The 72,089-nt window shown below is 47.2% G+C and overlaps 2 protein-coding genes across 2 annotated transcripts in view; both read left to right on the top strand.

Annotated features, from left to right (window-relative positions):
• The first annotated feature begins 11,975 nt into the window (after positions 1-11,975).
• On the top strand, positions 11,976-26,963 carry LOC137654695 ((Lyso)-N-acylphosphatidylethanolamine lipase-like). The gene is made up of 2 exons (XM_068388584.1): positions 11,976-12,184; positions 25,960-26,963. Exons 1-2 carry the CDS (start codon positions 12,023-12,025, stop codon positions 26,212-26,214), a joined length of 417 nt encoding a protein of 138 aa, XP_068244685.1. The 5' UTR covers positions 11,976-12,022; the 3' UTR covers positions 26,215-26,963.
• Positions 26,964-44,340: 17,377 nt separating this feature from the next.
• The window catches only part of LOC137654099 (myelin transcription factor 1-like), a 67,613-nt gene continuing 39,864 nt past the window's right edge, over positions 44,341-72,089 (top strand). The window contains exon 1 of the mRNA XM_068387738.1: positions 44,341-44,898. Coding sequence (XP_068243839.1) covers positions 44,341-44,898 — 558 coding nt within the window. The remainder of the gene's footprint in view (positions 44,899-72,089) is intronic.

The following is a 72,089-nucleotide window of genomic DNA, read 5'->3' as shown; positions in this document are numbered from 1 at the left end:
ACGAGACTTGGACCTGGAGACGAACTGCAGCTGTTCTCTGAAGACACCAGCACGGACTCCCTACCGGCAAGGTAGGAGATGGACTGAGTCATCTGCTACAGGACGGAGACTCGAGCCCTGGAAGGAGACGAAGCGGGTCCGGCACTCCCGGATTCTGAGTCTCGGCAACAAACCTCAGGGACGAACCTGAAGTTGTCTCCCCCTAACCCCCTGAATGGGCGAAGTCGTAAGAGAGACCATGTGACTCGCTTGGCTGAAGATAGGCTAGCAGGAACACTGTCTACCCAGAAAGGTGGTGGTCTGGGGACTACGTAGTGTTTGTCAGGGGGTCTCTTTCGAGACTCAAGGACTTGAACCACGTTCCAAGGAGGAGGTCTCACCTTCGACTGAGGGTAGGAGAGGACAAGGCCTTGCATGCGAAGGAAGAGTTCCAGCGGGGGGATAAATGTTTGTCCCTAGAGCCAGGAGGCAAGACTTACGGCTGAGGGATAGCCTTTCACAGTCGAAACTGAAAAAGGCACATTTATCCCGCAATCCCACTAGGGGCTCCGCCATTGCTGAAAGCGGCATCGTGTGGAGGGATGCCCTCTCCCCGACACCGGCCACAGAAACTCGCCCTATCGCCTGGGAGACTACTGCGGAAGACTTGCGCAGGTGCCCAGGCCTCCTTTCGCCACTTGTTGCGAAAGTCCTCTCTCTTTGAGGAGATGCTGGATAGCCTCCCGGCGGGAAGAGGAGCAAGCTACGGGGGTAACACATCAATGGTGTCCCACCGTTGCTGGAAGGCCTCCTACTAGAGGGCCTTGGGATCCGTGACCGGGGAGCAGTACAGCGGGAGCCTGCAGCTCAGTGCTGTAGCGAACCGGTCCACCGAGGGAGCCCCACCGAGGCAGGACTTGTAGGCTACTTGAGGATCCAAAGACCCCTCGGAATGTGGTGTCCGTGACACACTGCTCAGACTGTCGGCGAGCCCATTCCTTTGTCTGGAATCAAGCGAGCTGCCAAGGACACTGAGGGGGACTCGGACCATCCTGGTATCTCTACCGCAGGATGGGATGGTTGTACTTAAAAGTACCTCCTTGTCTGGGCCAAAAACACCCACTGTGGTGTTGTTGATCCTCATAACCACAGAGTAGTCCGCCAGGCTATGTGGAGCTACTGAAGAGCCAGAAACACGGTTTCCATCTATAGTAAGACTAGAGAAGGTTCTTCCTGGTTCTGACCCCCGGCCTAAGGACCCGTGGATCAGAACGTGGGAACCCCCCCTTTTCTTTGACGAGTCCGAAAACAGCATCAAGTTAGGGGGAAGGACGAGAAGGACCACTCCCTCTTCTATGACCTCGTTAGCTTCCCACCCCTATGGGTTTGTCTGTACCGGTTGTCCCCTAGGGGTCTCGGCGTCTGGGGAGTCGTGCCCCCGACTCTTCCACGCCCCAAGTCGCCACTGGAGAGAACTCAACCTGGGGAGGCTGTGGAAACCAGACGGGCCCGGAAGAAGAGACGTAACAACCTTGGGTTGGAGGGTCTTCTCGTGTGAGGAGAAGGTCTCGCGACCTTCCTCTGCCTTGGTACCCTGACGTCTGAAGGGAAGGCTATGGGAGATAGGAGCCTAAGACCAAGCTCGGTATACCAGACTCTGAGAGGGCTGCGGGGAGGACTCCTCGAGGACCACCATGATCTTTAGAACTTGGTAAAGTCCAAGGAGCTTGTCCCGATGACGAAGAAGGGAAGCCTTCGAGTCTGGCAGGATCGGCCAGCTACCCAGGAAACGGAGTGGCCGGATGTCGATGCTGGGAGCCCGTGAAGAGATCCGAGAGGAAGTATCGGAGAACTGATGAGGTGCCGTGAAGAGGCCGAAGCACAGCCCTTGAACTGGTATATCCGCCTTCCAGGCAGACTCCAAAGTACTTCCTTGAAGATGGGTGAACCAGGACTGGGAGTACGAGTCCTACCGGACCAGAGTACCCATGAAGACTTGTGGTCTCACCGCAAGGCTGACCGCGTCTGACCGAGACTGTTTGACAACCCTGTACAGAGTCGAGAAGGGAAGGAGACGATTACGGGGGCCTTGAAACCCGTTGGCCGCCTCTTGGAGGGGGTGCCTCTCCGACATGGACTGGATTTCCGCCCGAAGGGCCCGTCCCCTCACCGATCCCTACCCCGGGAGGAGGGAGGGGCTCGAAACCAACCAGGACTGTTGAAGGAGACAAGCTCGAAGAGCTGGCCCTCGGCCTAGTCTCTGGCGCTTTCTATTCCCTGAGACCAGGGCAAGCCGCACTGGCGTAAGGGAGGCCTTGGGTGAGTAGAACTCGGCCGAGGACCGAATCCTTCCCTTACCGAAGAGGAATCTCTGAATCTGGGATCCCCTTGAGGTTTCTCCTGAGGGCCAGAACCTGCCAGAACGCAAGTTCCGACCCCTGGAGCTCCTCCTCCTGATGGACTGGCAGCAAGGTCTCCCATCCCCGGAGGCTCTTCCTGGGGAGACTCGTAGACATGGCCCAAGGGTTCAACTGGATCCAGTCGGATCCTAGCGGAAGACAGGGCCTTAGGATCCCTCCTAGGAGGGAAACAGGACCCCAGCAATGAAGGATGTAAGGCTTCGCCCCCTCTGCACGATAGGACCTTCAGGAAGAGGCGGGGATTCTCCCTATGGAGTGAAGGGGGAGAGGACCGGGTCTTCCGACCCTCCTGGGGATGGGCAAAGCTCATCCGCCGGGGAGGGGAGATGGAGTCTGAGGAGGGCTCATCGCCTGCGTAAGGACTCGCGAAGGGACAGGATATTCCTTGGGGAAGATACTATGCCAGGGATTCCTCTCACACCCTTCAGGGGGAGAGGAAGCTGCTACTGATTAGGGACCCCAGTCAGAAGGCACAGGCTCATCACCTGCTTGAGTGCGCTGACGATGACATCCCACCAGGGATGCCGAGCATTCCTCGCACTGACAGGGAGTCCCTCTGGAGGGAAGAGGATTGTTCGGTCCTCTGGGGGAGATGACACATGAGGGTTCGCCCGTAGAGAATCTGCAGTGAAGGGAGAAGCGACCTTTGACCTGTCCGGAACCGCCCCCCCCCCCCTCCTGAGAGGGCGCTGCTCTGCGCTTCGGGGGAGGGAAACGCGGAGGTGGCCTGACCGCCATAAGCCCTGATGTAAACAGGGCGCGGTCGTGTCAGAGAACGGTGCGCCGATCACGCTGACGATCGCGCGAAAAGCACAGATCTAGGTAGCGCGTGAATAAAGAATGCGTAGCAGAATATCCGCACCTGCATGCCCGCGTACCCGCGTGAGCATGGGTGTATCGGCGACCGCGTGAACGATCCCCGCGTCTCCGCGCGTATGAAGATCGCTGGCGCTTGCGCGTAAAAGATCGTGGGCGAGGGAAACCATCCCACGCGCGAACGATCTCAGCGAAAAAAGATCGCCAGTGCTAGCGCCGTCGGCGATTGCATGTGGGAAACCATCCCACGCACGGAAGAATAACGCTGACGATCTTTGGTGCTTATGCGAGTACGAAGATCGTCTGCGCTAGCGCGAGAAAAAAACCGTAGGAGACAGTGAGCGGGGACCCATAGTGCCCGCGTGCGAATGATCTCCAACTATGTAAGACGATCGTCGGTGATTCGCGCGAGCCCGAACGATCTTCGACGCTCACGCGTAAGCGAAGATTGTCGGCGCTCGCGCGCGAGAGAAGATAGTCGGCGATCACGAGCGGGAGCCTCGGTGCCTGCGCGCGAACAATCTATGACGATCGCGAGCGGGAAACCGCGCGCGGACGATCCGTGCGATGATTGCGTGAGCCTCAATGGTCGCACGCGGGAAACCATCCTGCGAACGGAACGATCTTTGGTGCTCACGCGTACTGTGAAGATCGTCGGCGCTCGCGCGCCTAGCGTCGAATCCGAAGATCGGCGGCGAACAGCCGTCGACGATCGCGTGCGGAGAGCCGCGCACGGATGGCCTCGTTGCCGTGCGCGGGAAACCATCGCGTGCACAGACCGATCCTCGGCGCTTACGCACACTAAGAAGATCGCCAGCGCTTGAGCGCCTAGCGCTGGATCTGAAGATCGCCGGCTAACGACCGTTGCCGGGTTGACAATCGCGAGCAGAAGGGCCTTGAGGGTAACGCGTGGGAAACCACCCCGCGCGGGCGATCGTCAACGCTTACGCGTTAGCGTGAGCAGAAGATTGTCGGCTAAACCGTCGACGATCGCGAGATCGCGCGCGGGCGATCATCAACGCTTACACGTTAGCGGGAACAGAAGATCGTCCGCTAACGATCGTCGACGATTGCGAGCGGGAAACCATACCACGTGCGGGCAATCGTCAACGCTACGCGTCAGCGCGAGAAGAAGAACGTCGGGAATGGTTGAAGGATCAGGTAACTCGTAGATCAGGAACTGGGATGTGTCCCTAAAAGGGAGGGCATCCCCTGAAGAGGACCAGGTGGTCTACTTCAGTGCCGACGATCAACTGAGGGACTGCTAAATACTCTGAGGAGTGGTCTCTGTGAGATACCTTTCCCGCGAACGGGAGAGGTGACCTTCGTAGAAGAGACTAGAGACACCGTAGGCTGAAACGCTGGTTAGTGCCAGTGCGCTATCTCAGGAACCCCAACGATGGGTTAGGACGTTCCCAATACCACCTCGTCAGGGTATGGGGGACGCGACAGTATTGACTCAATACTCAGAACACAAGGAAGCATGGTTTACTTGCAGAGGTTCGAGGTCAGCTATGCAGAGACCAGGATGCTGCTTCCCAGTAGAGGGAATGATGAAGAAAGAAGTAAGGGCCAGACATACTTCTTTCGTTCATGCAGACTAAAACCTGATAACAATGCCCTCAACCTTCTCTACCTGTCCAAAAAGGAGCCTGAGGTTAGACCAGCTGTTGTGTAGCCACCACAGAGCGATAGACAATGTATCGAAACTCCTGTGGGTCACGTCCTGCAGGAAGCGGGCTGCGAAGGTCATTAGACGCTTCCAGACTCCAGCTTGTAGCACCTGCGTCACAGAGTAGTATTACTCGAAGGCGAGGGACGTTATGATGTATCCGACATCGTGCTGTAGGCCGACGTGACGGGGGAGGGTCTGGAGTCAGGTCGAGATGAATGTCCTTGAGTCCGAGCTGAAGAGGTATACTGGTGACTCTCCTCCGTGTCCTTCTTGTGCTCCCAAACCGGCTGCAACTGAGGACAAACTGTAGCTGTTCCCAAAGCTAACCTCTCGATTCCTTTACTGGCAAGAAGGAGAAGGTTTTGGGACTTCAGATACAAAATGGTGACTCGAAATCTTGAAGGAATTGGACCGAAGGGCCGGGACCCCAAGATTCTGAGTCTAGCCAACAACTCAGGAGCGAACCTGAATGTTGCCTTCCCCCATTCCTTAGAAAGGGCGGAGTCGTACGAGACCAAGAAGATTGCTTACACACTGGCCGCGGCCAGAGTGAGCAGGAGCCCCAAGACGGAATACGATCAGAGGCCTGACGTAAAGGGTCTTGAGAAGATCTCTTAAGAGACTAAAAAGTCCGAGCCATGCTCCAAGTTGGAGGTCTCACTCCGACTAGGGCAGGGACGTTCGCAGCTTCGCATGAGCGAGGAAAGGTCCAGCGGAAAGGAAAAAGTTATTCCTTTAAGCCTGAAGGTCAGGGAAAGGCTGAGCGACAGGCTTCATTGCCGAGAGCGGAAAGGAGTTTCCCCCTGCCGAAAGGCAATAAGATCGTTATTGATGGAGAAGAGGCCTCAAGGGAAGAGGTATATCTCCCACGACACCAACCACCAAAGGCTCTCCACTTCGCCTGGAAGACCCCTGCGGATGACTATCGCAGATGACGCGACCTCCGTCCCGCAACTGTAGCGGGTTGTCTCTTCTTGAGGAGGAGGCGTAGTGTCACCATGGCATGAAGCCGAAGCGACGCCCCGGCTCGTGAAAGATGTTGCAGTGTGGTTGTTTGAGTAGCCTGTGCCATGGGAGAAGCTCTCCCGGGAGTTCCGTCAGGGGAAGCAGAGGGTCCGGAAACCGTTCTGCGCATAGTCCCAGTGGAGCTCTCAGGGCCATTGAAAGGTTGACAGACAACCTGGTCTTGTTAAGACCCATTCTCAACAGACAACAAAGGAGGGAAGACGCAGGCGTCGATGTTGTCCCACCATCACCGGAATGTATTTTGCCAGAGTCTCGGGGGTCTGAGACTGGGGGGAAGAACAGCGGAAGCTTGAGGTTCAAAGCTGTCGCGATCAGGTCCCCCAGATCAGGACTTGCTGGTTACTCAAGGCCAAAGACCCCCAGATACACTCTCTCTACGGGGCTCTGCTCGGATAGTCGGAGAAAACATTCCTCTGCCCGGAATGAGAGAGCCGATGGTGGTATTGAGAGTATCTCAAATCATCTCAGTATCTCTACTGCAAGATGCGAAGGTGTGAAAATGCGTCCCCTGCTGGTTAGAACACGCCAGAACCATGAAGTCTCGGCAGGAGTTGTAGGATCTGTAGAGGGGCCAGACTACGGCCCCTAAGCCTGCCTGGAAGATGGAGAGGTATCCTTCAGGTCCTGACCATAGGCCTGGAGCGGAACATGCCCCCCCCCCCTTTTCTTTGACGAGTCCGAGAACAGCATTAAAAATGTGGGGAAAGGATGAGAATATCCACTCCCATCAAGAGGTTCCATAGGTCAACACCCATTGCAGGTCTAATCGTTACGCTGATCCCATAGGGGCCAGAAAGTCCGGTTAATCATTGCTTTGAAACCATCGGAACTTGGGCTGCCCCACAGGGAACTTATCCTGAGGTGACCGTTCGGAACTTTAGACGTCTCAATGAGGAAAAGAGAACTAGGAAACGTTCCAAGGTAGGGCTGAAAGCTCTGCTTGACTGAGAACAGGTACTGCGACTCTCCTCAGCCTTGCCACAGTCAACTGAAAGGAAGGCTCGGAGGAAGTGACAACAGAATCTGGCGTCCCCAGGCGGTCACCCATCCAAGTACCGACCAGAACCGACGTTGCATAACCTCGCTGGACGGACGAGAAGCGGGGTTTCCAACGTGGTAAGGCCGTTGACTCAATATCATGGCTAGATACTCCAGATGTTGAGGCAGAAGAAGAGAAGGCTCCTAGCAAAATACCATGAACCCCCACTCATGGTAAACATCCGGAAGCTTGTCCCAGTGCTGAAGAAGGTCGAACCCGAGCCTACCGGAGTTGACCAGACCTCCAAAAGGTGAAGGAGGCGGAAGCCTGCACCTGAGCGGCCATGAGGAAAGCAGGTAGAGTTCTTTGGGGAAAAAAACCTGTGATGCCACTGCGGGATAGCCACACTGCATCTTAAGCAGGAATACCTGTAGTCTAGGCTGAATTCCACGAGCTTCCTGGAAGATGGATGGAATGGAAACTGAAAGTACCCGTCCTTCCGATCCAGGGCCTAAGGAGTCCTGTCGCCTCGTTACCAGTCTGATCGATTCTGCTGTTCCACGCTGGACGAAGTTTGTTCGACAAACTTGATCAGGGCTGAGAGGTCGACAACGGAACTCCCGTTTCAGATACTTCCTTACAAGAAAGGATCAACTGAAGAAGTCGGGGTGAAGCCGTCGACGATCCTAGGGAGGACCTTCTCCTAAGGCATGGATCATTCTGCCCAAACGGGCAAACTCTTGCCGACCCTATGGCATAGAGGTTCAGAGACACTGTATTCGCTGACAGAGACGGCAGGCACGATATCCTTGGCTGATCACAGAGATCGTGCAGGAATGGGCATCGGGAAGCTGTCATCCGGATGAGTAACCTTAGGCATCCTTCCAGCGTGAAACCTGCAAAGGGGGGGGGGTGCCAATCCTAGAGTTCGTGAACTCTGCCGCTCCCTCTAGGACTATGCCCCCCCGGGAGAGCCTCCCGTGCCACCTGTTCCTGACAGGAGGGAACTGCAATTGGACACCTTGTCTCAGTTGTTGTAGCCTGGTCCGATAACTTAGGCCGACGTGGCTGAAAGAAAGAGGCGCTGGAGCCCTGCAGGGTCTGGAAGAAGGCGCCTTGGAGGAGTGAAAACGGAAGTCGACTTCCTCCGCACAGCCGCTGTCTATGTCTCTGTCCATGGGCACAAACAAACTCTTCTCAAGGATGGAAGGGTGTCTGAGGTTGTCGACATCCACGGATGAGACACCCGAAAGGAAGCCCTCGGTCATTGCGTCCAGATGGTCCAACATCGAGCTTGCCCGCAAGTTCGATACTTGACGACAAAACGCCAAGGTGCTTGAGCCCGAGAGGAAGAAAGTACTCAAAACCTTCCTGTAGCTTCCTTGAACAAAACCTCGGGTCGCAACCGAGGAAGGAAAGGACCTGGTAAGCCCCTTTCACGAGATGGAGAAGAGAAAGGGGTAAACCAGCCACCCCTTGGCCGATGGAGAGATCTCGAACGGAAAGCCCCCCGCCAAAAACCCTTCCAGGGAATGACGGGGAAGGTCTAACCCAGGTTCTGGAAAGGAGAATGTTGCTCAGACCTCCCTGAAGATTCTTCCTATTCTTGCATGTGCCATGCTCTGCGTTAACGGGGTGAGGCCGTGTTCTGGAAATACGCTCCAGAAGACTCGCCAGGCTGGCCATGCTGCGAAACCACAACGGGAATCGCGGTCGCAATTGCCCTGGCGCTCGCGCGATGGTAAATCAATGGTTTGCGCGTGGGCGAACGTGGCCCATGCGCGGGCACGCAGGAACGCAAACGAAGGTGAGCGAAGGAGCGCAGAAGGAGGGCGAGCGTGGTAGGAAGGGCGAGAGCTGGTGGTCGGCGAGCGATAACCCATAGGCGAGCAATGGATACTGCAAGAATTAAGCCGACGTTCGCGAGAAGGAACACCGTAGGTTCGCGCGATGGAACACCGTGGTTCACGCGACGGAACACCGTAGGTTCGCGCGATGGAACACCGTCAGTTCGCGCGACGGAACACCGTCGGTCCACGCGACGGAACACCGTCGGTCCGCGCGACGGAACACCGTCGGTCCGCGCAACGGAACACCGTCCGTCCGCACAATGGAATACCGTTGGTTCGCGTGCGGGCGAACATTGGAGAGCATGTGCGCGGTCGCGCATGAGCGTAGGCATGCAGGCACGTGGGCGTGCGGTCGCGCGAGCACGTGAGCGTGTGGACGCGCAGGCACGCGGGCACGCGGGTGAGCGCAGGCGGTTGGGAGATCGATGACGCGTAGGCGGGCGATGGCGCGTTGACGAGCGATGGCGCGTTCTGGCGAGCGATAGCCCGTAGGAGAGTGAAGGCGCGTTGGCAAGCGACGGCGCGTTGGCGAGCAGTGGTGCGTTAACAAAACGCTAGCGCGCAGGTGAAGAATCACGCGGGCGCGTAGGGGATTGCCAATGCGAAAGAGACTAGTGATGGTTAGCGCGCATCGCGCTGACAGAAGGCGCGCAGATGCATCAGGAAGGTGAGCGCTGAAGCAAGCTGTGAATCAGGCGATCCTAGACGGTCAGAAAACCGTTGGCGCCCAATGGTGCGTGGCAAAGAAGGGCACGCAGATGTGCACTGGCGATTGAAGAAAGCTGGCGCACAGAAGGACATAAGTAAAGGTGAGCGCTGGCGAGCAGGAGGAAGATCTACGGCAAGACTCAGCTACCGGAGATCGTGGTCCACAGCAGGCGAGCTCTAGATCTCTACTAATGGTGATCAGGGGAACTGACACGCGTGGCAGATCGATGGCGATTGTTGACGCGTAGGAGATCGCTGACGAGCAGGTGAACGTATCTAAGGTCGCTGGCGAGCTGGTGATCGCTGGCGAGCAGAAGGCAACGCGTGGAAGCCTGTGCGTAGAAGAAGAGTCCTTGACCAAGACTTGAACCGAAGTTCTAGATCGCGAGGGCGAACGTGGGCGCACAGGGCGCGTAACAGGAACCAACAGGAACAGCAGAGATGATCATCATGACAGCGCCGACGAACAGGAGAGCGCTGACGAACAGGAGAGCACTGAGCGCTAGCGATCAGGAAAGCGCTGTTGAGCAGGAGAGCGCCTGTGCACTAACACTGAGCAGGAGCAGGAGAGTGCCTGTGCGCTAATACTGAGCAGGAGAGAACACAGCAGAAGGGAGCACAGGGGAATCCTGACACGCAAGGGAAGAACCCCCATGGGAGGCAACCCTTTGCCCCGAAGGGATCGTTGTCCGTCGGGAGACTGATGTCCGTCGGAAGACCGTTGTCTGTCTGCCAGAAGACTGATGTCCGTCGAAAGACCGTTGTCCGTCGGGAAGACCGATGTCCGTCGGGAAGACCGTTGCCCGTCAGAAGACGAGGTCAAACTGCTATCCATCTGCACCAGGGGCGGAAGATCAAGAAGAAGGAGTTGCATACGGAGAATCAAAAAGGCGCCTCTTAGCACCCTTATAGGGAGATGGGAGGCCCTTACGACGAGGCGGACGGTGAGCCTTACGGCGAAGGAGGCCAACAGCAACAACAGCAGAAGAAACCTCCGAAGAGGAGTCTCTATGAGTGTACTCTCTCGCGAATGAAAGAGAAACACTTCGTAGAAGAGACTGGTTAGCCAGTGACCTAAAAGGAGCAATCCTCCGAAGAGGGGCTCCTGCAGTTGCCCAGCCCCGTGAGCGAAACTGCAGGTGCGACCGCTCAGCACCAAGAGCATAGTCGCACGAAAAAAAGGCAAGAGAAGAACCCCCCAAAAGGGGAAAAACTCAAGCCTGGACAGGAAAAACTTCCCTCGGAAGGAAAGTTACCCACCCAAGGAGGCGAGCCTCCTGAGAGCTCTAAAATGAACTGGAGAGCTGTCAATCATCACGGGAGTACTTCCAGTAGAAGGAGACACGCCCCTAACGAAAATCCATAGGGGAGGCAGCAACAGCTGAATCCCCAGGCCTCAACAAGACAGCTCACACTGTTGCCATATTACAGAAACGAATGAACAAACAATGGCTGCCAAGCGAGGACAAAGACAGAGACGTCTGTCCCAGTCCGAGCCAAAAGTGAAAGTGAGCTTCACCGCTGTGTGAGGTGGGGTGGGGGGTAGGGGTAGTTAGCTACCACTCCCCTACCCCCCCCCCCCCCCGCTAACTAGCGCGGGGGTAATACACCTTCGTTAAATTCTAATGGCTCGCCATTTCAGCTACGCTAAAAGGTAAACCCAATGTAAATAGCGTGGTTTGTATTTCGGTTACGGAACAAATAAGGTTTCTGTCAAATGGTGCCACACAAGTACATGCCTTCACTCTCAAGTGCCAATGCGAGTGGAAAATTCGTGAAGAAATTATGAGTGGTCACAGTGCGGCCCCTTCTATGAAAAGTGGCCATAAGGTTCATCGTGAAAACTTCCCCAAGTGTCAATCCTCTCGGCACCTTTTCTGTGTTCTTCCTAAGATAAGGATGGTATTACACAAGAAGTGCGTGTGAATTTTCTTTGTCAAAATATTCGCATAATGAATATTACATCAGAATCAGTTATCCTATGAATACGTCTAATACTGTACAGGGGGGCACCCAGGTCAATGACCAAACCAGTGGTTGGACTTGCCACCCTCCTAAGGGTGAGTCATCCCTATGAATAACGAAGGGTTGTTAGTGGAGGGACAAATGACAAATCTGGAAATAATTTGTATCTTTCCTAACTAATACAAACCTGTAGTTATTTATAGTATACAAATTGTCCCACCAACATCTGTCCCCAATAAGTCCTACCTGCAATAAAAAAAGTGACATAGTTCACCAATGAGTGAGTAGATATAGGTGACCTTGCATTAAAAGTGTAATGACTAACCTTCCAGCTTTGCTGATAGATAATCCCTATAAATAACTACAGGTTTGTATTAGTTGGGAATAATAAAAATTATTTCCAAATATCATATTTGTAAAAAAAAAGAAAAGAAAAAAAATATAAGTAAATGCAGGAAAAGAAAATTTTTGGAGGGTGCTCTTGAAAGTACACTAATTTGGCCAGTAAACCAGGGGTTTGTCAACACTTTTAACTGAATTAGTGAAGCTAGGTAACTAGATTTTAGTTTTTGATTTCAGTGGAGAATCTGCTTTCCATACTTTAATGGCTGGCTTTGGTTGGGCTAAATATCCAATGATACAGCAAATGGAGTCTCTAAGAAAGGAAGTGCCCATTACATTGATTTATGGTTCAAGGTCTTGGATTGATAGAGACCCAGGGTTCCAGATGAAGTACATGCGGCCTAACTCATATGTTGATGTTCAGGTACAGTACTTTGATTTTTTATTTATGGGATCTTCTTTATTGAATTGCCTAGCTAATTAAAATCAGTGAAAAGTAATTAACAGTTGTTAAAAAAACGGATTTTGAGCGAAGAGAAAAATCTATTTTTTGGGTGAGATAGCCATGACATCCTGATGGAAGGTTCCTTTTTGGCTTTTTGGTAGCTTCCTTGGGTATATTGACTACTAGGATATTCCCAGAGAATTAAACCACAGGTTATCACAGAATTCTTACTTCTGGAGCGAGTATCCTAAAGGTTTCCCTTTAAGACATCGTATATCAACAGGGGACGCATGTATTAACACGCCACATAGCTATCTGCACCCCATATAGAGTTAACACTTCGATATGGAGGGGCGGAGAATAACTAGGGAGCCGTTCCACAGCTACACTTGTCCGTGGCTACTTTTGGTACTCGAAACGTAAACAAACGGGCGCCATTGCTAAATGACGTCACGTCCGTCCTCATCCTGATGCCAGCTGCTTGCTAATCTCCATGATACAGCAGGACAGGGCGGGGCCTGAAAGGCTGTACTAGAATAGCAGGGAGGGTCCATCAGGACGTCATGGCTATCTCACCCCAAAATAGATTTTTCGCTTCGCTCAAAATCCGTTTTTTGGGCTCAAGCCATAACGTCCTGATGGAAGAGTACCAGAGAATCAATGTATCGTGGTAGATTTCCCCTTATAGAGTAAGTGCCAAGGGCTTTGAATAAGGGTAAGCATTGTGACCTCGATAGAGGTTCCGTGGGGATGCAGCTTCCTGCCCCCCTGGCAGAGAAGTCCCCACGGGCCAAACCAAAATTCAAAGTGGTCATCGAAGGGCTACTCACCTTGAGGAGAGTACGTGAAGAACTCGGAGACAAGACGGAATGGTCGATATTCGTGTAGGAACATTCTCAACAATAGATAAGTGGTGGTTAGGCACTATATTCCATGGCTAGAGAACAGTCTGGTCTTGGAGATATGGCGCAAGTAAGTATTCAATTAGGAATATTACACAGCATAGGTGAGTATATAATACGGATAGAACCTATTATTCTTCTTATTTCAAGAGAAAGGGGATAATGAAACTATGACAACCATGTATTTCAGAGTATGAATAGGAGCGGAGAGAGACGCACAAGTAATAAATTAGAAATTTTATTTCACAATTGCAGGATATAGTAATAATAAATGCAATAAATGATGTAAAGTTAATTTACAAACAAATTATAATGTACATAGCAATGAGAAGACTTCGCTCTTGAATCTGAAAGAAAATTTCGAATTATTAGAAAGCACAAGTTCCATAGGAACGTCAGTCTTTAATAAGGAAAAAACACATCATGCTCTAGGCATGTGGCACTCATGTGACGACTATGACATTTCACCTTGTAAAGAACAGTCTATGAGAAACACTAAGTGTCCATAAAATCACTATGTATCACGCGAGGGTCAACATAGGCACCCGAAGAGTTAAAGTCCCAAGTAACTCACTGTTCTATGCAGAGTTAACTGCAGGTTTCATAACACTACCTGCGGCTACCACAAAATGTTTGACTTCATGCTCTTGCTTCGCATAGTGCTTGAAGAAAACGCGCGAAGATTTCCATCTTGTGAAGCTCTTGAGGCTTTCGAAATCCATGCTCTGGAAAAAATTCAGAGACGATGCGACTTTTCTAGGATCGTGACCTGCGGGTGTACTGTCAGGATCCGCTCTGCGAATGAAGTAGGTGATTTTCGCTCTTAGTTGTTTCAGTGACAGGTCACTACCCGATGTTTCTCCTTTGAAGAGTTGGCCTCCACCAAAGTCTGAAGTTCTTTGAAGATAGACCTTGAGGCTCTCTACCGGACATAGAGAGGCATCTTCTTTCAGGGGGCAGATTCTCCAGGGGCCCCATCTCTTGGTGGGTAATTTATTTTTCGCGAGAAACGTCGGATCGGGGAAGAGGGTAAGGTCTCCTGAGTCTGTAAACAGGATATGACCCTCGTCTCTTGATAATGCCACTATTTCGCTGACTCGGGCTCCTGAGGCAAGAGCAAAAAGAAATATAACTTTTTGAGTCAGATCCTTGAGAGGGCAAGAATCGTTGTCCAAGTTGGAGGCAAAATGGAGCACCTTGTCCAGGGACCAGGAGATAGGTTTTGGCGGAGGTGCTGGGCGTAGACGAGCGCATGCCTTTTGCAGTTTATTGAAGATATCGCTGGACAGATCAATCTGGAAGGCGTACAGTAGTGGTCTAGTCAAAGCCGATTTGCAGGTAGAAATCGTGTTGGCTGCTAAGCCCTGTCCATGAAGGTGAATGAAGAAGGACATGCAAAAATCAATGGTGATTTCCGTAGGATTTTTTGCCTTGATGAAAGAGACCCACTTTCTCCAGGATGATTCGTATTGCCGTCGTGTGGATTCGGTCTTGTATTCCTCGAGGAAGTCTAGACTTTTCTTCGAGATCCCAAACCTTTTCTTCGCGGCTAGGGAGAGAAAATCATGAGATGAAGGTCCCTGACTTTCAGTGATGAAGCGAAGACAGTCGAATTCTGTACTTGCTGGGAGAGAACTGGGCCCGGGAGAGGGATCAGCGTGAGCTGTAGCTCCAGGACCAGGGGGTACCAATTGCTCCGGGGCCACTTGGGAGCCACTAGGGCCGCTGTCCCTTTGAAGGTTCTCAGCTTGGAGAGGACTTTCGGCAGAAGGTTAGTGGGAGGGAACAGGTAGATCCTGGACCATCTGTTCCAATCCAGTGACATGGCGTCCACTGCTTCTGCCTTGGGGTCCTCGTACGGGGCCACATAACGAGGAAGTTGATTGTTGTCGCTCGTTGCGAAGAGATCGATCTGAAGTTCTGGGACTTGGTGAGAGATGAAGGAGAAGGATCTTGCGTCTAGAGACCATTCCGACTCTATCGGGCTTGTCCGAGATAGAGCGTCCGCCGTCACGTTGCGCAATCCTTGTAGGTGAACTGCAGACAGGTGCCATTTCTTCTTCTCTGCCAGGCAGAAGATTGGGAGAAGCACCTGATTTATCTGGGGCGATCTCGAGCCCTGACGATTGAGACATCTGACTACCACCGAGTTGTCCAGAGTCAGACGAATGTGGATCGAGGGACGCGGAGAGAGTTTCTTCAGGGTGAGAAGGACCGCCATGGCCTCCAAGATGTTGATGTGAAACGTCTTGAATAGGGAAGACCATGTACCTTGAGCCTGTTGTTGGTGGGAGTGACCTCCCCAACCCTCCAGCGAAGCGTCCGTATGGATGTTGAGTGATGGAGGTGGATGTTGAAGAGGAATGGACCTTTTCAGGGCTTTTGCTTCCGACCACGGCTTTAAGAGTAACCGAAGTCTGTTTGGGAGCCGTCTCTTGAGGTCTCTCCAGACTCCCTCGGCATCCTTTAGCTGTGCACGCAGCACTGGGTTTGTCACTGAGGCGAACTGTAGAGAGCCTAGAACTTGTTCCTGCTGACGTCTTGAGATCCGCTTGGATTTCAGCAGTTTTTTGACAGACCCCGGTATTTCTTTCCTTTTCTTCTGGGGAATGGAAAGGCGGTGTGACTGAAGATTCCACTGGATTCCTAACCATTGGAACTTCTGAGCTGGAGAGAGGCGATATTTCTTGGTGTTTATCTTGAAACCCAGGTGTTCTAGAAACTGGGTGACCTTGTTGCAGGATTTTAGACAATCTTCGGGCGATGTTGCCCAGACTAGCCAATCGTCGAGGTAGGCCATCACCTGGACGCCGTGGAGGCGGAGCTGTTGAACGATGGCGTCTGCCAGCTTGGTGGAGATCTGTGGGGCCACGTTGAGCCCGAAGGGCATGGCCCTGAAAGCGTAGCTTTTCCTTTGTAGTCGAAATCCTAGGTAGGAGGAAGCGTGGTGGTTCATTGGAACGTGCCAGTAGGCATCCGCCAGGTCTATTGAGAGCGTGTAGGAACCTTGAGGCAGAAGGGTCCGTATCTGGTGAAGAGTCAGCATCTTGAACTTGTTGTTCGCTATGAACTTGTTGAGGGGGGATAAGTCTAGAATGACTCTGAGTTTGTAGGAGTCTTTCTTGGGGACGCAAAACAGTCTCCCTTGGAATCTGGTTGACTTTACCCTCCTTATCACCTTTTTGTTCAAGAGTTCTAGGACATATTCTTCCAGAATGGGGGTTGACTGTTGGAAGAATTGCTGGAAGGCTGGGGGTGGTTGAGTCTAGCTCCCGCCTAGACCTTTCTTGACAATGCTGTGTGCCCAGGGATCGAAGGTCCAACGATCCTGGAATTGGTGGAGTCTTCCTCCCACCGGAAGCACTTCATTGCTTCTGGCTTCCCGAGGGTTTGCTACCTCGGCCGCTAGCTCCCCTTACTCCTCTGCCTCTGGAGGGACAGCGAGATGCATCTCTGCCTGCACCTCTGTTTGAGCCTCTACCTTTGGGACGAAAGGTAGTTGACTGCTGCTCAAATGCAGGGGTGAAGACCGGCGACTGTGACAAGACCGGTTGGGTGACCAATTGAAAGGTCTGTTGTGGCTGAGCTGCCACTTGGGGAGTAGCGGATCCCGGAAACTGCCGTCTCTGTTGACGTTGCTAGAGTTTTGGTTTGGTGGGTCTCCTCTTATGTTGAGGGCCATCGTCCTGAGAGGATTTCCTTTTCTTTGACATTACCCATTTGTGGAGAAGGTTCCTGTTCTCCGTGGCAGCTTTGTCGGTGATCTCTTTCACTAGGGAGGAGGGAAAGAGATGTTTTCCCCAGATGTTGGAGGAGATCAGCCTCCGGGGTTCGTGTCGTACTGTCGCATTAGTAAACACGAATTCACGACAGGCTCTACGAGCCTTCGTGAAGCTGTACAGATCCTTAACTACCGTTGCCAGATGTGTCTTGGCAAGGACCATGTAGTAGTCAGGGACCCTAGTGTCACCGGCCATGACTTCCAGCTGTACTTGGAGGGACATAGATGCGGCGAGCCTTTCCTTCGTATCATGTTCCTGACGAAGGAGATGATTGTTAAGTTTCGGGAGGTCCTGGTTAAACTGACGACCAGCGACGTCAGGCTCTAGTTTCCCCACCACGAAGGTTGACTGGATGTCTTTCCAGTGTCTAACATCAGGGGGAGTGGTCAGGGAGAAGGGCCTGCACTCCTCCAGTACAGGGCAAGGTTTCCCTTCTTCCACTGCCTTATGTACCACAGTGAAGGCCTTTTCTAGAAAGGGGAAGGTCGCATCGTCTGGTGCGACGAAAGTCCGGTGCTTTTTGCTAAGCGCCGGCAATTTCGAGCAGGTGAAGCCCCTACTTTTCACCGCGTTGGCTAACATAGCCTGGGCCTTCGGGAGATTGAACACGATAACCTCCTTTGGTTCGGTCTCTTCTTTAGAGGCGGGTTCGGACCTGAGTCGGACGTAACAGTCCGGATAAGCCTCAGAGTGCGGGAAGAATTCCACTTCTTCCAACGCGATTGAGCCGACCTTCTCACTGATAAAGATCTTGCCCGTGGTGATCGGCATGTGCTCGGCATACCTCCATGGGTTAGTATCCGAGCATGCAGGGAGGTCCTTAACCGAAATCCTTTTCGGTTGCTTCGAACTTCCGAGGTTGGACCTAAATAAGTCGTGCGTCTCGCGAAGTTTCTTATCCATGAGAGCTTCAAGCATCTTGAAGATCTCCTGAGTGCTGGAGGGGGTAGGATTCGGGGTAGCGGATGTAGAAGGGAGTGATACATCCGTCGGTGTAGGAGTTGGTGCCGGGGTGGAAGCTGGAGCGACCTCATGCTCCGAATCAGGGTATTCCACCTGATCTTCCTCATAGTCGAGTTCGTCGCCCATGAGGTTCCTCTCCGTGGTCTCCGACACTTCCGACATACGTTCCACGTTGTCGGAGTCTAAACGGCACTCACGCATGGACTGAGCCATGACCACATCAGGTTCCACCACTATCTGGACGGTGGGAATCTGATCACTAGGGACCACTGAGTCTTTTGATGCCTTCGGGAATAACAAGGCCCTCAAATCTTCGGTAGCAAGATACGGTCCGGTGGCGTTCTTCTGGAAGCCACGCACCCACTTGCGTAGCTTCTCTCGAGCATTGTCCCTTACCTCCGCTGAAGGAGGATCGTTGAACGCTTCGACCAGACGACTCTTGCAGACTGTACAGTGCTGCGGGTCCCAGAATTTCAGGTCGCCTTTCTTATTGGCGCAGGGGGCGTGGGTCCGACACGCAGTGTGCCCGTAGAAGTTCGGGCGCTTCACTCCACAGAAGTTGTGGTCACACTTGATGTACTCCTCCTGTAAAAGAAAGAGATTATGAGTATACGGAAGTCATGTGAGTGACTTACATTACTCTAAGGTTAAATTTTAAGTAGTTAAACTTTCACTTAACATTAAATAATTCAAGAATATTGTAATGATAAAGAGAGGAGCGGGAAAGGAAGTAGATAGACACCTACTTGTGCATCCTGCCCAGCTGGTTACCGTAACCTTATCAATAGGCAATTTCATTTGTGACCGAGGACACAAAAACGGAAATCTTCATGGATCACCGTAGAGGGTAGAAGATAATTCTAGCAGAGATTGCCTGCGAGGTGTATCAAGGACTGAGACCACTCAGACCCTTAGAGTAAAGGGGGTAGCAGGAGACCCCATATAGATTTAGGTCTCGGCAACCAGCTGCGCTAAGACACACACAGTATGCTGGAAATTTGTAATATGCAAGAAGACAGCACAGCCACCAATAGAAAGGTAAGACAATACCTATCCATCGGAGTAGCCAAGCTATCTGGTTGCGGTGTAGGGCTATCAGCATGTAGCCAATAGCTAGTAGAAGGGGTGCAAGTCCCTTGGTGCTTCCGGGGGGGTGCCGGCAGACCGGAGGCACGCCGGCAGACCGGTGGCACGCCGGAGGCCGCTCCAGCAGGGTTTATGGCATTAAGGCAGACACATTGAGGATTCATGTATACAGTGAACCCTCGTTTATCGCGGTAGATAGGTTCCAGACGCGGCCGCGATAGGAGAAAATCCGCGAAGTAGTGACACCATATTTACCTCTTTATTCAACATGTATATTCAGACTTTTAAAACCTTCCCTTGTACGTAGTACTGTTAACAAACTACCCTTTATAGTACAGAACACTTAATGCATGTACTACAGTACCCTAAACTAAAACAGGCACAAATATTAAAGGCAATTTTATATCATGCGTTTCCTAAACAGGCTAAAAGCACGATAAAAAATGGCAACCAAATTTTTGTTTAAATTTATCTCTGATCAAAATGAAGAAACAAACTGGAGGTAGAGCTTTGCTTATTACCCAGACATATTTCCCATACTTTTCCCTTAGAACTACATCACATCTTCCTACTTTAGATATATATATATATATATATATATATATATATATATATATATATATATATATATATATATATGTGTGTGTGTGTGTGTGTATATATATATATATATATATATATATATATATATATATATATATATATATATATATATATATATATATATGTGTGTGTGTGTGTGTGTGTGTGTATATATATATATATATATATATATATATATATATATATATATATATATATATATGTATACACATATACATACCTACATATATACATAAATACATGCATACATATATATATATTACTGTATATATATGGGTTATGGAAAAAATCCGCGAAGTGGTGAATCCGCGATGGTTGAACCGCGAAGTAGTGAGGGTTCACTGTAATGCCAGCTTGGCGGCCCCCGGCACAGCGGCGGCACGCCAGCAGGAGGCTCCGACAGCCTTCGGCTGCCGGCTTGGTGACCAATTCATAAGATAAGGCAGAATTGGATAGTATACCCAGACCGCCGGCAATCACTGCCGGCACGCCGGAGGCCCGAAGGGCGGACAACCGAAACTAGGTAATGGATGGGTGGGCCATCGGCTGTACGCCTACGGAAGGCGGAAGCCCTCCGGCACACGGAAGGCTGTCGACTTAGGGGAGGGAGGGTATCTCAGGAATGTGTCACCAAGGGAAGAGCGGTATGGCCGGCAGTATAGGCGGCAAGGGACCGGCACCAGGATAGGTAGAGAGACAGAAGGAGGGATTGGAGGGGTATGATCACATACCCCTCTGGCATCCCACCTGAGTGAGTGTACTCATGATAGGAGTGGGTCCTATCACCCAATGGCAAGGGGCCGGCAGTCGGCCGGGTGCCAGGGTAACCCAAGGGAGGGTTAGTGTACACCCAAGAGGGGGGAACCCCTGTGGACAAATCGCTTCCAGTGGCTAACCCCATAGGATGCTATGAAGGGTATATGTACCAGAGCGGCCTGCTCAACAGGAGTTCAAGATAGCCCTATCGCTCCACCCGAAGGAGGAGTTGTAGGACTAGGGACAGATGTGTATAAGCTAGCCTATGTATAGGCTAGACTATGCCAAGGGATAGGTGGGGAGGGAGAAGAAGAGGGGGTCTTCCATAGGGGAGGCTCTGTACAAAAACGGCCACCAAAGAAGGGAGGACGCTCCCTAGCCTAGGGTAGGTAACCTGAATAAGAACGGTGCTCGGGTACCGTCTTAAACTAAAACAGTACAGAACTAGCACCCCCCCCCCAAGGCCTAACCTAGATAAGGAGTGTTAAATCCCAAGCTAGGTAGGCTGAAAGACACATCGCAAGTGGCATGGAAGGTTAAGTAACCTAACCGAAGCAACTGAGGAAGGACAGGCCGTTCCTCTTTCTCGGACACAACCCTAAGGGGGGTTCATTCTCTTAGGGAGGACAGAGAAGCGATAAATACTCTGATACGGACATGATCCCCCTATATAGCAGGGGGAGCATGGCCACACAGAGGGAACGCCCGTAGGCAAGGGATGAAGGTAGCATATAGGGGTCCTACATTTAGATTAGGTTAGAAAGGCACACAATCAAACCGATCCCCTATATGGTCCCTGAAGGCGAAAAACACTTGCATCACAGTAAACAGTATGATGAATAATGCCACTATCTTCATAACTTAACCTAGGATCACTGGAATATATCATGCATGAACACTGGTGCTAGGCAATCTGGCCTAGGGGCTAAGCTAGCAATCTAGTATGGGGTCAGGCGATGACCGGATAAAAGAGCGTCAAAACACGAAATATGAAGTTCCTAGCTATGAAGACTAAATAACTAACAATATCAATTAGTTAAGAGGCCGGAATAAGCTGTTCAGGCTAGCTAAATAAGGCATGCAAGAGAACAGCGACGCCATAAAATGGCGTGTCCGGTAGCAGGACAGCTCTGCCAGAAAACATGAAATATCTCGAAAAGTATAAGTTACTTTACGGTCAGAGCTTATTTAAACAATACTGGGACCTGGTACTCAACTTTCCAGAAGAAGGCGAGGCTGAAGGTAGTGACATTACGAAGATGGAAGCCGATAAAAAAGCACAAGGGCAGCTACTAGCAGAAGGATGAGGACGGACGTGACGTCTTTTAGCAATGGCGCCTGTTTGTTTACGTTTCGAGTACAAAAGTAGCCACGGCCGAGTGTAGCTGTGGAACGGCTCCCCAGTTATTCTTCGCCCCTCCATATCGAAGTGTTAACTCTATATGGGGTGCAGATAGCTATGTGGCGTGTTAATACATGCGATAAAAAGCTATGTTAATAGTGTGTTGCTAGTTTTTTCCTTCATAATAAACAAGATGCAAGATATTTTTTTAAGAAAACCACTCACTTTACATTTGGATAATCCATCTTTGCTCTTGGATTAGGTTAACTTGAACTTGTTTGTTCCCACACAAATACAAACCATTCCCTCTTTACTGAGTACACAGTACAATATTGTTCTGACATACCAGGAAAGTAGCCATAAAATTTATAAGAAGAGTAAACAACCCGCTGCTAGTTAGTGGGTGGTGGACCAACCACCCCGCTCTCACTGCAGTCTATTGATCCACTTTTTAATTTTGGCTCAGTGGAGAGCATGCTTGCTGTTTTTCTCCTGTAAAAACCTATCTATAGAACTGGCCATAAACTTTTTTCTTTTTCTTTTGCAGGTGTGTCTTGTCTAATTTGAGGGCTGCTAATATGTGGATTTGCCCTGGCATCAAGGGTTGCTCTTGCAGGACCTTTATGTCGGCTCAGGAGGCAAACCCTCATTCCATTTTCCCTGGATGAAACAACACTCCTGTACTTGGCCATCCTCCTAGTGGGAGCAGTGCAATAAGTGAAGGAAGAAGAAGTCTAAAAGAATTCTTCTCCTGATTTCTTACGCTGGGTTTTGTTCACTCCCTGTTGTCTTTGATCGTTCAGTCTCTTTCAGAGGTTGAATGAGTAACAGTCATGACCATTTGACCCCCCGGACAACCCTCGGGTGTGGAGCGCCGTGTCGTTCTTAGTGAAGCGGCAGTGCCCACAGCCGAAGCCGAGTCTATCACTTGTGACGCCATGCATCAACTTGGCCTTCCTTAAAGATCTCAGATTCCCCCTCTAAGGAAAGGCTCTCGGAGGTGCTGAAGCTTGGGCACAGTGAAAGTGCACATCTGCCTCCATAGGGGTTGGAGGACTGCAAGCTGGCCTACCTCAGACTACAGGTAATAACTATCTTCCTTGTGTTGCCTAAAATATATATTTGTTATGACCCCATTCTCCGGCGAGGGGGCATCGTGTAATGTCTATGTTAAGTAAGAGGAGTGTTACCCACTCCTATGTCCTTAATTGGCCAAGTCACAGTGATCAAGTTTACACACATTCCACACTATTGCCTTGGCCATCAACTCTCTAGCTTTTTATACCGAGAGTTCACAAGGTGTTAAGAATCCCTCTCATGAGCTCAGAGTCGTACCCCAGGTCAAGTTCCTTGCCAATTGGATTTTTGGACTTCCACCAACCTAAGGGTGAGTCTCTATAGAAAAGAGCTAATGGTTTGTATTTTTGTTGGAACAAATGACAAATTTGGAAGTAATTTGCATTTTTCCTGAGCTCTTTACTCATACTTGGCCTCCCATCACCTATGCCCCTAGAAAGTCCCACCTGCAAAAGTGGTTCAGTAGACTAGCCGGGTGTGTAGGTTGGTGGTTGGTCTTTTCTCCACTAACTAGTGGCGGGATGTTTACCTCTCGTAAAATGTTTACAGTAGGTCCAGGTTCCAGCTAAGCCAGAACAATATATCCATAGTAGAGAGCCCAGTTTTGTATGGTTAGGAAATATACAAATTACTTCCAAATTTTTATGTTAATATTTCTTACATAATCCACCCAAATTCAATTCATGTAAATGTATATTGTTAGTGTCTGGGGCCGATAGGTAGGTATATTATTTTTTTAGTTTTAATGTTACTGTGGTAAAACTTAAGTATCATTACAACTATGAATTAATATGGTGAATAAATTGTGTTCCTATGCAACATACAAACCCTCAACCTTTAATTAGGGATATCACTTTGATGTGACCTGGAATCAACCATTTTAAATGGATAACAAGCAGTTATCCGCTAGAGAGGGTGTGGGGAAAGCCTCGCCTCCTTCTCATGGTTCTCTATTAATTTTTACTTGACCACTGTGGCATATGGACACGTGCTGCAGCGCTTGACTAAACTGTTGATCTTTCTCTTCATCATTGTGGTAATTTGGGAACATGGTATAGAAACGAAAACTTCGTGTTAGGCGGGGAAGGGTAGGTGCTGCAACCACTTCATCGGGAAGTCGACTATAGATCCACACTCCCTCTGTGCTTAATGTCAGGGGCATGTCTGTTCACAGGCATCCCCTTGCAACGCATGTCAACCGTGGCCTCTGGTGCTATGGAGGGCGTAGGCCCTGAAGAGGTCAGAAGCTTGCTAGCCATTCGTCGGAACTCCCGCCCCTGCACTTATGTTCACGGTTCAATCACCGGGGGAGTATGCTACAGGGGGCAGGAGGACGTGGACTGACATCGGCACCCTTTTAAAGGCTAAAAGGACGCTCATGAATGGCCGAGGCAAGGGACAGTGACATTGCCCTATTAAGTAGGACAATACCCAAGAAACTGTCTATATGTACATATGATCACCGTCCAAGCCCCGTCTCCATCCCAGCTAGAACTAAGGATGGCCAGGCAATGGCTGCTGATGACTCAGCAGATAGAACTATAAGCTCCCCCAAACCCCCATTCTTAGCTCACAAAGATGATGAGGTTGCAGCCACCAAAGAAGCTAACGAGCGGGACTTGAATCACAGTCTGGCAATCACCAGGCAAGGATGCCACCTCCAGGAGCCCTTATGTTCGTCATTCCCCTAAAGGGGCTGCGGGATTTTCATTGCTGACCATACAGGCTGTTCAGGTCTTTCAGGTAGGGCCTCCATGACTTTTGATAGAGGTGGTAGCTAAGTCTGCCTCTCTTCCTATACCATTTGTGCAGGTTTGTGATCTTGTAGCTCCTGTGATGCTAAGGTATTAAGAGGTTCCCCTGGGATCAGGGACCCCAGGTGATTTTCAAGTCAGGTGAGGTTACCCCAGATCTGGCTGTCAAGGGGCTGAAGTTGGGAGCCATGCCCCCTGGGGCCTAGTTGAGGCAAGAAAGGTAAAATCTAAGTGTGTTCCCCCTGTCCCCGGTGTATCCCTGACCCAGTTCCAGGACTCCCCATCCCTTCCTCTGTGTTAGTGATCTGGCCCTTGCGTTAGGGGATCTTTGGTCCGTTCTTTCCCTCACTGTCAGAGGTTGTGCCTCTCCGGTTTTTCTTTTAGGGGTCGCTGGGGGCTGCGAGTGTGCATTCCCATTCCCCGTCCCTTGTGACATTGCGCCCCAGTGATGTGGCCCCTGTGTTAGTTCAGGCAAGGTTAAGTAGAGGGTGACAAGGAACACCATTTCCTCATGGATTGGGCAAGTCATAGACCAAATCATTAATCCTTCCCCTCTCTTCAAGGATTTCAACTTAGACCTCATGATGAGGTTCTACAAGGAGTGATAAGTATACAAATAACCTATACTGCCCACTATCTACATGACGTGACTCACGTGTCCCTAGATACTTTCTCAATAGGTCCTGTGGTACCTGCACAGCAAGTGGTATAATTGCCTTAGCTCCTCATAGAACCAGTAGCAGTTGTTTGAGGACAGCAGTTATAGTGTTAGTCTATGATGATTTGGGTTTAGCATCTGTAGACTGTTGGCTAGAACTCTTTCAGTTGAAGGTAAGCCCCTCTAACTTGTAGCTAGAATATATTTGCATATACAGTATTCAAGTTGCATCCCCAATCTCCAGGATGAAGGGGAGTTGGGACGTCGGCTTTCAAGAGCACAAAATGCAAACCCATTATTATACATTGCCTTGATGGTCACACAATTGTGTTCTAACGCTCATTCTTGCTTTACTCTGGTCATGACCCTGTAGATTACACCCACCCACCACAGTATAAGTCTCCTATGGTAAAGAAAATAGGGTTTGTATATAGGTATATAGTACTGTATAGGCACAAATTACGAATTCAGAGCTACTTTTCATATTCCAAAATGAACAAACCTGTAGTTCTTTACACCTACTGTGCTGTCATCACCTAAACCCTCAGGGAAAGTCCTGACTGCAATCAAAGTGAGAAAGGTACGAGTGCACAGGGGGATTTGCTTCTGCCCGTTACCACAGGCTAACAACCAGCTGGTTGTTAACACCTCGTTAAAAGTTTAGCCATGTGTGTGTGTCAGCTAGTGCTGATTTCTTCTCCAATGGTAAAGAATGTAGGGTTTGTATTAGGAGAAATATAAATTACCTCAGAATTTGTGATTTTCATGGTAAGTTACTACTTAACTTGAAAGAAATACTTGAGATGAAAATCACCTATTATTAAATTTCAGGTAATACAAGGGGCAGGACATCATGTTTATGCAGATCGAGCAAATGTATTTAATGATCGTGTAAATACTGTTGGGCATTACGTCGATACTGGAGTTCTTCCGAGTTTACCAGATATTTCAATTAATGAACAAGAGGATGCAAAGAATGTTACCCAAACCCTTGCCAGTATGCTAAATGTACGCAATGATGAAACCCAAGATGAATTTGTAGGTGAACCTAGTCATTCAAACCCACAGAGAGATGATGATGTATAGGTTTTATCAAATATAAAGTTTTTGATACATTCTAAAAAACAGTGGTGATTGTAAATAAGATACAATTTTGATAGATAATATTCAAGAAAAGATGATCCGTTATGTAAATTGAGACAGGAGGTTTTTTAATGTATCTTTGACTTTTTGGATATTTATTTTTGTACATTGCAAGTATATTGTTCGTTGTTATTGGAGATATTTAAGGGAAAATTATTTTTAAGAAAATGTAGCTCATATACACTACCTGATTGGTAAGTTTAAATTTGTTGTTGTTTTAAAGTATATGTACTGTGCAAGTGTAATGAAAGAGGCTAAGACAATAATGATTTAGTAAACTAATGTATAAAAAAAGATTAAACTCTGACATTCTACTTTAGATAAGGACTACTTCATAAATTTACTGTGAATATTCAACAAAAAGTTCACTTAACATTACTATTACCTAGCAAATCTTGAAATTATTTCTTTTGGATTATACATTCATCCAAAAAGTGGAAAAAATAGCCAAGTTGATTTAAGAGTATATCAAGGGGAAAGGAAGTAATGTTGAGAGAGCTCTTAAAGTCTGGAAGGCAAAATTTATTAATGGAACAAGACTTAATGAAAATAGGAACTTTGATAATTCCATTTGAATATATAGTACATACTACAGTCCTCACCTACAGGTAGGATAGAAAAGAGATTAAGCTCAATTGAAAGGCTTTAAAGACCCATTTTTTTTTTTCAGGAAACGACCAAATTTATTATTTACTACACTTCAACAATTAATGAATTAGTCATTGCTTAAGCAAAAGTGACCTAAGTTTTCCTGTGAAAGACACAATGCTCCTATTTTGGGTGATTCAAGTATCAGAATTCCTGCTTTTAGTATCTTTAGTATTTATCACAGCCTTGTCAATAATTTAGTTTATTGTGCATAACACGAGATCCAGGTACTTTTCATTAATAATTTATCACTGATTCAGGTATAGAAACCAAGTGTTGACATTCCGATTAAAAAACAACAAAATGTTGGAATGCCTTTTGTTATTTTGAAAGAGAGTGCCGACATGTTTGAAAACCAGCAAAATGTTGGAATGCCTTTTTATGTTCCCTTTGCTACATTAAATTATCACACTTTGATAAAGCTTATAGGTCAGTTTTTATATTTTAAAATATTGGAATGCGATAAAGCTTGTAGGTCAGTTTTTATATTTCAAAATATTGGAATGCGATAAAGTTTGTAGGTCAGTTTTTATATTTCAAAACATTGGAATGCCTTTTTCTTATATATATGTTGCCACATTAAATTGATGCACTTCTATTTTCATATTTGCCTTTATTTCTACCTTTTTCATTAATGTATTTGAATTGTTGGAGTTTAATTTTCTGTACAAGTCTTGTGTGTGATATTATACAAACTGGTTCTATTATTGGCTTGTGTCTAAGGGAGTATTTTAGCAGATGGAGAAGTAGAGTGCCAACTTAAGCAACAGCTGGAGGTTCTGATCAAAGCCCCTTCAAGGCCAATACTGAAATTTTGGCAGAGACTGAAGGTTTTGTCGTAGTTGCCTTCGAATTGTATGAACCCCTGAAGGTAACTAACTGCAGTGGATGATAAAGGGTCGTGGCTATCCATCCACCACCACCATTACCACTACCTCCCTGTGAGGAAGAGGAATGTAGCCTCTAGAAATGAAGCATGCTACTAGAACTGAAGCATTCCTTGATGTCAATGCTGCCTCTATTCTAACTTGCCTAGAAAATAGGGAAACAATAGTTTACTTTCTCTTCTAGACCCAGTTGGACCACTGATTCATTTTAAATGGTGTGTTTTTGCACGAGACAGAACCAACTTGCTGTACTTTGCCAAGGGCAATGAAGGCGACTGCACTTGACCACTGATCAATACAGAAAGGTACCAGGAGGCTGAAAGCAAAAAACAAAACCCACACCCTTGAATCTGTCTTGCTGATAAAAAGTCTGCAACACAAACTTTGCACTTACTTTATCTTAGCAACTGGACTCTTGAACAGAATGGACATTTAAACACACTTGTATCCTTGAAACTAACGAATACAATACTATATTAAATAAAACGAATAACACATAAAACATTAAAACTTACTTGAAATTAATGCATAAAAAACCAATAAAGTTACCACACCCTAACAAAAATACTAAATGGAAAGTATACAGTATATGGATACCGTCACCCATACAAGACTGGAATGTCTATTAACGGTATTCTGCCAGAGTTCCTTGAGCTGACTGTAAACTTCGGTTAATTTGACGGAGATTTCAATGCCACTTAATATTTCCCGAACAAGCCTGTCCAAGTTTGTATTTGTGTCTGCTCCAGTCTGAATACCGGGATCAACACTCACAAACTAGGAAAAACAGAACGTGTTTCTCTTAGATTAGGAGGAAAAATGACAAATTCGTAGGTAATTTGTATTTTTCCTAACTATACAAACCTTAGCTATTTAATATGGGTAATTACTTTCGGCGTAGCTGAAATGACGAGCCATTAGAATTTTAACGAGGGTTTACTACCCCACCGCTAGTTAGCGGGGGCCGGTATGGGGGGTAGCTTGCTACCCGCCCCCCCTCACACACACCTTTGCTGAGCTCACTTTGCTTAGAGGTAGGACTTCACGGGGGATAGGGCTGGCGGGCAAATTTGATTAAATAGCTAAGGTTTGTATAGTTAGGAAAAATACAAATTTGTCATTTGTTCGGTAACTGAAATACAAACCACGCTATTTAATATGGGTGACTCAACCCTTAGGAAGGGTGGTAAGTCCCGGCCTGTACTGGCTTTTGGCTTTGCCCAGGGACTCAGTATCTGAGTGTGTCAGCACTCAACAATAAGGAGGCCCTGCACCTCGCTAGCACCTTGCTATGCAAGGGCTGCGGCCTATGTAAGCTGTGTGTGAAGGTTTGAAGAGTGACTTGTCCCAGGAAGTTGACCTGAAATCCTTTAGATGGAAACTTTAGGATAGGACTCTCCCAATACCACCTTGTCAGGGTATGGGGACCTGACAGTATTAGCTTAATACTAGGAACACAAGGAAGCATGGTTTACCTGCAGTGGTTTGAGGTCAGCTGTGCAGAGAACCCAGGATGCTGCTTTCCCCAAGAAAGGGGATGATAAAGAAAAGAATAGGGGCCAGACATACCTTTTCATTCATGCAGACTAAGACCGGGTAACATTGCCCTCAACCTTCTGCTACTTGTGCATTAAGCATTAAGAAGCCTGAGATTTAAACCAGCTGTTGTGCAGCCACCACAGGACCGATAGAGAACGTATCTAGTCTCCTGTGGGTCACGTCTTGCAGGTAGTGGGCTGTGAAGGTCGTCTGACGCTTCCACACCCATGCTTGTAGAACCTGCAACACTGAGAAGTTCTTTTTGAAGTCCAGGGATGTAGCTATGCCCCGGACATCGTGTGCTCTAGGGTGACGTGACGGAGGAGGGTCAGGATTCAGGGATAGATGGATTACCTTCCGAATCCATGCCAATAAGGTATTCTTGGTAACCCTCCTCTTTGTCCTCCCAGTGCTTACAAACAATGCCTGCACTTGGGGACGAACTGCAGCCGTTCTTTTAAGATATAGCCTCTGGGTCATCTGTTACAGAACGAAGACTCGAAACCTGGAAAGAGTCGAACCGTGGGTCCGGCACTCCCGGATTCTGAGTCTTAGCAATAAACTCAGGGACGAATCTGAACGTTACCTCCCCCCATCCCCTTGAATGGGCGATGTCATACGAGAGACCATGAAGTTCACTGACTCGTTTGGCCAAGTCCAAAGCTAATAGGAACACCGTCTTCCAAGTCAGATGGCGATCTGAAGCCTGGCATAATGGTTCATAGGGGAGTCTCTTAGGAGACCTGAGAACTCGAACCACATTCCATGGAGGAGGTCTCACTTCTGACTGAGGGCAGGTAAGTTCATAACTTCGTATGAGTAGGGAAAGTTTCAGCGAAGAAGATATGTCCACTCCTTTGAGCCTGAAGGCTAGACTTAAGGCTGAGCTTTTCACTGCCGAGACTGAAAAGCGCATTTCTTCTCGAAATACACGAAGAACTCCGCTATTGCTGGAATAGTGGCATCGAGTGGAGAAATACCCCTTCCACGACACCAACCACAGAAAACTCTCCACTTTGCCTGGTAGACCCCTGCGGATGACCTTCACAGCTGTCCAGACATCCTGATCGTAACTTTTTGCGACAATCCTCACTCAGCGAAGAGATGCTTGATAGTCTCCAGGCGTGAAGTCGAAGCGAAGCTACGGCTTTGTCAAAGATGTTGGCGTGTGGTTGTTTGAGTAGCTCGTGTCGCGCAAGGAGTTCTCTCGGGAGTTCCGTTAGGAGTTGCAGAAGGTTCGGAAACCATGCCGCGTGGTGCCATAGCGGAGTTATCAGGGTCATTGAGAGATTGACCGATATTCTGGTCTTGTTGAGTACCCTCCTCATCAGACAGAACGGAGGAAAGGCGTGAACATTGATGTTGTCCCACCGTTGTTGAAAGGCATCTTGCCAGAGTGCCTTGGGATCCGGGACTGAGGAGCAGTACAGCGGAAGCTTGAAGTTCAGCGCTGTAGCAAACAGATCCACAGTCGGGAAACCCCACAAAGTCAGGACTTTGTTGGCTACTAGATGATCCAAAGACCACTCGGTACTCACTATCTGAGACGATCTGCTCAGATTGTCGGCGAGCACATTCCTCTTGCCTGGAATGAAACGTGCCAATAGTGGAATCGAGTGGACTTCAGTCCATCTCGGTATCTCTACTGTGAGATGGGATAGCTGCTCTGAAAAGGTACCTCCCTGCTTGTTGATGTAAGCCACTACTGTGGTGTTGTCGCTCATCACCACCACAGAGTGACCTGCCAGGTATTGTTGGAACTGTTGAAGGACCAGGAATACGGCCTTCATTTCTAGCAGATTTATATGGAGGCACTTTTCTGATTCTGACCACAGACCTGAGGTCCTGTGTTGCAGAACGTGGGCCCCCCCACCCTTTCTTTGAAGCGTCCGAAAACAGCGTCAAATCCGGGGGTGGAGGAAAAGATCCACTCCCTTTCGTAGGTTCTCGTCTGTCACCCACCACTGAAGATCCGTCCGTTCCGCAGGACCCATCGGGATCATGACGTCCGGGAATCGTGTCCTTGATTCCACCGGGACTTGAGTCGCCATTGCAGAGATCTCATTCTGAGGCGACCGTTGGGAACTAGACGGGCCAAGGATGAGAGGTGACCGAGGAGACGTAACCACGATTGGGCTGGGAGTTCTTCTCGACTGAGGAAAGGCCTTGCGACCTTCCTCAGCCTTGCTATCCTGTCGTCTGATGGGAAGGCTTTGTGGAGATTGGTGTCTAATATCATGCCTAGATACACCAGTCTTTGAGTAGGGAGCAGAGAAGATTTCTCGAGATTTACCAGGATCCCCAGATCTTGGCAAAGTCCCAGAATTTTGTCTCGGTGTCGAAGAAGGGTTGACTCCGAGTCTGCTAGGATCAGCCAGTCGTCCAGATAACGGAGGAGACGGATGCCGATCCTGTGTACCCACGATGATATCAGGGTGAACACTCTGGTGAAAACCTGAGGTGCTGCGGAGAGACCGAAACACAGCACCTTGAACTGGTAGATCTTGTTGTCTAGGCAGAATCTTAAGTACTTCCTTGAAGACGGATGGACTGGGATCTGGAAGTACGCGTCCTTCAGATCTAGTGTACACATGAAGTCTTGAGGTCTCACTGCAAGTCTGACCGTGTCTGCCGTCTCCATGCTGAACGGGGTCTGCTTGACAAACCTGTTCAGAGCTGAAAGGTCGATAACCTGTCTCCAGCCTCCAGATGCCTTCTTTACAAGAAAGAGTCGACTGAAGAAGCCTGGGGACTCGTTGACGACCTCTTGGAGAGTGCCCTTCTTCAACATGGTCTCGACTTCTGCCCGAAGGGCTTGCCCCCTTGCCGATCCCATAGCAAGGGAGCTCAACGACACTGGATTCGCTGTCAGGGGAGGTAGAGATGTTATGAATGGGACGCGATATCCTTGACTGATTACGGAAATCGTCCAGGAATTGGCACCGAGTTGCTGCCACCTGCTTGCGCAACTACTGGTGGACATGCAGGGGGACTGCCAATCCTAGCGTTTGCGCCCTCGGCCACTCCCTCTAGGATCTTTCCCTCCCCTGGAGGACTTTTTGCCTTTCTTGTCCTTGACAGGAAAGGGCTTTGACACCGTTGTCTTCGCTGCCGTTGCCGGTTTCGTAGTCTTGGTAAGACGTGGTTGCTGGGTTGCTGGAGGTTTATAGGGCTTAGATGTTAAAGCCCTATGTAGGAGAGAGTCCTGGTTGGACTTCCTCCACCTCTCAGCTGCCTGCTCCACGTCCTTAGGCTCAAACAAATTTCTCCCCAAGATGGAAGAATGTCTGAGCCTGCTGATCTCAGTGTTGGGGACTTTCTGGTGGAACCTCTCAGACACCGCGTCTCGACGCTTCAAGATGGTATTAGCCCACAAGTTCGAGACTTGGTGGGCCAGAAACTCGATGGTTCGAGTGCCTGAGAGTAGAAATGTCTCCATGGCCTTCCTGGTACTTTCCTTGGACAGGTCCTCGGATCGTAGCAGGATGCCTAGAGACCCTAGCCAGATGTCCAGCCACTTAGTTGCCTGCATGGCACACTTCGCTACCTTCTCCTGGCTGAGGATCTCCGTAGCCGAGAAAGACACTTGCCGGGTGGAGAGTCTCTCAAGAGGGACTCCCTTGGTAAGCTCTTCCAAGGAATGGTGTAAAGGAAGAGCTAAACAATTCTCCATGATGTCGAAATACCTCCTCTGATGGACACGAGGAGGCGGGAGAAGTTTGTTCCCGGTGCTGGACTGGCTGGAGGAGGCAAGCTCGGAGAGTTGGCCCTCGACCTTATCCCTGGCACTCTTAACCCCTTGGGACCAAGGCAAAGCCACACTGGCCCTAGAGGGTTTCTGAGTACCAAAGACTCGGTCCAGGACTGTGTCCTTGCCCTTGCGAGGAGGAATCTCTGGGTCCGAGAACCCGTTGAGATTCCTCATAAGGGTCAGAATCTGCCAGAACGCGTGTTTTGACTCCTAAAGCTCCCCTCCAGAAGGGCTGGCAGCGAAGTCTCCCCGAAGGCTCTTCTTGGGGGGACTCGTGGACGTTCTCCGAGGGCTTGGCTGGCTCTGGTCTAATCCTTGAGGTTGACTTCGGAATTGTTTTGGAGTCCTTCGACTCCCTCCTGGGAGGGATACAGTACTCCAGCAGTGATGGTGGGAGGCTCTTCTCCAACCCTACCCGAGAAGACTTCTCTGCGCGCGGTGGGGTTTCCCTCATTGGTGCGATGGGGGAACGCCTCACCTCACGGGACTCCGCTGAGGACGGAAAATCTTCGTTCAAAGGGGAGGGAGAAAAAGCCTGGGAGGGGAGGGGAGGAGGCCTTCCTCAAAGACTTCCAAGGAGTCAACTTTGCCCTTGGAGAAGTTACCACGTCGGCTACTCCTCTCGTCCTCTTCAGGGGAGTCGAAACTGCCACTGATTTGTGTCCCAGTTCAGAGAGAAACGGCTTAAAAGCCTGTACGACCGCTCTGACGAGGGATCCAAACCAGGATCCAAACCAGGGCTGCCGACTGACAGCTGTGCTGTCAGAAACTACCTCTGGAGGGGAGGGGATCGTTCGATCCCTAGGAGGATTTACAAAAGCAGGGTCGGCCTGAAAAGAAGAAGGCAAGTTCCTGGACCTATCTGGAGTTCTCCCTCTCTCCGGCGAGCGCGCTGTTCTGCGGTTGTCGGGGCGGGGATGACGATGACCTAGTCGCGCGTCGTCCTGCACCCTCGCGTGTGGGATCGTGCTGTAGGTCGTGCTCGCACGATGGAATTCTGCCTAAATTGTGCCCGGGCGAATGCTCGCGCTCGCGCGTGTGCTTGCGAGTGTGTGTGTAGACGATGGCAAGGGAGCGCGCGGGCGAGCGATGGCGCGCAGGTGAGGGCGTGCGTGTGCGATCGATGGCGCGCAGGGGCACGTTCTGGTGACAGCAGCAGGTGCGCAGCAAGCTGAATAAGCAGTCACACGCTGGGGCACAGGATCACGCTGAGCCCGTGAGGGCGAAAACGTTGGGTGCGCACGGGCGCACAGGATCACGCTGAGCCCGTGAGGGCAAAAACGTTGGCTGCGCGCAGGCAGAGAAAATATCCCTTGCATGCGGGCGCGCATGAGGGCGCACATCCTCAACAGCAACAGGCGGGCGCGCGATGGCGCTTAGGTGAAGGGAGGCGTGCTAGCTAGCGCTGGCGTGCAGGGGAAGAGATTATCTTCCCTTATGCTCCCAGATCCGAAGATCGTTGGCGCACAGGCGAGTGCCGGCGCGTAGGAGAACGCTGGCGCGCAGGAGGTCGTGGACGCGCATGGCGCGCATCAGGATGAGGACGCGCTGGCGGGCAGGAGAGCGTTGGCGCACAGGTGAGCACTGCTGCGCAGGTGAGCGCTGGCGCGCAGGAGAGCGCTGGCACGCAGGAGAGCGCTGGCGCGCAGGAGAGCGCTGGCGCACTCTAACAGGATCTGGAACAGGGGAGCGCTGGCGCGCAATTGCGCGCTGACGCGTAGGAGATCGATGACGCAAAGGGGATACCTGGCGCGTAAGGGTCTTAGTCTCAATGAGAGAAAGTCCCTTGTGCCCCGAAGGGACCGATGCCCGTTTGAAGACAGGATTCGTGGGCGCCCACAACGCATCAGCGGCCAGGAACAGCGACGGCAGGTCAGCAGGTCTGGCGGAAGGAAGGTCGACGTGTCCTTTGCAAGGATGACCTTCCACCGAAGGAGATCGCGAACGATCTACGGAGAGGTCTGGGGATGTAGCTGGCAGGGTCGGTGATCAACGACGAGGTTCCTCTGCGGCGGACTGCGGGGATGACGAGCCGAACAGGCGCCTCCTCACACCCTTGTGAGGCGAAGGAAGTCCTCTACGGCAAAAAGAAGGCGGGCTATGCACCTTATACGTCCTCTGGGGGCCGTGGGGTCAGCAGGCTGACCAGCAACCCTCCGAAGAGGAGTCTCTGTCAGTGAACTCCCTCAAGGGAGAGAATCACCTGCAGGAGAGACCGTTGGACTTAGTTCCTCCCTCGAAGGATGTTCGGTTGGGGAACTAAGCCATCAGCTACATCGGCAACATCAGGAGCAGAGGTTTGACCCAACTCATCAGAAGCCTCTGCCACAACAACGTCGACGATAGACAGAGGATCGATCTCTGCTGATGTCGGCAATTGTTTGACAGCTGCTCCCAATTTGATCATGTCAAACAAGGCTTCCTTGGAGGGCGAACCCTCAAGCCCCAAGGAAGCCCAAAGCTGAAACAAATCATGGTTAGTCACATTAACATGAGAATCAATATCCTCCCCTGGGGGAGGAGGAGGAGCTGCCTCGCTATGGGAGGCAACTCCCTCTCCCAAACCCCGAGATCAGTCAGAACTGTGGCCTACGCTACCACTTGGAAGTTTCTCGGAAGAAACCGATCGAGTGGGAGCTTCGGAGGAAATTTTGGGCAAGGAAGAAGAACCCTTGGGTTTTCCTCCTTTCAAAGAAATCTTCGAAGGAGAAAAATTCCGCTTGGACTTCTTCTTCCAGCGCCGGGAAAACCTCTCCCACTAGGAGGTAGACCACTCCCTACACTTACCGTATACATTACTCTTATCACACCGTTGGCCCCTACAGAAAGGACACAAGATGTGTGGGTCCGTTTCGACCGCCAACATATAAGTTCCACAAGGGCGGTCAGGTAAACCGGGACACTTCCGCATCGCAGAGGCCAACTTCACAAACACTCTGTCAAAGAAAAAGCAAACAAAAGATCAGTTAAATGGCTGTCAGAGAAGGCGAGGGTGACAGCGGACACGTCCGTCTAGCACCCGAGCCGAGAGCAAAGTGAGCTCAGCACAGATGTGTGTGAGGGGGGGGGGGGGGTAACAAGCTACCTTCCCTAACCCCCCCCCCCCCCCCGCTAACTAGCGGTGGGGTAGTAAACCCTCGTTAAAATTCTAATGGCTCGTCATTTCAGCTACGCCGAAAGTAATTACCCATATTAAATAGCGTGGTTTGTATTTCCGTTACGGAACAAATGGTGGTAGTATGGTTGAAAAATAATAAATCACACTTCTAACATAAAATAAAGCCAATCATTCAAAATGATTTCCTCACTCGCAGTCGGAATAAAAAAAAGAGGAAAACTTATTTTTGGGGTCTCTGATCTCCAAGGACTTCCTGTGTAAGGCTAGAACAGGAAATCCAATACGACATAAATACCAAATAAATATGGTCTCCCCTGCTCTAGGGCCAGTGTGCAACACGCAAAACATGGAATTATTGTGTATAAGAGACCCCCCCAAGTTCAAGCTCATTTGAACTTGCCACAGCACCTCGGCAGCTAAATTTGTCTGCTATGAGTGACCTCAAAAAAGAACAATGCTCTCAGTTGACTGCCAACGTACCGACACCTCAACAAGCCGTCAACCACCATTCACGATCAAAGGTTTATAAATAAATGCTCCACTACCCTGCATGAGGCTAATTAGGAGGGAGGGTTTTGGCTTAAAATTTAATTTTGATACTTCATCCCAGGACTTAGAGGGGTGGTTTGAGGAGGGAAGATATATTCAAGGACTCATGTTTGTATGGCTAGGAAAACTACAAATGACTGTACTTATAAAATATATTTGGTCCTACGTGACATACAACCCACCGACCTTCGGCGATTTAGGTAACCGAACCTTGCTTACGCTAGGCTTCCTAGCCTAGACGTTTCAGTTTACTTTCATGCATGATATGATAGACATTCCTAGTGTTATTAAATTTAAATGAAGTTATTTAGGTGATTTATACATGTGAGATATATTGATTGCATATAAAAATTCCTCTTCTAAGATAGTATACGAGAGAGCTTCGATGATTTAGGTAGTCGATTCTCGCTGCCACTGGGCTATTAGCCTAGTGGCTTTAGTATACTTTCATACATACTCCCCGGTTACCCTCGTGTATCGTTTTTAGAGGATTGTCTATTCATATCTGTTGTACATGTTATGATTATTATATGATCCTATTTCATTCATGTGCATTATAGGATCCTATTTCATTTATGTGTATTGTGTCGTCTATACATTATGTGCATTATAGGATCCTATTTCATTTATGTGTATTGCGTCATCTATACATTGGCGCTCATTTGTGAGAATATAAGCAAACAGTGTTTCAGTTTGGCAGCTCGTTTACTCGCTGCGTATATGGTACAGTATTATTGTCTATAGACTTTAGCTAAACTTTATTATCTATTATATGCTAGCAGCAAATGGTTCATTAGCTAGCTGTGTATACTGTGAATTTACTAACTGACCCATATATGCTATTAGGTGTCAGTGTAATTTCATATTGAATTTATTTTGACTGCCGATGCAAATGCCATTTTATTTCTCATCATGCTATCTTTCATTGCAGATATTATCATTGTCATGTGATGCCTTCCAAGTGATAATAAACATTTCATGAACAAAAAGTGAATCTTATTTATGATAATATCAGTGATCTTGCTACATTACAATGCCTGCTGTACAATGCCCCATCGACAATTGCAATTATGTGACCCCCGACCTGTCTGACGCCATTGTTGCTGCCCTACTGACCGCCCATTGCATAAACCACACAGCTGCTGCTCGACCAGGTGCTGCAGCGCAACATGCACAAGTGGAAAAGGTTAAGAGGCCTACCATCACTGCCGCAGGAGCCACTGAGGAATGGTCATATTTTTTAATAAGATGGGATGAATATGTAAATGCCACAGTCATTTTGCGGGCAAGAAGCTGTTGTTCAGCTGCTAGAGTGTTGTGAAGATCAATTGCGTAAAGATGTGACTAGAGCTGCTGGAGGCAGCCTCCTCGCAAAACCTATTGCCGAAGTCATTGCTGCCATTCGAGCCCTAGCCGTACGTGAAGAAAATGTAATGGTGGCACAGGTCACACTCCATAATATGAGGCAAGACAGAGACGAACCCATCCAAGCATTTGGAGCCAGATTAAGGGGGCAAGCTGGTATATGTAAATTCCTCCTAGATTGCCCTTCCTGCGATAGTGAAGTGAATTATACCGAGCCAATTATTCAGGATATCCTTATCAGAGGCATTGAAGACCAGGAGATACAACTTGACCTGTTGGGTAACACAAATCAAAACATGACACTAGAAGAAGTTTTTATATTTGTAGAAAGAAAAGAAGCCGGTAAACGCTCAGCGTCTTTATTCACGGAATCCCCAAGCACCGATGCCTCAAGTTCGTACAAAAAATTTAACCGAACCAGGATTGTGAAACATGACTTAAATAAACCTGCTTCTGATGTGAGTTACTCTTATTGTGGTAAAACAGGGCATGGCAGAAAGGCCCCTGCAAGTCTCAGAAAATCAGAATGCCCTGCATTTGATAAAACATGCCTTACTTGCAATAAATTACACCATTTTGCTTCAGTTTGCAGGTAGAAATCACCTCAGGCAAGTGGAATACAATCACATGCTGCAATCCAACCTGAAGATAATGCTGTGTTTAATGAACTTTGTTCTGTCACCACATATCATAACAACTCATCCATTACACTTGATCACCATCAGTATGACGCTATGTCAAAATCATGGATTAAAAGGCCCTCTGGGCCCCAACCATTCATTAACCTCAAAATATCCACTTCCTCAGAAGACTATTCCCACTTCGGCTTCAAACTTCACGCCCCACCGAAAGCAGCAGTGGCTCGAGTAATGGCAGACACAGGCTGTCAGAGTTGTCTGGCAGGTATCCATGCTCTGAATAAACTTCACATCAAGCATTCTGATCTGATTCCAGTTAATATCTCCATGAAAGCTGCCAACAGTAAAGGCATAAATATTCTAGGAGCCGTTATTCTTCGCTTTACAGGTACCAACAACAGGGGTAAATTGGTTGAAACCAGACAAATCACCTATGTCACCGACAACTCTGACAAGATTTACTTGGGCAAAGAGGGCTGCATCGCCTTAGGTATAATCTCTTCCACCTTCCCCTGCATTGGCGAAGCGACACAGGAAACATCATCGACTAATATTCAGACAGAGGAATGCTCGTGCCCCCAGAGACAACTCCCCCCACCACCACCCCAAAAGTTACCATTCGCTGCAACGGAGGCTAATAGAGAGAAGTTGCAGAAGTTCCTCCTAGAGCACTACGCATCCAGCACTTTTAATACATGTGAACACCAAAAGCTACCCATGATGTCAGGACCCCCGTTAAAACTAATGATTGATCCACATGCTGAACCAGTAGCGGTACATACCCCTATACCCGTTCCCCTTCACTGGCAGGATGAGGTAAAACAAGGACTGGACCAGGATGTGAACCTAGGAGTCCTCGAACAGGTGCCCATAGGCTAGCCTGTCACATGGATGAGCCGTATGGTAGTTTGCGCCAAGAAAAATGGTAAACCACGTTGCACAGTAGATCTGCAAGCCCTCAACCTCCATGCCACTCGCGAAACACACCACACACCATCCCCTTTCCATCAAGCTCGTGTAGTGCCAGCAGGTAAACGTAAAACCGTCTTAGATGCCTGGAATGGATACCACAGCGTACCGCTACGGCCCGAAGACCGTCACCTAACAACATTCATCACACCATGGGGCCGCTACAGGTATTGCACGGCCCCACAAGGATACATAGCTTCTGGTGACGGCTATTCCAGACGATACGACGAACTGGTCGGTCATATCCCGAACAAAACCAAGTGCATCGATGACACGTTGCTCTGGGCAGACAACATAGAGGAGAGTTTCTTCCAGACAGTACAATGGTTAGATATTTGTGGTCATAATGGTATCATTTTAAATCCTGACAAGTTTGTTTTTTCAGCTAACACTGTCCAGTTTGCAGGGTTTGAAATCACACCAGATTGCGTCCGGCCATGTGAGAAATATTTGTCTGCAATACGCGATTTCCCCACACCAAAAAACATAACCGACGTGCGCTCCTGGTTTGGCCTCATCAATCAAGTCTTTTATGCCTTCTCTATGACCAAACGCATGACCCCGTTTCGTAACTTTTTGCGCCCTGGCAACCCTTTCTGTTGGGACAGACACATGGACACCCTTTTTGAGGAATCTAAAGATCACATAATCGACGAAATCAAGAGGGGCGTTCAGATCTACGATAAAGAAAAACCAACATGCCTTGCTACCGACTGGTCCAAATCAGGCATTGGGTTCTGGCTCACCCAAAAACACTGCCTGTGCACACCAACCCGGCCATTTTGCTGCAAATCGGGCTGGAAAACCACCTTAATTGGGAGTAGATTCACACACCCAGCAGAGTCTCGTTATGCACCCATTGAAGGAGTGGCCTTGGCTGTAGTGGAAGCCCTTAACAAAACCAGATTCTTCGTCCTTGGATGCCCTAGCTTGTTCATCGCAGTGGACCACAAGCCCCTACTTAAAATCTTTGGTGATCGATCTTTTGAAGACATCTCCAACGCTCGCCTTCGAAACTTAAAAGAAAAGACACTACGATACCGCTTCGAAATGGTCCATGTTCCTGGCACAAAACACAAAGCAGCCGACACGCTCTCACGACATCCCACAGGCAATGGTCCTCCAATGAAACTACGTTTGCAGGACGACATCGCATCCATGCACTCCTGCAGTGATGAAATAAAGGATGATATCGACTCTGCCCTGCAGTGTGCACACGTTACATCCATGCAAACCCTCGGCTCAGTGACGTGGGACAAAGTTCAAACTGCAACTAACAGCTGCCCGGACTTTCAACATCTGATCTCACTGATTGAAAATGGCATCCCCGAGGCTAAGAATGACGTACCACCGCATCTCCACGAATACCATAAGTTCCGCCACGAATTGTATACTGTAGACGGTGTAGTCATCTACAAAGACAGAATTGTGATCCCCGCCACCCTTCGTAAACAAGTACTCCAAGCCCTTCATGCGGCTCACCAGGGAATCACCTCGATGACAGCACGAGCAGATTCGTCTGTATTTTGGCCCGGCATCTCTAAAGATCTCCAAGACACACGTATGAACTGTTATCACTGTAAACGCATTGCACCTTCCCAACCCGCCCTTCCCCCACATCCACAAAACCCTCCTGCCTATCCATTTCAGCATATTTGTGCCGATTTTTTCCACTACAAAGGACAACAGTACCTCGTTGTAGTGGACAGGTATTCAAATTGGCCTGTCATCGAATGCGCAGCAGATGGTGCCACTGGGCTTATCAACAGTCTACGGAGGATATTCGCAACATATGGAATCGCTGATGAGCTTTCTTCTGATGGTGGCCCAGAGTTCTCTGCAAAAATCACTCAATATTTCTTTCAGGCTTGGGGAGTCGACCATCGTCTTTCCTCAACCTATTTTCCCCATTCTAATTGTAGGGCAGAGGTTGGCGTTAAAATAGCGAAAAGACTCCTCACCGACAACACTGGGCCCACAGGAAACCTGAACATCGACGCCTTTCAGCGCGCCGTCCTTCAATACCGGAATACCCCTGACAAAGAAACCAAAGTTTCTCCAGCTATGTGTATCTTCGGAAGGCCCATTAAGGATTTCATCCCCATCTTGCCAGGAAAATACAACCCCCATCCCACTTGGAGAAGCACAATTGCACAACGCGAGGAAGCACTCCGGAATCGCCATATGAGAATGGCCGAGTACTGGACCGAGCACACTAAGCGGCCCCCGCCATTGAGAGCTGGCGACAACGTCCGCATCCAAAACCAGACAGGCCCGAACCCATTAAAATGGGACAAAACAGGCGTTGTGTCCGAAGTGCGTCAATTCGATCAGTACATTGTCAGGGTCAATGGCTCTGGAAGGGCTACTCTTCGCAACAGACAATTTCTGAGGAAATACATCCCTGCTATTCCAAGATGACCACGATTAACCATTGGATACCCAATTCCCCAGCATGAGAAATCACGTCAACGCCCATCATCGCCACCAGAACCTGATACAGAACCGCACTCTACTGATCGACTGGAAGTGCCATACCCTGCGCCTACATCTCCCACAGTTTTATCAATTCAGGCTTAGATAGATATCTCCTAGAATTATTATATAAAGCGATACTCGCCTCCAGTGGTGATTCAAGGGTAATCCCTCCTTCCCTCTGGGTGTAGCCTTAAGCTACAACCCTAGTTGGTTGTGCCTCGAGTTGTCATTCAGGCAGGACTAGGCTAGGGTTTTCTGCCCCTTCCCTTAGCCGCAGATGGTAGTCATGTGCCAGCAGCTGGCTGTCAGGGTGAATAGTCATTCCCCTGTCGGATTACGCAGCCGGCATAGGAGGCTAGACCTCCCTAGATGCACTTGAAGGGGTTATATGATACTGCCACCTTCTCCCTGCAGTTTAGTTGACAAGTCCTGTGCTTGCAGACCCTAGGCTGAAGATAGAATTTCTTCTGCCGCCTAGGATGGCGCCGGCACTGGAACTCTATTTCTCTCTTGTTTAGGGGTGGCGGCAAGATGCTGCCGGGCCCTTAACTGTTGCCGGCTCCTTTCACACCTTATACAGGGCCCTTTTCCCTTCCCACTCTGTCCTTTAGTGATGGCCTAGCCATCGCAACCCACTGGCCGTCGTCCTAAAATATCACAGCTTGCCGGCAGATTGTAGGGCCGGCTCGGGCTTCTGCTTGTAGTGGCCTAGTCGCTCAGCTTTGCCTTATGGACGCAAGGGTCTGGGAGGGCTATGCCGGCTAGACCAGCTGCCGGCAGAGGATCCCTTTACTGTAGTGTTCTTCAGTCCTCTCTTGGACTGCCATTCACAAACCTGTGTCCGGTAGAGACCGACAATGGTTGTGGATGGGTGGAAGCCTGAACAATGTATATTCTCCCCTTCCATTCGAACCCTCATTCTGGAGGAAGGCAGTAAGACAGAGCTCTTACATCATCCTTCACTCCTTGCTTTCTCTTTCTCTATCGGCTAGTGCCGCCGGGTACTAACCTAACCGGCAGTTGCCGGCCACTACCCTAGCTGGCAAGATGCTGGCTGGACTTGTGCGCCGGAAGCCAATGAGCTGCCGGCACAACTGGTTCAGACTGCCGGCCACTACTCTCACCGGCAAAATGCCGACTGGACTGGTACCCCAACATCCGGTGACCTGCCGGCGGCCGGCAAGCCTCCGACAACCGATGGGTCGCCGGCCACCAACCCAGTCGGCGTATTGTGCCCAAGGTGCTAGCCTTGCTGGCAACATGCCGGCTAGAACTACAGTATATCTCTATTCAGTAGCCAGCATATTTGTAGCATAGATCATACTGCAAACAGATAACTAGTATAAAAGTATACAGTAGTTAAATTTCCAACATACTGTGCATCCATGCGCAGTCTATTGTTGAGACCATACTATATAAGGAGAGGAATTGTCCTTCCATACACTGATAGATGATCAGTTACAAATGACCCTCATTATTAATCCTTTTGGAAGTTGGTGTCAAGTTACACTTATCTATCCTTACAGGGTAGAACTCTTCCAATGGGCCTCTTGAATAGGATAACCCTAGGCTTTAATTTTGAGGGAGGTCACAGCAATTGGCTGGGCAGGGAACTCATGTATGTGTCTTTCCTAATTCATTTCTAGCTTACCTATCCTAAGCTATATGCAATAAAATGCAAAAATATTATTAATAATATTTATATAGTTTATCAAGTGAGAGGAAGTACCATATACTCATTTTGTTTTCCTCTCTTTACAGGAGCACCACCCTAAGTCCCGCAGTGTCTTCTGCAAAGTCAGGAGTAAGGACTTCTGTGGCCACAAGGAGTGTAAGACGCACTCCCGCTGTTCCATCACCAAGGGACCTCTCAAGTATTGGGACCCCCAGGTATGTTATGTGTGCAAAGCCTTGGTTACTGAGGCCTTTGATGACCCCAAGACAACGGAGTAAAGGGATGCAGCACGGAATAAGCTGTGTAGATGGGTCCATGGCTTCCAGAAGAACGCCACGGGGCCTTACCTTCCGAATGAGCGGATGCGTGCCTATCTATTCCCTAAGGCATCGGCGGATGCCGTCATACCACAGCCTCACCCTGAGATACCTTGCGTCCAGATTTCCGTAGATATGGACGTCTCGGATGTGATGAAGGACATCCATCTAGACGAGAGGATGTCAGAGGTGTCAGAAGACACCGAAAAGGACCTTCTTGCGGAAGGTCAGGAAGAGGAGTCTACGTTGGCTCCTGAAACTGAAGAGGATGAAGTCGAAACGGTGTCTGTTTCGTCGGTTCCAGCCCCAGAACCAGTGCCCTCTACGTCCTCTGCTCCTCCATCTGATGATACGAGGAAGACCCTGTTTACCCTCATGTCTATGATGGAGAGATTTCAGAAGCAGAGTGAAGAAAGGGAAGCTGCATTGAGGAAGGAGATACATCAACTCACAGCATCCTGTGGGTCTCATAAGAGACTCAATGTGAAGGATCTTCCCTCGTGCTCTGAGGTAAACCCGTGGAGGCATGCAGAGTACATGCCAATCACAAAAGGGAAGATGTTTATCTCAGAGAAGCTGGGAGGTGTCCTCATTGAAGACATCGACTTTTGGACCAGCTTTGAGTCTTATCCAGACTGCTTCCTCTGTCTAAAGGCGGAACCTGTGTCCAAAGAGGAGACAGAGCCAAAAGAGGTGAGGTCATAGTTCTTGATCATGCAAAGGCTCAAGCCTTAATGGCTTGCAGTTTGAAAGCCAGAGGCTTCACTAACTCTAAAGTCCCAGCCCTGAGTAAGAAACACTCTTCCTTTCTTGCTCCAGCTACATTGGCCTTTCCCTTTGTGGAAAAAGGATTCAAGGCAGTGATGAAGGCAGTAGAAGCTGAGAAACCTTGTCCTACACTTGAGGAATGTAGACCCTTATCCCTAGCTCTGCCTACAGATCACAAGGACTGGAAGGAAATACATCTTACCTTCTTAGTCGGGAAGTTGGAGGGGGATATTGCTGGACGCCAGTTCAGTGAAAACCTCCCTAAGTTGTCTGACTTTCTCCTGCGCAGGGAGCAGGAGACGAAGGAAAGGCTTGCTGCCTCTCTGTCCCTCCAGACCACCTTGGAGGCAATGGCAAGCGAACATAGATCCCCAGATATGTTCATGGTAGTGGCAGACACACTTGGCAACCCTGATCAAGGACTTTTATGGTTTTGTTAGGGCCAGAAGGGCTTGCAGGGAGTTTGTGTTTGCCTCGGCTGCGGTAAATCACGAACCTATGAAGTTGATATCTTCCAATATCTGGGGAAAGGACCTTTTCCCGAGTGAAGTGGTCAAGGAAATAGTCGACAAGGCCACCACGGAGAACATGAATCTTCTCCAAAAGTGGGGTATGTCGGCTAAGAGGAATTCTTCCCCAGATGAGGGTCCCCAACCGAAAAGGAAGACAAAGAGTCCAAGGTTGCCCTCTCGCCCCGCCAGACAACAACAACTTCCCATGACTGCGGTGCCCCAGATGGTGGCAAAACCCCAACCCACCTACCAGATGATACCCCAGCAGGTGGTGACCCAGTTACCAGCCTTCACTCCCGCCTATGAGAGGCAGACCACTACCTTTCCCCCTAAAGGTATAGGGTCAAGTAGAGGTTCCTCTAGACGCCCCTCAAGGGGAAGAGGGGGTAGGGGAGGACGTGGTCAAGGAGGCAAATCCTCCGGACAGCCGAAGCAATGAGATGCTTCCGGTAGGAGGAAGACTCCAACTATTTCGGGATCGCTGGACCTTCGATCCCTGGGCCCACAGCGTGGCGGGATGTTGCACAAACAACCCCCACACCCTTGAATCACACTAAACAGACAATTGTCTCCTCAACACAAACTTTCCCCTTACGTTATCTAAAACCAGACTCTTAGACAAAAGGACGAAATAAACAAAAACATATCCTTAGAACTATATTTCTTACAAACTAAAATTATTAAAAATAACTTCCACAATCAATTAAACCCTCAAAAACCAATAAAGCACTAACAAAACTTACACTAAACATACAAACAAACAAAACATCATTCAAATAAAGCAAAAAAAAACCTAACAAATCGTAAAATTTACGAGCACACCAACTCAAAATATGTTTATAGATATTGCGACACCAACACTGTCGCCACACACTGCCAACTGTCTTTTATGACAAACTACCACTGTCACAGCTTTGTGCTAAACAGTCTATCGGGCGGCAATTTGCCACAGCTAATTTAATTCCCTGATCGGGGTCATCACCATTTCATCATCATCATCATCATCAGCAGCAATCCTCAAAACAATAATCGGAAGTTCATTCGGTCCAGGTCGTCAACAAGTAAATCAATCTAAGCAGTTCTATCAAGTTCTGTTACGGGCCAAGTATTCAACAAACAATTTTACATTCTAAGAAAACCTCTCCAAAGGAGGAATCACGGCCTGCCAAAATAAAAAAGAAAAGCACTTATGAACACTCCTAACTAACTGAACTATCGCACTATAATCAAAGATAAATAATAAATTGTTCCTATCATTCACAATCACTACAAGCAAAGATAAACAAAACTTTACTCAGAAAATCAATAATCACTACCTCGCTGGTAAAGAAAAATAATAAATCCAGCGTTCACACAACTGACTCAGGACGCAGTCAATCAAAAAAAGCATTCGCTCCGAAACATTCACCACTGTCGTAACCTAACTAAAAAATGTAAACAAACAACCCCAAATATACCGACAGTCTTTTCCACTACAAACAATCATTCGCTAACTACCACTTGCTCTTCGGCGCGCACCGCGGACACACAAACACACACACACACACACAAACACACACACACACTCTCGCACGATCTAGCAAGACTAAAGCAAATGAAATCTCTCTCTCTCTCTCTCTCTCTCTCTCTCTCTCTCTCTCTCTCTCTCTCTGGATTTGGCAAAAAACAAAAATTAAAATAAAACAAAAATAAATCCTCCACATTCCTCCCCCCTTACTTTGCCAAATCCTTCTCACACAACACTTACATTATTTTTTTCATAACCCAGTCGCAGTCGGGAACGGGACCTCTACTCCGAGTAACTGGGCCCCCATATACTCTCTCATTCACTTCTTCCTTATCACAATCAATCGCTACATTAACACTATTCCTATCTAAATCCCTATCATCTAATATATCATGTACAATCATATCTACCTCGTTCTCATCTGGCCCTATAATTACACTCATTTCTGTAAACAGTTCATCCATTTCATCAAAAACATTCTCAACTTTAGGAAAAGATTCATTCATACTACTAATCATTCTCCTATCTCTCACTCTCGCATTCGTCATCCTTTCTTTTACATCACCTAAGGAAAAGCCCCACACACTATAGGTATCATTCATACTCAGCCATGATTCATCTGTATTAACACATTTATCTTCCACACTCACTTGCACATTTACACCCTTGTCATACTTATTTCTATTCTCACTTTTACTTATAAAATTTCCCCTTTTTTCATCCTTAATTAAAACTTTCAAACGCCTCTTTTTCCTATATTCAACTAACACTAATTGTTTATTTTCCAGCCTTAATTTCTCATGCATACTAGATTCATACTTGCTCATTTCTAACCAATTATTCATCCCATTCTCACAAACATTGATCCTATTCCTTCCACACACACAGGAGGACTCACCCAGCTGAACCCTCTCACACTCTAGTTTCCCGAACATCCTGGCTGACTTAATCCCTTCTTCCTACATACTCTAGCTACATGCCCATCTGCACCGCATTCAGTACACTTACTCCGCGGCTGCTTGCACATTCTAGCATAATGACCATCCTTACCACAATTACCACAAATCACATTCATACGATTACTACGACATCCACTCGCTACGTGGCCAGTCATACCACACCGATAACATTTTACCCCTTTCTCTTTCTTGCACTCGCTAATTCTATGCCCTACCTCACCACATCCAAAACAAGCACCTAGAGCCCATCTACATTCATACTCAGCCATGATTCATCTGTATTAACACATTTATCTTCCACACTCACTTGCACATTTACACCCTTGTCATACTTATTTCTATTCTCACTTTTACTTATAAAATTTCCCCTTTTTTTCATCCTTACTTAAAACTTTCAAACGCCTCTTTTTCCTATATTCAACTAACACTAATTGTTTATTTTCCAGCCTTAATTTCTCATGCATACTAGATTCATACTTGCTCATTTCTAACCAATTATTCATCCCATTCTCACAAACATTGATCCTATTCCTTCCACACACACAGGAGGACTCACCCAGCTGAACCCTCTCACACTCTAGTTTCCCGAACATCCTGGCTGACTTAATCCCTTCTTCCTACATACTCTAGCTACATGCCCATCTGCACCGCATTCAGTACACTTACTCCGCGGCTGCTTGCACATTCTAGCATAATGACCATCCTTACCACAATTACCACAAATCACATTCATACGATTACTACGACATCCACTCGCTACGTGCCCAGTCATACCACACCGATAACATTTTACCCCTTTCTCTTTCTTGCACTCGCTAATTCTATGCCCTACCTCACCACATCCAAAACAAGCACCTAGAGCCCATCTACATTCATTCTTCTTATGACCTACTTTCCCACATCTATAACACTTCTCTTCACGGATACAACTACCTGACCTACCTTGCGGCGCACTAGCACTCCTATCCCTCCAAACCTGATTCCCTTGCCTAACCCCTTCATTTGTCCTTACAGGTATTCCCACATTACTCGCCCTAACACTCCTATCTAGTACACTATCAGCTACCCTCATCGGTCCTCCCATAACAGCTTCTCTAAAACTAACAAATTCTGGCACACTTTCCTCCATTCCAGTTCTTACACTCACAGATTTACTTTCTTTCATACACCTATCCAACTCGTAATCCTCAACTATCTCTAAAATATCATCCCATGTCAATCTTTCTTTTGTCCACCTCATTTTCTCCTTCCGTTTCAAATTAACAAACTCAGCAACATTCTCGGGTACAGTAGCCAAAAACTTCTTCATTAACTCCTTATTCTCATTTATACCTTCATCCCCATACTTCTTCCTAGCTAAAGTTTCCAACCTACATACATACATCGATATCGCTTCTCCTGCATTCATCCGTGCTTCATCAAAATCATTCTTACGCTTATACTTAACACTCCCTTTCATACGTTTTACCTGCTCAATTATTCTCTTTTTTACACTTTCATAATCAACGTCCCCTACACTCATTATCACTCCATACATCGTCAACAAATACCCAGTCAAATATTCTCCTAACTCCCTAGCCCAAACTCTTTTACTATCACCATACTTATCCTGACAATACCTCTCATACTCCTTGAAAAAATCATATACATCCCTACTGCTATGCTCATTGAACCTTTCACACCGAGGTACCTCTCTCATAAACAGTCTTACACACATCACGTTCATTCTCACTGCTATCATCACTGTCTACTCCCTTGTTACCTTCTTCCTCATTTGAATATAATGAATCCACTTCCACACTTAAATTCCTATCCTTAACCATTCCCTTCTTACCCTTTTTCTTACTTACCACTTTCACCCATTCACGATCATCCTTGCTATCATCCTGACACTTTTTCTTCTCTTTCTTTACATCACTTTTACCTTTCTTATTCTTCCTATTACATTTTTGTTCATCCTTACTATGCCTAATTCCCTTATCTTCAATCTCACTATCACTATTACTATTACTATCACTATCACTTCCTTTCCCATTATCACTAACCTTAGCCTTCTCATCCACTATCAACCCATTACCAGAAACTGAGGACACTCCTCCGACTGCACCTTCACCCATTTTAGTTTTCATCATCCCCATTACTTGCCCCATCATATCTTCCATTCATCTCTCTGTCCGTTCTTCATTCTCTCGCATCCTCATCTCAACACCCTCTTCCACTCTCTCTACAGTTCCCTGAATTTCCCTCAGTTTCCTATGCATCTCCTCATTCTCACACCTTAACCACTTATTCTCTTGCAACAATTTCTCCTCACGCTCCTTACTCAGCCGCAATTCCTCCTTCAAAACCCTCAACTGCTCCTCCATTTTTCATCAACCTTATATCTAATATCTTATCCTATCAGTCCTTCGTCTAAGAGTCCAGCTTCAATCCCACCTCGGCTGTCCCTGTTCGGGCGCCAAAATAATGTGGCGGGATGTTGCACAAACAACCCCCACACCCTTGAATCACACTAAACAGATAATTGTCTCCTCAACACAAACTTTCCCCTTACGTTATCTAAAACCAGACTCTTAGACAAAAGGACGAAATAAACAAAAACATATCCTTAGTGTTATGTATTATTGTAACAATGTACTATATTATTTCAAGTGTGCTGAGAAATAATTACTAACGATACTTCATCTATGTTCCAGGTAATTATTATGGTTAATAGAACTTCCTACCTAAGCATCAATATCTTATATTTGGCGACGAGGATGGGATCAGCTGAGAAATAATTACTAACGATACTTCATCTATGTTCCAGGTAATTATTATGGTTAATAGAACTTCCTACCTAAGCATCAATATCTTATATTTGGCGACGTTTGAGGACGACGGACAAGCAGGGAGAAGCAAGCAGGGAGAAGCATTGGAGCCTATGCACAAGGACGGCCAGCACAAGAGAAGGTCTTTGTACATCGGGGGACAAGAGTAAAATCGCCCAATGAAGATTTTACCAGCAGCAGAATAGGAATTTCATCAAATACACAAAAAGGGTGAAATTTAAAGTTGGGTAGGTAGGAAGTATACTTGTGACTGCAGAACAGTAACTTAACCTACCACAGTTATTAAGGTAAGCAAACAAAATGCCTTTTAATATTGAACCACCTCAAGCTTTCAGCGTCACTGCTGAGCCTAATTCTGTTGCAACACGATGGCAACAGTGGTGTGAGGAATTTAAGATTTATTTAGAAGCATTAGGGAACATGAAGGATGCACAAAAGAAGGCATTCATACAGCAGGTAGGGAAGTTCGGGAAGTGTTTAAGACTTTGCAGCCTACAGATGACACAAGTGAAGCTGCAATTAAGGCTCTTACCACATATTTTGCTCCTCAGGTCAATAAATTTTTTGAAAGATACCAGTTTTCAGCGCAGGCTTATCAGAAAGAAAATGAAAGTTTAGATGCATTTGTGACTAGACTAAAAAATTTAGCTATTTCATATGAATTTCTAGAGTTAGAAAATTTTATCATAGATCAAGTAATTGCACATTGCACATCAGAAGAGCTAAGAAAGAAATTATTGCAAGATAAAGATTTAACATTAGAAAAGGTATTGATAACAGGCAGAGCTTTAGAAACATCAAATAGGCAAAGTAACATAATAGGTAGTTCAACAAGCAATAGAATGGAAAATTCTAAAATTAATACAGTAGGTTCTAAGTGGAAAACCAATGAGAATCAGAGAAGGAATATGTCAAAGCCTAGTCATAGAAAAGTGCCTAACACTAATGTTCATAAATATCAGAATCAGGCTTATACACAGAAACAACAGGAAAAACCCAAGTGTTTTAGGTGTGGTAAAACTGATCATCTTGCATACGATGCAAAGAAATGCCCTGCTACTGGACAGACATGCCAGAATTGCAGAAAGCTGGGTCATTTTGCAACTGCTTGTAGATTCCCTAAACAGTACGCAAAGAAAATAAATGCTACAGTTGATACTATTGGTCAAGAGAATAATGAGGGAAATGTTCATGATAATCAGGTTAGTTCAGAAACTGATTTTGCGTTTCACATAAACTCAGTCAACAAAGGTGCAAAGAAACATATCATGGAAGAAGTAATCATCAATGGTAAACCAATTTTGATGCAAGTTGACACAGCAGCCGATGTATCAATTATGTCTGAGAAAATGGCTAAAAGCATTCCTAATTTGTTATTAGAAGGTACAAATAGAGTTTTGAAAAGTTATAATGGTTTTGATATTCAGGTAATAGGTGCTTCGAACGTAGAAGTACAGTACAAAGAACAGAAATTAGAGAGAATGCCATTAACAGTAGTAAAAGGTAATGGACAAACTTTGCTAGGTTTAGATTGGCTACAGTATTTGAAGTTAGATTGGCCTAGTATTTTGAAGGTTGCAGGTAGACAAGATGAAAACAAAAATGAAATATCTATGGATAACATCATATCAGAGTTTCAAGACGTATTTGCAGATAAAATAGGTACAGTAAAGAACGCAAAGGCAATTTTAGTTTTGAAACCTGACAGTTCTCCTAGATTTTTTGCTCCGAGACCAGTACCGTATGCATTGAAAAGTGCAGTTGAAACAGAAATCAGGAGATTAGAAAGTGAAGGTTCTTGGGAAAAGGTTACATATTCAGATTGGGCTACACCATTAGTTCCTATTGTGAAGGAAAGTGGACAGGTTAGGTTATGTGGAGATTACAAAGTAACGTTAAATCCACAACTGCAAGTAGCTCAACATCCCTTACCAAATCCGAAAGACATGTTTGCAACTATGTCAGGATGCAGTGTTTTTTCTAAATTAGATTTAAGACAAGCATTTCAACAGCTTCCCATGGATGAAACTAAACAAGAATTATGTACAGTAAATACATCCTTAGGTTTGTTTAGGCCAAAGAGATTACCTTACGGAGTTGCAAGTAGTCCAGCTATATGGCAACAAACTATGGATAAGATTTTTTCAGGAATGCAAGGAGTATTCATTTTTATAGATGATATTTTAATTGCGGGTAAAGACACAAGAGAACATAGAGAAAGATTGCGAACAGTTCTGAAGAAGTTGAAGGAACATAATATTAGAGTAAATAAGAACAAATGTATTTTAGAAGTTGATTCAGTGGAATACTTAGGTTTTGTAATAAATGGCAAGGGTATTCACAAAACTAAAGAGAAGATTAAAGCTGTACAATCAACAAAAGTGCCAGAAAATGTTAAGGAATTACAATCGTTTCTGGGTTTAGTAGCTTTTTATGGGAATTTCATTCAGAATTTGTCTACAATTGCACATCCATTGTATAATCTGTTGAATAAGGGTGTAGAATGGAAGTGGACAAAAGAGTGTCAGGAATCTTTTGAAAGAATCAAGCAGGAAATAACATCACCTACATTCTTAGTACATTATCAAATGGATTTACCTGTTAAATTAGTATGTGATGCATCAAACATAGGTTTAGGTGCAGTATTATCTCATGTAATGCCAGATGGAACAGAAAAACCAATTGCATTCACTTCTAGAGTATTGAACAAGGCAGAAAGGAATTACTCTCAAATAGAAAAGGAAGGTTTAGCATTAGTTTATGGAGTTAAAAAATTCCATATGTATCTTTATGGTAGGAAAAAGTTCACACTTGTTACAGATCATAAACCTTTATTAGCAATATTGGGTCCAAAAGCAAGTTTACCTACGTTGGTAGCTGCAAGACTACAACGTTGGGCAGTTACGTTAGCAGCGTACCACTATGATATAGAATACCGTCCAACATCAAATATGGGTAATGCAGATGCTTTATCCAGATTACCCGTAGACAAAGCTCCAGAAGAGTATGATGACGGTGTTCTGTTAATTTCAGTATGTAATGTACCAATAACTGCAAAAGATGTAGCACACAGTACCAAGCAAGACCCAGTACTTAGTAAGGTTTTGGAGAGTTTAATGACAGGTAGGGACTTATGTGGAAAGGAGGAAAATTGTAAACCGTATAAGGATATATGGTATGAACTGAGTGTGACACAAGGAATAGTGATGAGAGGTTCCAGGGTAGGTATTCCTAATTCACTAAGAAATAAGGTTTTGTCTGAAATACATGCTGATCACCAAGGTATTGTAAGATCAAAGTCAATTGCGAGAACTTTTGTATGGTGGCCAGGTGTAGATAAAGATGTGGAATGTTATATAAAGAATTGTATGAATTGTGTTATGCAACAAAACAATCCTCAATTTGCTAGAATGCACCCGTGGGAGTTACCCAGGTATCCATGGCAAAGAGTGCATATAGATTTTGCAGGTCCTTTTTTGAATTATTTGTTTTTGATAGTAGTAGATGCTTACAGTAAGTGGCCAGAAATTATCCCAATGAAGACGACAACGTCTTACGCCACAATAAAAGAGTTAATGCAAATTTTTTCAACGCATGGTATTCCAGAAAGAGTTGTTACAGATAATGGTCCACAATTTACCTCACAAGAGTTTAAAGAATTTTGTAATGTCAATGGTATAAAGCATACATTTTCAGCTACATATCATCCATCCACTAATGGAGAGGCTGAAAGATTTGTCCAAACGTTTAAGCACAATATGAAGTGTAGAAAAGCAAATTCAGGTAATATATTTTTGCATGTGTCAAAATTTTTATTGTCTTATAGAACAACGCCGCACAGCACTACAGGCGTGGCACCCTCAAATTTGTTAATGAGAAGGAGGATAAGGTGTAAGTTAGATTTGTTGTATCCAAGTTTGCAAAGAGATTTAGAAGATAAAGGGTATAAACAAGTAGCAAAGCTTCCTAATGTAAGACATTTTTTACCTTTGTCTGATGTCATGGTAAGATCGTACAACACTCCAGAGAAGTGGGTACCAGGAGAGATTGTAAGAGAGATAGGAAATTTACATTATGATGTTCGTGTTGGTGATAATGTTGTAAAACGTTATGTTGATCAATTACAGCCGTTAAACAGAAAGACAGTAGAGCATGTGAATGTTAGAGATGAGAAACTTAAAGAAGTAGTTAGATCAAATGAGTCAAGTATTAACCAAGATGGTCCAACATCCAATGTAAATTCAGAACCAATTCATGTACCAGTACAAGATGAGGTTAAAGTGCTTCCTAATAGGATTAACAGAGGAAAGCCCCCTGAGAGATTAGATTTATGAATATTTTTACAATGTCAAGTTAAGGGGGAGGAGACTGTTATGTATTATTGTAACAATGTACTATATTATTTCAAGTGTTGCAGGTATTGCGCAACATTGCATCATATTGCATAAATAAGACATGTTATGCTTTATACATAAGAGTAATGATTTGTTTTGGTATTAGGATTCAAACATTTGTTGATTACCTCAGATAGGATGTGATTCTTTATGATTTGTACTGGAGTAGGATTTAAGTCTTTTCAGAGCGATGCTCTTTTGTTTAGCAATGTTTTGGTTTATGGGATTGTGTAAGACGCTGCATATGCACTTGGGAGTCAGCTGTCACAGAGCAAAGTTCATAATGTAATCTTTTATACATTAAACGTATTTTTATAATACCAACGTATTATTACCCATCAAGCCACATTCGACGACATCAGATGGGATCAGCTGAGAAATAATTACTAACGATACTTCATCTATGTTCCAGGTAATTATTATGGTTAATAGAACTTCCTACCTAAGCATCAATATCTTATACTTAGAACTATAATTCTTACAAACTAAAATTATTAAAAATAACTTCCACAATCAATTAAACCCTCAAAAACCAATAAAGCACTAACAAAACTTACACTAAACATACAAACAAACAAAACATCATTCAAATAAAGCAAAAAAACCTAACAAATCGTAAAATTTACGCACACACCAACTCAAAATATGTTTGTAAAGATTGCGACACCAACACTGTCGCCACACACTGCCAACTGTCTTTTATGGCAAACTACCACTGTCACAGCTTTGTGCTAAACAGTCTATCGGGCGGCAATTTGCCACAGCTAATTTAATTCCCTGATCGGGGTCATCACCATCTTCATCATCATCATCATCATCAGCAGCAATCCTCAAAACAATAATCGGAAGTTCATTCGGTCCAGGTCGTCAACAAGTAAATCAATCTGAGCAGTTCTATCAAGTTCTGTTACAGGCCAAGTCGTCAACAAACAATTTTACATTCTAAGAAAACCTCTCCAAAAGAGGAATCACAGCCTGCCAAAATAAAAAAGAAAAACACTTATGAACACTCCTAACTAACTGAACTATCGCACTATAATCAAAGATAAATAATAAATTGTTCCTATCATTCACAATCACTACAAGCAAAGATAAACAAAACTTTACTCAGAAAATCAATAATCACTACCTCGCTGGTAAAGAAAAATAATAAATCCAGCGTTCAGACAACTGACTCAGGACGCAGTCAATCAAAAAAAGCATTCGCTCCGAAACATTCACCACTGTCGTAACCTAACTAAAAAATGTAAACAAACAACCCCAAATATACCGACAGTCTTTTCCACTACAAACAATCATTCGCTAACTACCACTTGCTCTTTGGCGCGCACCGCGGACACACAAACACACACGCACACACAAACACACACACACACTCTCGCCCGATCTAGCAAAACTAAAGCAAATGAAATTCTCTCTCTCTCTCTCTCTCTCTCTCTCTCTCTCTCTGGATTTGGCAAAAAACAAAAATTAAAATAAAACAAAAATAAATCCTCCACAACAGCCTGATCAAGAACGGACTAGGTTGGAGCTGGAAGAAAGCTCCACCATCATTTCCTCAATTCTTCCAACACTCCACCCTCATTCCGGAAGAATATACCCGAGAACTCATGCAAACGGGTGATAAGGAGGGCAAAGTCCATCAAATTCCAAGGAAGGCTGTTTTGTGTTCCCAAGAAGGACTCAGACAAACTCAGAGTCATTCTGGAATTGTCGCCACTCAACAAGTTCATAGAAAACGACAAGTTCAGGATGCTGACCCTTCAACACATAAGGACCCTGTTGCCAAAACGGGCATACACAGTCTCCATAGACATGGCAGATGCCTATTGGCACATTCCAATCAATTGCCAACTCTCCTCCTACCTAGGATTCAGGCTACAGAAGAGAAAGTACGTCTTCAGAGCCATGCCCTTCAGACTAATTATAACTCCAAGGATCTTTACAAAGCTTGCAGATGCAATCATTCAACAACTACGCCTAGAAGGTGTCCAAGTGATAGCCTACCTGGACGATTGGCTGGTGTGGGCAGCATTTGAGACGGAATGCATGCAAGCATCCAAGAAAGTGATCCAGTTCCTGGAACATCTGGGATTCAAGATCAACATCAAAATGTCTCGACTCTCTCCAGCCCAGGAGTTTCAATGGCTAGGAATACATTGGAACTTACAGTCACACTGCCTCTCCATTCCATTAAAGAAGAGGAGAGAGATAGCGGGATCTGTGAAGAGATTACTGAAATCTGACAGGATATCAAGACGCCAACAGGAGAGAGTGCTGGGCTCCCTTCAGTTTGCATCGGTGACAGACCCAGTGATAAGAGCACAGCTAAAATGACAAATTCGTAGATAATTTGTATTTTTCCTAACTATACAAACCTTACCTATTTAATACGGGTTATTACTTCGGCGGAGCTGAATGACGAGCCATTAGAGTTTTAACGAGGGTTTACTACCCATCGCTAGTTAGCGGGGGGTAGGGAGGGGTAGCTTGCTCCCCCCCCCCCTCACACACAACGGTGAATACTTCACGGGGGACAGGGGTGGCGGGCAAATTTGATTGAATAGCTATGGTTTGTATAGTTAGGGAAAATACAAATTATCTACGAATTTGTCATTTGTTCCATAACTGAAATACAAACCACGCTATTTAATATGGGTGACTCACCCCTTAGGAAGGGTGGTAAGTCCATGCCATACTGGCTTTGGCTTTGCCCGGGGACTCCATATTTGAGTGTGTAAGTACTCAGGCAATAAAAAGTCCCTGCATCTCACTAGCATTGCTGTGCAACTGCTGCGGCCTACATAAGCTGTGTGTAAAGGTGAGGAGAGTGACTCGTCCTAGGAAGTTGACCTGGAGTTCTTCAGATGGAAATCTAGGCTAGGACTCTCCCAATACCACCTCGTTAGGGTATGGGGACGTGACAGTATTAACCTTAATACTAGGAACACAAGGAAGCATGGTTTACCTGCAGTGGTTTGAGGTCAGCTGTGCAGAGAACCCAGGATGCTGCTTTCTCCAAGGGAGGAGAGGATGAAGAAAAGAATAAGGGCCAGGCAAACCTCGTTCATGCAGACTAAAACCGGGTAAGAATGCCCTCAACCTTCTGCTACCTGTCCATTAAGGAGCCTGAGGTTAGACCAGCTGTTGTGCAGCCACCACAGGGCCGATAGAGAACGTATCGAGTCTCCTGTGTGTCACGTCTTGCAGGTAGTGGGCTGTGAAGGTTGTCCGACGCTTCCACACCCCAGCTTGCTGGACCTGCGTCACTGAATAGTTCTTCTTGAAGGCCAGGGACGTAGCTATGCCCCTGACATCATGTGCTCTGGGGCGACGTGAAGGAGGAGGGTCAGGATTCAAGGCTAGGTGTATTACCTTGCGAATCCAGGCCGAGATGGTATTCCTGGTGACCCTCCTCTTCGTTTTCCCAGTGCTCACAAACAAGGCTTGCACTTGGGGGACGAACTGCTGTTGTTCTTTTAAGATACAACCTCCGACTCCTTACTGGGCACAGTAGGAGATGGTCTGGGTCATCTGTTACAGAACGAAGACTCGAAACCTGGAAAGAGTCGAACCTAGAGTCCAGCACTCCCGGATTCTGATTCTTGGCAACAAACTCAGGGACGAACCTGAACGTTACCTACCCCCATCCCCTTGAATGGGCGATGTCGTATGAGAGACCATGGAGTTCGCTGACTCGTTTGGCCAAGGCCAAAGCTAGCAGGAACACCGTCTTCCAAGTAAGGTGGCGATCTGAAGCCAAGCTTAATGGTTCGTAGGGAGGTCTCTTCAGAGACCTGAGAACTCGAACCACATTCCATGGAGGAGGTCTCACTTCCGACTGAGGGCAAGTAAGTTCATAACTCCTTATGAGTAGAGAACGTTCCAGCGAGGAAGAAATGTCCACTCCTTTGAGCCTGAAGGCTAGACTTAAGGCTGAGTGATAGCCTTTCACCGCTGAGACTGAAATGCGCATTTCTTCCCGCAAATACACAAAAAACTCCGCTACTGCTGGAATAGTGGCATCGAGTGGAGAGATACCCCTTCCACGACACCAACCACAGAAAACTCGCCAGTTCGCCTGGTAGACCCCTGCGGATGACCTTCACAGCTGTCCAGACATCCTATTCGCAACTTGTTACGAAAATCCTCTCTCAGCGAGGAGGTGCTGGATAGTCTCCAGGCATGAAGTCGAAGCGAAGCAACGGCTTTGTGGAAGATGTTGGCGTGTGGTTGTTTGAGTAGCTCGTGACGTGGAGGGAGTTCTCTCGGGGGCTCCGTCAGGAGTTGCAGAAGGTCCGGAAACCACTCTGCGTGATGCCATAGCGGAGCTATCAGGGTCATGGACAGATTGACCGATATTCTGGTCTTGTTGAGCACCCTCCTCATCAGACAGAATGGGGGAAAGGCGTAAACGTCGATGTTGTCCCACCGTTGTTGGAAGGCATCTTGCCAGAGAGCCTTGGGGTCCGGGACTGGGGAGCAGTACAGTGGGAGCTTGAAGTTCAGCGCTGTAGCGAACAGATCCACAGTCGGGGAACCCCACAAAGTCAGGACTTTCTTGGCTACTTGAGGATCCAAAGTCCATTCGGTACTCACTATCTGCGTTGCTCTGCTAAGACTGTCGGCGAGCACATTCCTTTTGCCTGGAATGAAGCGAGCTGAAAGTGTGACCGAGTGGACTTCGGACCATCTCGGTATCTCTACTGCAAGATGGGATAGCTGTTCCGAGAAGGTACCTCCCTTCTTGTTGATATAAACCACTACTGTGGTGTTCTCGCTCATCACCACCACAGAGTGGCCCGCCAGGACCTGATGGAACTTCTGAAGTGCCAGGGATATACGGCCTTCATTTCTAGCAGGTTTATGTGGAGGTACCTTTCTGATTCTGACCACAGACCTGAGGTCCGGTGGTTCAGAACGTGGGCCCCCCATCCTATCTTTGATGCATCCGAAAACAACATCAAATCCGGGGGAAGGACGAGAAGATCCACTCCCTTTCGTAGGTTCTCGTCTGCTAGCCACCACCGAAGGTCCGTCTGTTCCGCAGGACCCATAGGGATCAGAGAGTCCGGGGAATCATGTCCTTGATTCCACCGAGACTTGAGTCGCCACTGGAGGGATCTCATTCTGAGGCGACCATTGGGAACCAGACGGGCCAAGGAAGAGAGGTGGCCGAGGAGACGTAACCATGTTTGGGCTGTTAGTTCTTCTTGTTTGAGGAAAGGCCTTGCGACCTTCCTCAGCCTTGCTATCCTGTTGTCTGATGGGAAGGCTTTGTGGAGATTGGTGTCTATGACCATGCCTAGGTATACCAGTAGAGGGCTGCAGAGAGGCCTTCTCGAGATTTACCATGATTCCCAGATTCTGGCAAAGCTTGAGAAGCCTGTCTCGGTGGCGAAGAAGGGTTGCCTCCGAGTCTGCTAGGATCAGCCAGTCGTCCAGGTAACGGAGGAGACGGATACCGATCCTGTGAGCCCACAATGATATAAGGGTGAACACTCGGGTGAACACCTGAGGAGCTGTGGAGAGACCGAAGCACAGCACCTTGAACTGGTAGATCTTGTTGTCCAGGCAAAATCTTAGGTACTTCCTGGAAGACGGATGGACTGGGATCTGGAAGTACGCGTCCTTCAGGTCCAGTGTACACATGAAGTCTTGCGGTCTCACTGCAAGTCTGACCGTGTGTGCCGTCTCCATGCTGAACGGAGTCTGTTTGACAAACCCGTTCAGGGTTGAGAGGTCGATGACTGGTCTCCAGCCTCCTGGTGCTTTCTTTGGACAGGTCTTCAGACCACACCAGGATGCCCAGGATGCCTAGAGACCCCAGCCAGATATCAAGCCACGAAGTTTCCTGCATGGCACACTTCGCCACCTTCTCTTGGCTTAGGATCTCAGTAGCAGAATACAAAACCTGCCGGTTGGAAAGTCTCTCTAGAGGGACTCCCCCAGTGAGTTCTTCCACAGAATGGTGAATGGGACGACTCAAACAAGTCCCCTCTAAGATCTTGAAATACCTCCTCTGGTGGACTCGAGGAGGAGGGAGGAGCTTGTTACCGGCGCTGGATCTGTTGGAGGAGGCAAGCTCGGAGAGCTGGCCTTCGACCTTGTCTCTGGCACTCTTCATCCCTTGTGACTAAGGTAAGGCTGCACTGGCCCTAGAGGGCTTCTGGGAGCTGTAGACTCGGTCCAAGACCGTGTCCTTACCCTCACGATGAGGAATCTCAGGGTCCTGAAACCCGTTGAGATTTCTCAGGAGGGTCAGAACTTGTCAGAACGCATGTTCTGACTCTTGATGCTCTCCTCCCGAAGGGCTATTATTATTATTATTATCACTATCCAATAGTATGAAAAGTAATGGGCCAAGAACACTACCCTGTGGAACACCGGATATCACATTCCTATACTCACTATGGTGCCCATCAACAACAACTCTTTGAGGTCTACTACTAAAAAAATCAATAATAATGCTAAGAAACGACCCACCCACTCCCAACTGTTTCAGTTTGAAAACAAGGGCCTCATGATTAACACGGTCCCTGCAGGACTAAAATCAAGGCCAATCATACGAACTTCCCGACCACAATCAAGGGATTTCTGTACTGCATTGGCAATTGTAAGAAGGGCATCACGTGCTCCAGGGCCTTTACGAAAACCAAATTGCAAACTAGGGAATAGATGATTACCTTCAGCAAACCTATTAAGACGTTTTGCCAGAAGACGTTCAAAAACTTTAGATAATATGGGAGTTATGGAAATTGGGCGGTAATCAGTGGGACTTGAGCTACCACAAACACATTTACATAGAGGAGTAACATTACCAATTCTCCAACAAGTGCTAAAAGCTCCTCTTCTTGCTAACTTGCGCAAAATAACAGATAACTTTGGAGCTAAGAAATCTGCTGTCTTTATAAAAAACAAAGGAAAACTACCATTTGGGTCTACACCACCATAAGCATCAAGGTTCATCAACAGAGCTTTAGTCTCACGAGATCGAAAAGCTAAACTAGTTAGTTTAGCCTCAGGAAAACAGGAATGAGGAAGTTCAAGTTTTTCATTACTCTGTTTACTGTCAAAAACATCAGCCAGAAGGGTTGCCTTTTCCTTTGGACAGTGAGTGACTGAGCCATCTGGTTTAAGTAAAGGAGGAACTGTTGCATCTACACCAAAGAGTGCAGATTTAAGGGTAGACCACCATTTATGTTCCTGAGTTGTACCAGAGAGGGTTTCTTTTATGATTAAATTGTACTCCTTTTCAGTTGAGGCATAAACTTTCTGAGCAAAAGCTCGAAGCTGAGTATAGTTGTTCCAGGTCAAATCTGATCTGTTACCCTTCCACAGATGATAGGCCTCCTGCTTCTCCAAATAAGCACATCTACAATCATCATTGAACCAAGGTTTGTCCTTCATTCGGTACCTTAGCACACGAGAAGGGATACGCCTATCAATTATGTTGACTACATTCTCATTCAAAGAGACAACAGGATCTACACTATTATATAAATGTGACCAATTCAAGCACAAAAGATCATGCAAAATCCCATTCCAGTCTGCTTGGGATTTCATATAAATTTTACAGGAATATGATATATCAGGGACAGGCTGCTCAGTCTTCACTAATAATGAAATCAAAGCATGATCAGAAGTCCCGACTGGAGAACCAACCTTACTAGTTATAACACCAGGGGAGTCAGTGTATACGAGGTCCAAGCAATTACCAGACCTGTGAGTAGCTTCATTTATGATTTGCTCACAGGCAAAGTCTATAGCTCTTAAGCCATGGCGATCGGTAGGAGAGATAGAACTTAACCACTCCCTATGGTGAGCATTAAAATCACCAATAAAGACAAAAGAAGCCTTTCTATCATCTTTTTGTATCTTAGCCATAATGGTAAGAAGACAATCGAAGATAGAATCATCCATGTCTGGATTCCGGTAGATCGAACACAAATAAAAGTTGTTATGCAGCCACAAACTTTTATTACCTGAATCTCATGACATCCACATTGATAGCAGGACTTATGAGAAGCAGGGTAGCTCTTCCTGGGGGGACACGTGGACATTCTCCGAAGGTCTAGCTGGTTCCTGTCTCATCCTTGCAGAAGACTTCGGCAAAGTCTTTGAGTCCTTCGGTTCCCTCCTGGGAGGGATACAGGACTCTACCAACGATGGATGCAGGCTATTCTCCAACCCCGTGTGAGAAGACTTCTCAGGGAGAGGCGGAGTTTCCCCCATTGCTGCGATGGGGGAACGGACCGGCTCGTCCGACTCTCCTGAGGATGGGAAAGCCTCGTCAGCAGGGGAGGGAGAGAAAGTCTGGGGGGGAGAAGGAGGGTTTTCGAGGAGACAGCTTAGCCCCCGGAGAAGTCACCTCGGAGGGGGAGACGAGGTAGCCACTGCTTTGTGACCTAGTTCAGAGAACACAGGCTTAAAAGCCTGGATGAGAGCTCTGACTATGGTACCAAACCAGGGCTGTTGGCTGACAGTCGTGCTGTCAGACACTCCCTCTGGAAGGAAGGGGATCGAACGATCCCTAGGAGGAGTCGACAAACGAGGGTTCGCCTGAAATGGAGCTGAAAAAGAGTAATTAGACCTGTCCGGAAACCTCCCCTCCTCTGGCGAGCGCGGTGTCCTGCACTTGCGAGGGGGGTAACCAGAAGAAGATCTGTCTGCCTGAAGCCCCATGAAGTCGCGTGCGTGAATCGCTCTGGCGACCGCGGCGTGAATCGCGCTGGTGATCGCGGCGTGAATCGCGGTGGCGAATCGGCGTGAATCGCGGTGGCGACCGCGGCGTGAATCGCGCTGGCGACCGCGGCGTGAATCGCGCTGGCGACCGCGGCGTGAATCGCGCTGGCGATCGCGGCGTGAATCGCGCTGGCGACCGCGGCGTGAATCGCGCTGGAGACCGCGGCGTGAATCGCGCTGGCGACCGCGGCGTGAATCGCACTGGCGAACACGGCGTGAATCGCGCTGGCGACCGCGGCGTGAATCGCGCTGGCGACCGCGGTGTGAATCCCGCTGGCGATCGCGGCGTGAATCCCGCTGGCGATCGCGGCGTGAATCCCGCTGATAGTCGAGTGATGAGCCCTGCCCTGGATCGCGTGCGGCAGGAAATTCGCGCGCGGGCGCACATAGGTGACGGTGAGGGCATGCGGCGCACAGGAGCTGGAACGTGGGGCGGTGTTGAAGGAAGGATAGGAGCTGGAGCGTGAGCAACCTTCTGCCCGCATGTGTGCGGGCGCGCTGGAACCTGCTAATGAGCCCGTGCGGGCAAAATTATTGGGCGCGCGTGCACAGGAGGAATATTCCTAGCGCATGGGCGTGGAGCGCTCGTTTCAGGAAGCACGGGGCGAGAGCGTGATTGCGCAGCCTCGTGAGGGCGCAAAGGTGAACTTGGGCGCAAAGGTGAACTTGCGCGCTGGCGCGCAGGAGAACGATGCGCAGGTGGTGCAGGAACTGCCCTCTGAGGAGAACGAGGTCGTGCAGGAGATCGTGGGCGCGCATCAGGATGTGGGCGTAAGGGCGTGTGCTGCTGTGATGGGCCCGCAGGGCGCGCAACAGGAATCAGGCGCACTGGTGTGCGCTGCTGCGATGGGAGCACAGGGTGCGCAACAGGATTCGGGCACACAGGTGTGCGCTGCTTAGCTGGGCACGCATGGCGCGCAACAGGATTCGGGCGCACAGGGGTGCGCAGTTTAGAGAAAGAAGGCGAGGGTACCTGTGAGCGCCCGTGCGCTAACTTAGGTACCTCCTGTATGGCGCGCTGGACTGTAGGAGAGCGCTGGTGAGCGCTTGCGCGCTGTGTCAGGAACTGTGGCTTTGCGCTTAATTCCAGAAGTGCGCTGAGGCCCTGGAGAGCGCTGACAAAGAGGAGAGAGCTTGAGCGCTGTGGCAGGAACTGCAGGAGAGCGCGTGTGCGCACGAGAGCGCTGGCGCGCTATAACAGGACCTGCAGGAGGGCGCGCAGGAGATCGTGGGCGCGCAGGGGGACCCTGGCGCGTAAGAACAGGAGCAGGAGCGCGCACGCGCGCAAGGGAGTGCAGTGGCACCAAGTCAGGAACAGCAGCAAGACACCCCCTGCACGCCGCAGGGGGTGCCTGGCACTTAAGGGACCGAGGCACAGTTATGCGCTCAAGTCCCTTGTGCCCCGAAGGTACCGGTGCCTGTACAATGACAGGATCAGCATCCTTGAAGGGTGAAGGCAGGACAGCAGGTCTGGAGGGTGACGGGTCAGGGGGTCCTGAAGGACGACCTTCCACCGAAGGAGATCGCGAACAATCTTCGGAGAGGTGTAAGGTGGTAGCTGGCAGGATCGGAAAACGATGAGTCTGCTCCGCAGAGGACTGCAGGGACGACGAGCCGAAAAGGCGCCTCCTAACTCCCTTGTGAGGAGAAGGAAATCCTCTACGGCGCAGGGGAGGACGAGCCTTCCGCTTTATACACCCTCTAGGGGCCGTGGGATCAACAAGCTGACCTTCGTAAGGCATCCGCAGAGGAGTCTCTGTAAGTGAAAGCCCCCCCCCCCCCCCGGGGGGGGGGGGAATCACCAGCAGGAGGGACCGTGGGACTAAGTTCCACCTACGAAAGATGTTCGGAGGGGGAATCAGAGCCTTCAGCTACCTCAGCAACAACAGGAGCAGTTTGATCCGACACACCGGAGGCCTCCGTTATAACAACGTCGACGATAGACAGAGGATCTACGTCTGCTATCGCCGGCGATTGTTTAACAGCTGCTCCCAGCTTGATCATATCAAACAGGGCTTCCTTGGAGGGCGAACCCTGAAGCCCCAAGGAAGACCAAAGCTGTAACAAATCACTATTAGGCACAGGGAAATCAATAAACTCCTCCGAGGGAGGAGGGGCAGCTGCCTCGCTATGGGAGGCAACTACCTCCCCCGCACCCTGGGATTGGTCAACAGAACAACAGTCTACGCTCCCTTTCGACGGCCTCTCAGAAGAGAACGATCGAGTGGGAGCTTCGGAGGAGGTTTGGGCTACGGAAGAAAAGGCCTTAGGATTTTCTCTCTTCAAAGAAGCCTTTGGATTAGAAATATCCCTTTTGGACTTCTTCCGGCACTGGGCAAACCTCTCCCACTGAGAGGTAGACCATTCTCTACACTCACTGCATACATTACCCTTTTCACACCGTTGGCCTCTACAATGAGGACACAAGGTGTGAGGATCTGTGTCTACCGCCGACATAAAGGTCCCACAAGGGTCAGGTAAACCAGGACACGTACGCATGATAATAGAGGCCAACTTCACACACTCTGAGAAAGGAGAAGCAAAACAGATTAATGGCAGTCAAAGCGAGGGTGAGAGCAGATACGTCTGTTCTTCACCCGAGCCAAAAGCAAAGTGAAGTATTCACCGGTGTGTGTGAGGGGGGGGGGGGGGTAGCAAGCTACCCCTCCCTAACCCCGCTAACTAGTGGTGGGGTAGTAAACCCTTGTTAAAACTCTAATGGCTCATCATTCAGCTCCACCGAAGTAATAACCCATATTAAATAGCGTGGTTTGTATTTCAGTTACGGTACAAAGAATTATCAGGAGTCTGGAGTAGATACGCATCAAACGCTCGAAGAGATCTAATAAGATTGATACCGAATCGACTGCGATCACTTCTCAAGCCATGGTCGAAAGTCAAGAACCTGAAGAGGTCGGTGCCTCTGCAACCGCCTCCACCTTCAGTCATCATCCACACGGACGCATCAAAGGAAGGATGGGGAGGTCACTCTCACCAACAGAAAGTCCAGGGGACTTGGTCCTCTCTATTCAAGACCTTCCACATCAACATTTTGGAGGCCATGGCAGTCTTCCTCACGCTGAAGAAATTGTCCCCTCGCCCTTCAGTCCACAGCGAGGTGATAATGAGATGTTTGAATTGTCAAGGTTCGAGATCACCTCAACTCAACCAATTGATGTTGGCCATCTTCCGCTTGGCGGAAAAGAAGAGATGGCACTTATCAGCAGTTCACCTTCAAGGGTTCCGCAATGTGACGGCGGATGCTCTATCCAGGCCGATAGAGTCAGAATGGTCCATAGACGCAGGATCATTCTCCTTCATCTTACGTCAAATCCCAGAACTGCAGATCGACCTCTTCGCGACAAGCAACAACAAGAAACTACCTCGTTATGTGGCCCCATTCGAGAACCCTCTAGCGAAAGAGGTGGACGCCATGTCCCTCGACTGGGGCAGATGGACCAGGATTCATCTGTTCCCTCCAACCAACCTGCTGCTGAAGGTCCTCAACAAGCTGAGATCTTTTCAAGGAACAGCAGCCCTAGTGGCTCCCAAGTGACCCAAGAGCATCTGGTTCCCTCAAATATTGGAATTGCAGCTGAGGCTGGTTCCTCTGTCGGACCCAGTTCTGACTCAACAAGTACAGAAGTTGACTGTCTTTGCTTCATTACAGAAAACCCAAGACCTTCATCTCATGATTTTCTCTCCTTAGCAGTAAAGAAAAGGTTTGGGATCTCAAAGGAAAGTATAGACTTCTTAGAGGATTATAAGTCTAAATCTACCAGAACGCAATATGAGTCGTCTTGGAAGAAGTGGGTTGCTTTTGTCAAGGCAAGAAGACTGAAAGAGATCTCAACAGATTTCTGTTTATCCTTCTTTATTCACCTTCATGAACGAGGTTTAGCAGCCAACACAATAACGTGTAAATCTGCCTTGACTAAACCTTTGCTTTACGCCTTCCAAGTAGACTTCTCTAATGAAATCTTTAACAAGATTCCTAAGGCCTGTGCTAGACGTAGGCCTGCAGCACCACCAAAGCCCATCTCATGGTCCTTGGATAAGGTTCTACACTTTGCCTCAACGTTGGATAATGAGGACTGCTCTCTGAAAGATTTGACTCAAAAGGTTATATTCTTGTTTGCTCTAGCCTCGGGGCCTAGAGTTAGTGAAATAGTGGCCCTTTCTCTGGAAGAAGGCCATATTCAGTTCACAGAAGTGGGAGAACTGAATCTCTTTCCTGACCCAACATTTCTCGCCAAGAACGAGCTACCTACCAGAAGGTGGGGTCCCTGGAGAAGCTGCCCTCTAAAGGAAGATGTCTCGCTGTGTCCAGTAGAATGTCTAAAGGTCTATCTTCGTAGAACTTCAGACTTCAGGGAGGACAGCTCTTTAAAGGAGAAACATCGGGCTCAAACTTGTCCCTGAAATAACTAAGGGTGAAGATCACCTACTTCATTCGCAGAGCGGATCCTGACAGTACACCCGTAGGTCACGATCCTGGGACAAATGCTTCGTCATTGAATTTTTTCCAATATATGGATTTCGAGCGTCTTCGCTCGTATACTGGATGGAAGTCATCCAGAGTGTTTTTCAAACACTTCACGAAGCAAGTGCAAGAATTAAAAAGGTACGTGGTGGTGGCAGGTAATGTGCTAAAACCTGTCGCTTAATGCTACGAGGAACAGTGAATTGATTGGGACTATATTGTATAGGGTGTACATGTTGACACCTTACAGTGCAACATGGTAAGTAAAGTGTCAGCAGGGTGACATTATGGACAGTTCCAGTGATTAAAGGTGAAGAAACATAGACTTAACACTTATGCCGTGTGTTTTTACACTGTAAAAAGACAGTCTTTAACAGAAATATATTAGAAAATTATTAAATTTTCAATTTGGTGGCATTTAACGATCGTTTCCTTTCAGGTGAAACAAGTGTTTCTGGTCTGGCCTGCATTTTCTATGTTTATTTTTATTCACTTGCATTTTTCTGTTATTATAAAATGTATGCTGAATTACTATTTATTGACTGCCATTAAATAACTGATTGGTATTTGCGTCTTATTTCGCCCCAAATCTATATAAATAAAGATATGTACGAGCATTACTTATTTATTCCTTATTATTCTGCATAATAACTTAAGAACAACTGAAATAACTTTGTTCTTTCCTGCCCATGCATACCTTGTTTCGACATGGATATAAACTTGTTTGTTGTGGTATACTGCTAAGCCTGTATACCTTGGATGCTGCGGTGGCTTATGTAGACATTTGTTCGTATTGGAAATACAAACATCGACTGGCTTGGTATACAGTGAGACCTGTATGCCTTTTGCTGCTAAGTTTGTTCACATGAAACATGCAAACTTCAAGACTTTTCCTGAGTCTGGTATGACTCTTCCCTGCAGGGGGCAGGAAGCACTAACATAGTTCATGATTAGAAGTAATGACGCATAACGGTAACTCTAAGGTCTGAGTGACCAAGGAAATATTGACTTGAGGTTATGGGACAATTGGAAAATCCACAGATACATTAATGCTCAGGTAACCTTCCATCAGGACGACATGGCCTGAGCCAAAAAAATGGATTTTGAGAGAAGCGAAAAATCTATTTTTGGGTGAGATAGCCATGTCGTCCTGATGGACCCGCCCTCCTTTCTATGAAAAGGCCTTGGCAGGATCCCTGCCGAAACTACTGTATCTGTAGCACCTGCTCAAGGCTACAAGGAATAAACCTGGCAGCGATGATGGCGCCATCTAGATACTCAAATAGTAACGAAAGAAGGGAATCTTAATAACGGCTCCTCTTTTATTTTTTGCAACTTTCCCCCTCGAAACATAAACGCTATGTGGGGTGAAGATTGCTATGTGGCGTGTCAAGAATACATCCCCTGATATTATGCGATATCCTTAAAGGAAACTTTGAGGATATTCGCGCCAAGAGTTAGAATTCTGGAGACCTTAAGTTAAATTCTCTGGGAATATCATTGTAGTCAAATATACCCTAGGAAGCTACTTAAAGGAACCTTCCATCAGGACGACATGGCCTGAGCCCAAAAAATTAACCGCAATCTCTCTCTCTCTCTCTCTCTCTCTCTCTCTCTCTCTCTACGACTAATGGGACAGTTATTAGAGAATTCAAAATTTTTAAAGGAATAACAAGTGTAGATTACAACAATCTATTCACGCTTAGCACAAGTCAGTCCAGAGGTAACAGATACAAACTAGAATTGAAAAGGAACACCACCACTCATTGCGGTAATTTTTTTACAAACAAAATAGCAAATACATAGGAATAGACTTCCAGCAAATGTAGTAAACCGTAACATAGTAAACCAGTTCAAGAATAAGTTAGACAAGATCATAAAAAAAAAAACTCAAAACATCACCTACCAAGAGCAGATGGAGTCTCCCCAGATGGACTAAAACATCTTTTGAAATATCCAATATCCTTGTGATCCCTTGTAACCTCTCTCTCTCTCTCTCTCTCTCTCTCTCTCTCTCTCTCTCTCTCTCTCTCTCTCTCTCTCTCTCTCTCTCGAATAAGAAACTGATGCCAACTTCTCTCTCTCTCTCTCTCTCTTACTCTTTTACCAAAATACTAAAATTGATAATAGTCTCTCTCTCTCTCTCTCTCTCTCTCTCTCTCTCTCTCTCTCTCTCTCTCTCTCTCTCTCTCTCTCTCTCAGAAAATTAGAAAGTGAAAGAAAAATCTTGCAAAAGAAAAAAATGTTTGGAAAATGATGGAAATAAAAAGTAAGATAGAAAATGCAGAACAAAAGATTATACAATCAAAAGAAAATTTAAAAAAAAAAAGGACTTAGAAGAAAGGACACGTCAAAATATAAAAAAAAACCCAAAGTACTTTACTCCAATGCAAAAAAGATGGATAAAGGGAGATTAGAAATAGGCCCTTTAAGAATTGAAGGACGGTTAACAAATAAAAAAAAAGGGAGATGTGCATCATATTAGCAGAAAAATATAAGATTGAGCTCACGCCAAGAGGGAAGGACATAGCGGAAGGGAGCAGCTGAAACTTCTTTCAGGAACTGAAATCCAACAGATATTGAATTAGCCAGATGAACGCCAGCAATTTTAGTAGGGGTTTACAAATGCTAAAAAGTTAATTTTAGAAATGTGTATATATTCTTTTTAATAGTTAGTAGTCAAGTGTTATTATCATTACCAGTGTACGCGTCCACCAAAATTGCTAACTAAATATTCAGATCGATATGCACGCTCTCACCAAAGTATGACTACTCCCTCTCCCCCTTTCCAATGTACGGCAAGAGCTGAGCGTAACTGTGTGTATATATATATATATATATATATATATATATATATATATATATATATATATATATACATATATATATATATATATATATATATATATATATATATATATATATATATATATATATATATATGTATATATATATATATATATATATATATATATGTGTGTGTGTATATAACGGATTTCGAGCAAAGCGAAAAATCTATTTTTGGGTGAGATAGCCATGACGTCCTGATGGAAGGTTCCTTCAGTAGCTTCCTTGGGTATATTTAACTACAGGGATATTCCCAGAGAATTAAACTAAAGGTTATCAAAGAATTCTAACTTCTGGTGCGAGTACCCTAAAGGTTTCCCTCTAGGATATCGTATATCAACAGGGGACGCATGTATTAACACGCCACATAGCTATCTGCACCCCATATAGAGTTAACACTTCGATATGAAGGTGGAGAATAACTGGGGAGCCGTTCCACAGTTACACTCGTCCGTGGCTGCTTTTGGTACTCGACACGTAAACAAACGGGCGCCATTGCTAAATGACGTCACGTCCGTCCTCATCCTAAGGCCAGCTTCTTGCTAATCTACATGATACAGCGGGACAGGGCGGGGCCTGAAAGGCTGGACTAGAATATACGGGAGGGTCCATCAGGACGTCATGGCTATCTCACCCAAAAATAGATTTTTCGCTTTGCTCAAAATCCATTTTTTGGGCTCAGGCCATGACATCCTGATAGAAGTGTACCAGATAATTAATGTATCGTGGAAATTTTCCCCGTTTTATGCAAGTGCCAAGGGCTTCAAATAGAGGTATGTAATATGTCCTTACTAGAGGTTCCCTGGGGAACCAGCTTCCTGCCCCCCTGGCAGAGAAG

Source organism: Palaemon carinicauda, chromosome 15 (assembly GCF_036898095.1).
Source record: "Palaemon carinicauda isolate YSFRI2023 chromosome 15, ASM3689809v2, whole genome shotgun sequence".
NCBI classification, from domain to species: domain Eukaryota; kingdom Metazoa; phylum Arthropoda; class Malacostraca; order Decapoda; family Palaemonidae; genus Palaemon; species Palaemon carinicauda.
Note: the sequence above shows the minus strand (reverse complement) of the source record. Positions and strands in the feature narration are given on the sequence as shown.

What these genes read in the sequence shown, in the direction of transcription:
- LOC137654695 (XM_068388584.1), top strand. Translation starts at nt 12,023, where the DNA reads ATGGCTGGCTTTGGTTGGGCTAAATATCCAATGATACAGCAAATGGAG. An exon ending in ACTCATATGTTGATGTTCAG is followed by an intron (nt 12,185 to 25,959) that starts GTACAGTACTTT and finishes ATTAAATTTCAG; the next exon opens with GTAATACAAGGGGCAGGACA.